Here is a 72,089-nt window from a genome sequence, read left to right on the forward strand (position 1 = left end):
TTATTATTATTATTATTATTATTATTATTATTATTATTATTATTATTATTATTATTAGCATTAGCATTATTAGGCCCGAGCCTGGGACTCCGTCCCGGCGAGGGACTCATTAAAACCGCGTCCGGAGCGTGGAAAATGGCAAAAATCAAGTAGTAAACACGCCCCGACATGGAAGTGAGTGGTGTCAAAAATTTGAACTCAACAAGCTCTAATTGTCACAAAAGACCCCGAGAAAAAATAACGAAAGACGACTCGGTAGCGCCACCTCAAACTTTGATTTTCATGGGGCCAATGGGAGCCCGACTCGGAAAAAAGTCGCCATAAAAATCCGAAAAAATAGAACATGTCGGGACATGACAAAAAGGATATTATGGCCCCGCCCTAAAATGTACAGGACGTCGGCCATATTGGATCAAACCCGGGAACGACAAAAGTGCACACCCTCACATTCAGGACATTTTCTCGCCCAGTTTTCATCACAAACACTTCAAATTTGGCCAAATCCCTCTAAACCCATGTGTGATTAAAGATTAACAATTACATTTTGATTATGACTTTGGGTGTGGTCAGGGTGAATTTTCAACAAAATCACAAATTTTGGAATATTTCAATAAAATATTTCTCTTTCACACATTTTTTGTTGGGAAAACGCTAATACAGCGTTTATGCACATTTGTAAGCTGAACGCAATGATATGCAAATCAAGGCACTCTCTCACAAAATGGCTCTCTAGCGCCCTCTTCAAATTTCATTTTCAAAAATTCGTAGAAGACAAACGCTTTGACGTGGACGTGTGAAAAAATTCACAGGGGCCTTATTTGTGATGGGGCACAATGTGAGAAAGTCACATGACTGTAGCTGTTATGGTTTAGGAGAAAAATAATGGGTGGAAAATGCGTTTCCATTATTATTCTTCTTATTTTGGTCGCGACTTTGAATCCACTTTTGACCCCCTGAACGTTAACGAAAAGTCAATTTTATTGGACCCAAAATTCAAGATTGGTGACATTTTTTTTATTTTAATGTTCAAAAAAATTAACGTATGAAAATGACTCAATAGCGCCACCTCAAAATTTGAAATACATTGCGGCAATGAGAGACCTTTTTCATCGTAGACAAATGAAATTTGGTACAAACATAGGACATGTCAAGACAAGTAAAAAATTATATTATGACCCCACCCTAAACCCTACAGGAAGTCGGCCATTGTGGGTGGAACCCCATTTTTCCAAAATTTTACCTCTCACATTTGAATTTTTTACGCCTCGAATTTTCATTCGAGAAACATGAAAATTTGTCAAAATGAACTAAACCCATGTGGGATTATAGGGAACTCTCTTGGATTTCCCTAAATTATGAAATGTGGGTGTGGCTAGCCTGCAAAGAAAAAGTATGTTTTTTGAAGTTTTAAATGGCCCGTAACTCAAACATGCAGTGTCCTAATTCCCGGCATTAATATAAGTTTTGTTCAAAATATTCGTCTGAGTGCATAGATATGCAATTCACATATGTCAAATATTACATTGCTCCACAGCGCCCCCTTGAAGTTTTAAATGGCACGTAAAAAAATTACTTTGTCACAAACATTTGAAATTTGGCATGGACTTTGCTATTGCTATACTGAACAAAAAAGTCAAAGAAACTATATCTCTATTTTCAAAGGTGTTGCCATGGCAACGTCTGACATTTCTCATTGAAATACATGGGTTTTGGTTAACTGGGATGAAAAATAATTACTTTGTCATAGACCATTGAAATTTGGTACACATATTCCTCTCATCATACTGAATAAAAAAGCCAATGAACACATACCTCTATTTCCAACCGTTCAGGCGTGACAATGTCATAAATGGTCTAAAAATTAAAGAAAAACTCCCGCACACTGTCTCACTCTTAATGTAATTTTAAGAGTGAGACAGTTTTTCTTTAATTTTTAGACAAGTGCTTCACCTCCTACGCACCTGTCGCCCAGTCGGGTGTGCGGAGTTCACACAGAAACGAGGAATGTCATAAATGGTCTCATTGGAATGAATGGAGTAGTATTACTGAGACGCTGATTTTGGGGGGAGGGGCGATGTAATGGGGAACGAAACGCAGGATCTTCACGGTGGCGTGTACCCCGCGGTCGCAAGGGGTGGCGAGGGCCTTTATCACTGCTTGCAGTTTTAATTATTATTATTACTGTATAAATCCAAAATTATGTAAGAGCTTCAGCCTGTCTCCACTTTTTGTGTCATTTTTACTTGTCCAGTCCCACTATGTCCAGTCCCACTATGTCCAGTCCCACTATGTCCAGTCCCACTATGTCCAGTCCCACTATGTCCAGTCCCACTATGTCCAGTCCCACTATGTCCAGTCCCACTATGTCCAGTCCCACTATGTTCAGTCCCACTATGTTCAGTCCCACCATGTTCAGACTCACACAGCTCAGTCCTATAGTTCCTCTCGTTCTTCAGTTCCTCTTGTTTCTTCGTCGCTGGAGGACTTCCCTCTGTCTGTTTAGCTGTCTGTTTAGGGAGTGATATAAGGACACATGGGAATAGAACACAAAGTACGAATATTTAATGCAGAAAATCACAGTGCATTGTGTATCATCGTTGTGGTATTGGTATCGAATATCGAGTCTATTCCTTAGTATCAAAATGGAGTTTGAAAGGAGGAGCGTGGCACGTGTAGCCCGGAGCTCCATCCTCGGGGAGAGCGTCTGTGAGGGTGGATCTCTGACACATCTGGTGCTTTGGTTGTTTTGTGGATTTATGAATATTAATTAAGATTTGACACAGTTATGGGCTGAGATGCCGCTGACGATGGCCCTCTGCCCAGATCTTCACAAAGCCGTAAAAGTGAAAGTGTCTTTGGTCCTCTCTCTCTCTCTCTCCATGATGAATGTTCTCCTGATGGTGCAAAACATCTCCGAGTGAGGACAGAGGAACGGGGCTTAAAACAGCGCCATCATCAGACCATATGCTGCACGATCTCACTTTATAGCCCCACTCGCTCTGACTCAGTGATACGTGACCGCGTTTCAAAGTGAAGGAATGATGACTGTAAAAAGAGAAGAGGTTTGGAGAGGCTTGAAAAAAGTTTTATTGTTTTAATTGCTCTGTGAAGCTCTGTAACGATGTTTAGAAAAGTGATTAACAAAACAAATTGAGACATTAAAGGCGCTGTACGTGATTTTCATCGTCTTAAAATGTGAGAAACAGAACTAGTTCATTTTAAACAGTTTCCAAAGTTACTCCTCACTTACCTTCTGCATTTAGAGCACCTTAATTACTCCCCAGGATGAGTTTATAAGCACTTTTCACAACTCTCACAGACCAGAGAACAGTTTATTCAAAACTGGGACACCCTGTTGGGATGGATGGGATGAATGAAACTGTGAAAAGAGTGTTACATTATCTATTCTCAACTCAGTGTCAGTCAGAATCTGAGGGGCTTCTGTCAGAGTATTTTTTGCCTGGTCATTTACAAACAGTTTTATGTATTTTGGCTAAAAAACAAACAAAATAATATATTCCCCTCTTTAGTGTTGGTGGGGATGAGATTGGTCAAAGGATGAGTCTGGGGCTGTCTGTGTGTCGTTCCAAAAGCTTTTTCTCTTCCTCCACCAATGCGTACAGTCCTCAGGGTGTGTGTGTGTACAGCTGAAATGAGTGTGGGGGTGTGTGTGAGTGTGTGGGGGGGTGTGTGTACAGGTGAAGTGAGTGTGTGTGTGAGTGTACAGGTGAAGTGTATGTAGGTGTGTGTGTGTACAGATGAAGTGTGTGTGTATGTGTATGTGTGTGTGTGTGTTCACAAGGCTCTGTCTCTTGAAGCTCGTTGTCGTTGTCGTTGTGATGTCAGCTGATGGACTCTCACGTGGCTCATTGTGTTTAGGATGAGTGAAGCTGGTTTATGTGAACAGGACTAACATAAAAATAAAGTAAACACGACTAAATCTAGAGCCACTGGGGGGCGCTCCACAGACTCACTGACACTGACACCTCTAACTCATCCAATACACCAAGGCTCAAGTACTTCTAAATGAACAAAAGTCATAACCTACCATCGCTCCATGTGTCTCTGAATGAAACAGGTTTACATAAGAGCTACAGAGGACTTTAAGACAAACAGAAGCCCCAGTCCCACAGTTTGAGAAGCATAGATCTGTGATAAATCTGCACAGATTTGTGATAAATCAGACTGGATATTCAGAGTTCAGATCAGTTTAATTTAGCTGTGATGTGATTTTTTATTTGTTTTTACAATGTACGGCTCCAGACCAGAATCCTCTTAAACCTGTTTTAATCCTGACTAATGAAGAACAATCCCCCCCAGAAGAGAAGAGAGAGGAGAGGAGGAGAGGAGAGGAGGAAGAGAGAACAGAGGGAGAGAGGAGGGGAGAACAGAGGAGAGAGGAGGAGAGGAGAGAGGAGGGGAGAAGAGAGGAGAGGAGGAGAGAGAGAGGAAGAGAGAACAGAGGAGAGAGGAGGAGAGAGGAAGAGAAAACAGAGGAGATAGGAGCGAAGAGGAGAGGAGAGAAGAAGAGAGAACAGAGAAGAGAGGAGAGGAGAACAGAGGAGAGAGGAGGAGAGAGGAGTGGAGGAGAGAGGAAGAGAAAACAGAGGAGATAGGAGCGAAGAGGAGAGGAGAGGGGAGAACAGAGGAGGAGAGAGGAGTGGAGGAGAGAACAGAGGAGAGAGGAGGAGAGAACAGTGAAGAAGAGAGGAGAGTAGAAGAAAGAAAAAGGAAGGAAATGTGAAGATAAGAGGAGAAGAGAGGAGAGAAGAATAGAGTAGAGGAGAAGAGAGGAAAAGGGAGCAGAGAAGAGAGGAGGAAAGAAGAGAGGAGGAGAGAAGAGAAGAGGAGAGAAGAGAGAAGAAAATTGGAGAAGAGAGGAGAGAAGACAAGAGGAAGAGAGGAGAAAAGAAGAAGAGAGTAGAAGAGAGGAGGAGAAAGGTGAAGAGAGGAAAGGAGATGAAAGCAGAAGGGAGGAGAAAAGAGAGTGGAAGAGAGGAAAAGAGGAGAAGAGAAGAGGAGAAAGGAAAGAGAAGAAGAGAGGAGAAGAAAGGAGGGGAGAGAGGAGGAGAGAGGAGAAGAGAGAAGAGGACAGAGGAGAAGAGAAGAGAAGGGAGAAGAAGAGAGGACAGAGGAGGAGAGGTGAAGATCTGACATGTAACTCATCGATGTCACTTGCCTGTCTGCATGAAGATACACATGTTTAATGCCATACTGTGGAACATTCCAGACAAACCAATCTCCATGGAGACGAGCAGGTCTTTGCAGTGTTTGAGACCACGAGGGGTTAATGAGCAGACCTCAGTGTGTTTGTGATCTGAGTTTACTCTGAGGACGACGTCGGCCTTGAATCTACAAAACCATCTTTAGTCCAGACGCTGCAGAGGGCGGTGCAATTTGCTCCTCACCGCCCCCTGGTGACCTTTGCAAAATGGACTCCATAAAGTGGAATTAATCATGTTATTCAGCGGGTCAGGGACAGGGGGCGCCGTGCTCCACTGCTTTAAAGGCCCCATATTACTTAAAAAATAGTCTCTTTTGAGCTTTAAGCCATGTTATAATGTTTTTACCTCCTCAAAAATATACTTGGAGTTGTGTTTTGTTTCATTGACATAAATTTAAAATGCTCTGTTCCACCTTGTGATGTCATGAAGTGGTAGTTTTCATGTTAACAGCTCCTTTTACCTTTAGTTCAGTAGAGATTGGAAATTCCAGGTCTGAAATCATCCAAATGATTCTAGTGAAGGTGTATCTGGAACCGTGTCCTGTCTCCCTGATTCCAGAGGGTTTGATTGACAGACGTATTAACCAATCAGAGAGCGGCATGCTCTGTTCATGTCTAAACAAACATGGCAGCGTATGAGTTGAAAAGGGAAAAGTGGACAAATGGAATGTGCTAGTGGATGTGAGCAAGTGCAGAGGGGAGGGAGCCAGACACAGATTTGGGTTGCCAGATTTTCAGAGAACATCAAGTGATTAAGCCATTGAAAAAATGCCAAAAACAAGCGACCTGAGTCCTATAAAAAACTAGTTAAAATTTGTGTCATGGCTGAGTGAGGGCTAATGAGATGCATGTATCTTTAACAGGATATTTAGCATCAATGGCAGCTGTAAAATCTTAATTAACTGTTAACAGCCTGTATTTGATATAAAAAACAAGCCAAAAGGTGCTATAAAGAAGATGATTTGGCAACTTTGTCCACAGGGTTTGGCGGACACAGAGGACACAGTGGGACAGTGGTATACACAGAGGGGTCAGGAGAGGTCACGAGGGGGGAAATGGAAATGTGGTATTATGAAGACAACAATGGATGAGTCAAACGCAGGTTTAACCCCCTCATGCAGAGTAAATATAGCATGTACCTTAATCTCACTTTTTGGTCCTTTCCACATTTATATGAATGGGCTTCTATGACACACAACATTATAAAGACACACAGTGTCCCACAGACACACAGCTGAACCAGACCTTCTCACGTCTGTAGATATAATCTTTTATCAACAAAGTCTTCATGTTTCACTCGTCCTTCACCGTCACACTGAGGACATGTGTTTGTAAAGTCCATGTTTGTGTTTTTCTTCCAGAGCTTTTTCTTTTGTGACATTCACTAAACCTCAGACACATTTGGTTCAAATGTTCTTTGGTCAAACCTTCTTTGACCTTTTCCTCAAGTGCCACATCTGTCTGAGGCCTGCAAGACAGCAAGAGTCCTACAAGAGTCCTACAAGAGTCCTACAAGAGTCCTATAAGACAGCAAGAGTCCTACAAGAGTCCTACAAGAGTCCTACAAGAGTCCTACAAGACAGCAAGAGTCCTATAAGACAGCAAGAGTCCTACAAGAGTCCTACAAGAGTCCTACAAGACAGCAAGAGTCCTATAAGACAGCAAGAGTCCTACAAGAGTCCTACAAGAGTCCTACAAGACAGAAAGAGTCCTATAAGACAGCAAGAGTCCTACAAGAGTCCTAGAAGAGTACTACAAGAGTCCTATAAGACAGCAAGAGTCCTATAAGACAGCAAGAGTCCTACAAGAGTCCTAGAAGAGTCCTACAAGAGTCCTACAAGACAGCAAGAGTCCTATAAGACAGCAAGAGTCCTACAAGAGTCCTATAAGACAGCAAGAGTCCTACAAGAGTCCTATAAGACAGCAAGAGTCCTACAAGAGTCCTATAAGACAGCAAGAGTCCTACAAGAGTCCTACAAGAGTCCTACAAGACAGCAAGAGTCCTATAAGACAGCAAGAGTCCTACAAGAGTCCTACAAGAGTCCTACAAGACAGCAAGAGTCCTATAAGACAGCAAGAGTCCTACAAGAGTCCTAGAAGAGTACTACAAGAGTCCTATAAGACAGCAAGAGTCCTATAAGACAGCAAGAGTCCTACAAGAGTCCTAGAAGAGTCCTACAAGAGTCCTACAAGACAGCAAGAGTCCTATAAGACAGCAAGAGTCCTACAAGAGTCCTATAAGACAGCAAGAGTCCTACAAGAGTCCTATAAGACAGCAAGAGTCCTACAAGAGTCCTATAAGACAGCAAGAGTCCTACAAGAGTCCTACAAGAGTCCTATAAGACAGCAAAAGTCCTACAAAAGTCCTACAAGATAACAAAAGTCCTGTAAAACAGCAAGATTACTTTGGGAAACAAATCTGATTACTACTCAGAAGTAATATTGCTAACTACTTTAAATGACTTTGAATAAAAGAAAACAAACAGGAACAAACTTCCAAAAAGGATAAATTCTTCAGACTAATGACGTTTTTCACTTTTAGAGCCTTTCACACAGCGGCGACGCCCTGCACACATTTGTGTTTGCTGCATGTGAGTTACTAGGCCAAGTAACAGTAATCTACTCTAATCTTACTCAATTTTTATTTGTTACATTTCTGTGTTACTAAAAATGTAATCTGATTAAAGTAATTCCTTATTCTGTAATTAGTTACTCTGTCCAATGCTCAGCAAATCTTCAGTCTGTGGATTATTACAGTGACTGAAGCACATCCACACCCTGCACACAGTGTCTCCTCTGGGTTTGTGTTGCTGTCACCCTCTCACATAAAGGTCATATAAAGGTCACATAAGGTCACATAAAGGTCACATAAAGGTCACATAAAGGTCAGAGTGTCCTGACTCCACCACTGGAGTCTAGATTCTCTGTGTTTCTACCTGATGTTTGTGTTTCTTCTGTTTTCTCTTCATAAACATTGACAGCTGTTTTCATTCCGTTTCATTTTTTAAAATCATATGTCGTCTGTCTTCCTCCGTAGCTCAAAATGTGTCAGGAATAAACACTGTGTTTATTCAGTCTACTATAGCCACAGCTGCCCTGGGACAGACTGACATGTGAGGCTGCCAAACTGTGCCATCAGTCCCTCCCATCACCAACACTCACCTGCTCCAAAATGTCTCCTTCCTCTCCTCACTCTCCCAGTCTGGTGCTCCTCCTTGGGGTCACCCCTCACTCTGCCCCAATTTGGTGCTCCTCCCTGGGGTCTCTCCTCTCCCGCCCCAGTCTGGTGCTCCTCCTTGGGGTTGCGCCTCTCCTCACTCTGTCCAAGTCTGGTGCTCCTCCTTGGGGTCACTCCTCTCTCTGTCCCATTTTGGTGCTCCTCCTTAGTGTTGCTCCCCTCTCAGCCCCAGTTTGGTGCTCCTCCCTGGGGTCTCTCCTCTCCTGCCCTAGTCTGGTGCTCCTCCTTGGTGTCACTCCTCTTCCTGCCCCAGGTTAGTGGTCCTCCTTCGGGTTGCTCCTCTCCTCACTCTGCCCAAGTCTGGTGCTCCTCCCTGGGGTCACTCCTCTCCTCACTCTGCCCCAGTTAGGTGCTCCTCCTTGGGATTTCTCCTTTCCTCACTCCGCCCCAATTTGGTGCTCCTCCTTGGGGTCACTCCTCACTCTGCCCGAGTTTAGTGCTCCTCCTTGGAGTCGCTTCTCACTCTGCCCCAGTTTGGTGGTCCTCCCTGGGGTTCCTCCTCTTGGTTTTCTCCTCACAGCTCCACAGCTCCAGGGAGAGTGAGACAGGTGGCCTCTGTCTCTCTCTTTATTAGCTCCATCCATCCCTGTCTCTGGTTGGATCAGTCTGAGGAAACCTGCCTTTGGGACTTGACCCGCTCGTGTATTTTACTTCACAAAGACACTCAGTAAAAGTGAAAAAATAGAGTTTGAGAGATGGTTTGTATTTATTAAATGTCAGTTTCATTTACACGATAGAGAAATGATCCAGCTATAGTAAGACGCTCTGCTCCACTGTCTCATTCACTGCAGTTTAACAGATATTCTCTTAAATTGAAGTTGCACTATGTGACTTTACATGAGGAGGGTCAGCCACCTGCTTGTCTCCATGGAGATGTGCTGCTTTGCCTGGATAATTTCAATTTGTGGCATTAAAGACGCTCTACCTGATTTTTTTGTGTCTTCAAAACGTTAGAAACAGAACAGTTTGGTCTAAACTTCCTCCTCACTGACCTTATGCATCAGAACATCCTAATGACTCACCATGATGAGTTTATAAGCACTTTCCACAACTCTCACAGACCAGAGCGGAGTTTGACGTCATGATAAAGCTGACATAAGCTACCATGCTAACAGTGCACTTTCTGATTCCTGGACATTAACATGCTTCATAATTAGATACAGACAGTGCACAGTGGACTTATTTTGACCTGAAGAGCAGCTTATGCAACATATCTGCACTGGGACAGGGCACATTTTACTCAGATGCATGAGAAAAAATGATCTACCGCTATAGAAACAAGCAGGTGACGCCACTAGTCCAACTTACAGGTCAGATCTGTGCAGAGGCAAGCCCACTCGCTCTAAGAATGCATGTTTTTCAATGTATTTTTGGACTATACAAAATGAATGCAAGATAACATTAATGCCATACTGTGGAACACTCCAGACAAAGCAACATATCTCCATGGAGACGAGCTGTTGGCAGACCCTACTGTAGAAAAGTTACACAGCGTATCTTTAAAGTGCAGGCTCACCTCATCCCTCTCTCTCTCTCTCTTTTTCTCGCTGCAGGCCTCTGGTAAAGCCCCACACTGAGCTGCTCACATTAAAGTAACAGCTCATGAAATTCACTTTTCCTCCTCCTCTCTCTCCCTTCTGAGAGAGGGATGGTGGAAAAAGAGAGGAGAGAGTAAAAGGAGGGCTAGATAGATAGCTGAGGGAGAGGATACAAAACCGCAGAGGGAAGGGTCTCTATAACTGCACATTATGAGAACACTGTACTATCTCGCTTCTCTCCCTCCTCCCTCGCTCTCTGGACGGAGGAGAGATAGAGGACATGTATTATGAGCTCTCTCACTCGCTCCCTCTCTCACTCTTCTCCTCTCTCACTCGCCCCACGCTCGCCCACTCCCTGTATAAAGGAGAGGAGGAGAGATAGAGGACAGGTATTATGAGCTATCTCTCCCTTTCCCTCTCTCACTCACCTCTCACTCACCCCTCGCTCGTCCGTTCCCTGGAGGAGAGGAGGAGAGACAGAGGACACGTATGGTAAGCTCCCTCACTCTTTCTCCTCCCTCGCTCCTCTCTCACTCATAGAGGAGAGATAGAGGAGGAGAGATAGAAGAGGAGAGAGACAGAGGAGGAGAGATAGAGGAGGAGACAGACAGAGGAGGAGAGATAGAGGAGGAGTGGCAGAGGAGGAGTGACAGAGGAGGAGTGACAGAGGAGAGATAGAGGAGGAGAGATAGAGGAGGAGAGATAGAGGAGGAGAGACAGAGGAGGAGAGATAGAGGAGGAGAGATCAAGAAGGAGAGATAGAGGAGGAGTGACAGAGGAGGAGAGATAGAGGAGGAGAGACAGAGGAGGAGAGATAGAGGAGGAGAGACAGAGGAGGAGAGACAGAGGAGGAGAGACAGAGGAGGAGAGATAGAGGAGGAGAGATAGAGGAGGAGAGACAGAGGAGGAGAGATAGAGGAGCAGAGATAGAGGAGGAGAGATAGAGGAGGAGAGACAGAGGAGGAGAGATAGAGGAGGAGAGACAGAGGAGGAGAGACAGAGGAGGAGAGATAGAGGAGGAGAGATCAAGAAGGAGAGATAGAGGAGGAGTGACAGAGGAGGAGAGATAGAGGAGGAGAGACAGAGGAGGAGAGATAGAGGAGGAGAGACAGAGGAGGAGAGACAGAGGAGGAGAGACAGAGGAGGAGAGATAGAGGAGGAGAGATAGAGGAGGAGAGACAGAGGAGGAGAGATAGAGGAGGAGAGACAGAGGAGGAGAGACAGAGGAGGAGAGACAGAGGAGGAGAGATAGAGGAGGAGAGACAGAGGAGGAGAGATAGAGGAGGAGAGACAGAGGAGGAGAGACAGAGGAGGAGAGACAGAGGAGGAGAGATAGAGGAGGAGAGATAGAGGAGGAGAGACAGAGGAGGAGAGATAGAGGAGGAGAGACAGAGGAGGAGAGACAGAGGAGGAGAGATAGAGGAGGAGAGACAGAGGAGGAGAGATAGAGGAGGAGAGACAGACAGTTGAACCTGAGTCTGAGACGAGGGGACAGTGAAGTCCTTCAGTGTCTCTGGGTTAAACCTGTCAGGAGCTGTGGGACCCATCTCCAGATCTTGGTCTCGTTTTGGCTTTATCTGGAGCATTTGACCCACTGTGCAGGTTTTGGATTAATGTGGGAAACAGGAGAGCCAAAGCCAGACACGCAGGGAGAACATGCAAACTCTACACAGAAAGGCCTGAGAGTTGAACCAGGGACTTCCCTGCTGTGAGATGTGCTGAGCAGGACACCCTCTACAAGTTCCACTTTTGTTTTTGACACTCTGAGTCCCCTCTCCCTTTGCTCTCTGCTCTAAGTCACTCCCCCTTCAGAGCACTATCACAACACAATCAGCTGCATCCCACTAATGAAACTACTGCACATCACATCAGGTTTGTCAAGTTGCTGTGTATAGTTTTGTATCATGTTTTTGTAGATTTATGGAAAATTGTCGTGTGGGTGCATGGGCGACATAAGTGTGTGGGTGGAGCCTCGTACAGGCCTGTACTGCTGACCTTAAGGAGGGTTTGAATAGTGCCCGGGAGAGATCTCTAGATTACTCAAACATGCATGGATGACATCTAAAACGTCTTGAGACGTGTTTTTGATGAGGGAACAGTGGTAGAACATGGGAGAACACTCAGAATAGTCCATTTAGCAGAACACCTCCTCTTTAAGCTCAGAGCTGTTCTTTGTTCTAGTCATTTAAACTTACACAAACATTTTTACACTTTTTGCAGTGTAAGATTTACGAGCAAAATAAAGCCATTGAACTCCATGTAATGACTAATGATCCCCTTTATCCGTGTTTCCAGAGCCTCGTCCATGCACACGGGACATGAACATGATACAGGCGTGTTCTTCAGCCGTGTGCTCCTCTGTCTCATCTGTGTAAAACACTCGTTTATTCTCATGAACGCTGTAAGCACGCCTTAATCACTCTCTTCTGTAATTATCATTTCATTACTGCTACTCCCCCCGCACCCGCCACACACGCTACACACACACATTCACGCTACACACACACACACACACTAAACACACACATTCACGCTACGCACACACATGTTTTGTTTTCATGCTTGTTGGGGACTTTACTTTGGCCTCCATTCATTTACTGGAGACAACCTTAAAGAAAAAAAACCAAAATCAATATTTTGACGTTTTTCCTACCATGTTATAAGGATATCTAGTTTGAGTAATCCAGCGATCTCTCTGTTACTCTCCTTACAGTTAGTAGTATGAGCTCAGCCCTAGCCCAAATCCTAGCCATAGTCACTACTTAATCTTAACCAATTTGAACCCACATCTGAACTTTAAACTCCGCCCACAAACACATTTCAGATACAGCGGCTAAACTGAGCGGGGTCTGGAGGAGTAAAGAGGAGAATGAGGGGGGAGGGGCGGGGTCTGGAGGAGTAAAGGGGAGAATGAGGGGGGAGGGGCGGGGTCTGGAGGTATAAGCAACAGTGTGATTGGTCAAACAGGTATCCACACCTCAAACTCCGCCCCTGCAGCCAGGTGTCTGTCATCAGAAACACCTGGCTGTAATCAGGGCGGTCCTGTGTGATGTCATGTAGTACTTGAAATTGCAATGTCCACTGGAGGCAGCACACACTTAGATTTAGCCAGTTTTGACCAGAAAGCTGCAAATGTACCTAGTTTGCGCTAAAATTGTCCAAAAAGTGACTTGGGACAGTAGATAATGCTCTTCAAACACCATATACACAGTTTAGGAGTGAAAAAGTGGATTTAGTTCCACTTTAAATAATGTTGTTGAATTTAGTCCCCACAGTGTGATAAATTACCGTCTACACACACAAAACACAGACAACAGAAAACGAGCGGAGAGAGGAGAGGAAGGAGAGGAGAGAGGGAGAGAGGGAGAAAGAGGAAGGAGCAATAGAGAGGCAAGAAAGGAGGGGAGGAGAGGGAAGAAAGGAGGAGGGAGCAGAAAAGTGGGAGGAAGGAGGAGGCGAGGGGGAAAGGAGAAAGAGGAGGGGGGGAAGAAAGGGAGGAGATGGGGAGGAGAGAGGAGGGAGGGACACGGACAAAGGAGCGATAGAGAGGCAAGAGAAAGGGGAGAGGAAAAGAGAGAGAGGAGGAGAAGGAAGAGAGGAGGAGGAGGAGAGGGAGAGGGGGAGACGAGAGAGGGAGAGAGAGAGGAGAAGGGGGTGGAGGAGGGGCAGAGGAGAGGAGAGAGGGGGGGAGGGGGGTAGAGGGTAATTGAGGTTAATGGAAGTGAGTTTTAACTAAAAACACATTAGCAGAGTAATTAAAAGCCACAGACTCATTTATTAGAGACAGAACGACACAAAACGAAACATTTCACAGATTTAACTGACGCTGCACTGACACGATTATACAACTGTCAATCATACATGTGTCACATGACGCTCCGTCTGAGAGAGAGAGGGAACAGAGGGGGGGGGACAGAGAGAGACAGAGAGAGAGAGAGAGAGACAGAGAGAGGGGGAGAGAACAGAGAGAGACGGAGAGAGAGACAGAGAGAGGGGGAGAGAACAGAGAGAGACGGAGAGAGAGACAGAGAGAGAGGGAGCTAGAGAGAGAGAGAGGGAGAGAACAGAGAGAGACAGAGAGAGAGACGGAGAGAGAGACAGAGAGAGGGAGAGAGAGAGAGAGAGAGAGAGAGAGAGAGAGAGAGAAAGAGATAGCCAGAGACAGAGAGAGACAGCGAGTGAGAGAGACAAAGAGAGAGAGGGGGAGAGAGAGACAGAGAGACAGAGAGAGACTGAGAAGGGGAGAGAGAGAGAGAGAGAGAGAGAGAGAGAGAAAGAGATAGCCAGAGACAGAAGAGAGAGAGACAGAGAGAGACAGCGAGTGAGAGAGACAAAGAGAGAGAGGGGGAGAGAGAGACAGAGAAGGGGAGAGAGAGAGAGACAGAGAGAGAGACAGGGAAAGAGAGTGCAAGTGGGACAGAGAAAGACAGAGCCGCATCCTTAGTATGAAAACCAGTTTACACCAGTTTAAACACTACAGTGACTGCTCTTACTCAGGTGTGTAATTTAACCTATAAAACCAACATAACATGATTTACAGTCACAAATACCTTAAAAACAATGCAACAAATAAAAAATATAAACAAATTGAAACTGCTTAGAATCTCTTTTTTGTTTCTGTGTGTGCATGTATGTGTGTGTGCGTCGCGTGTGTGTGTGCATGTATGTGTGCGTGCGTTCGCGTGTGTGTAAAAGTGATGGTGCTGCAGAGAGGACAGAGACACAGAAATCGATCTATTTTCACTGAAAGCCCTTGTGTTGCAGAACAGAGACAGGAAGGAAGCGGGGGAGGAGAGGGAGGAGAGGGGGAGGAGGGGGGAGGAGGGGGAGAGGAGGGGGAGGAAGGGCATTATAGAGCTGCGTGGGGCTCACATCTTTACTGTAAAACCCAACAAAACACACGTCTAAAGTTCTGCCTTTCGTTTTGTCTCTTCTCCATGGGTTTCAGTGAGACACAGTTTTGCCAAGCGCTCGACTCACTGCACGAGGGTCCCGGGTTCAACTCCCAGGCTGGAGGGGAGGGGTTCTGTGCGGAGTTTGCATGTTCTACCTCTGTCTCTTTTTCCTTCTGAAACTACAGACTCTAAAGACACGAAAAGACCTGTTATGGTCAAAGGTCAAAGGTCACACTGTAACACGTGTTTATATAGACTTATACACACATCTACTCCTGTTTATAATGGTTAATGTGGACTTGACACACCTGCACCTCTTTTAATGTTGTACATCAGGGGTGTCAAACTCAATTTCACCGAGGGCCACATCAGCAAAATGGTTCGTGTCAAATTTGCAAAGATATAAAAAATATGTCTGTGTAACTGCAGAACTCCTGACATTTTAACATGACATACATTTAAATTTACCTTGTCACGGGCCACATAAAATGACATGTCGGGCCGCATTTGGCCCCCGGGCCTTGAGTTTGACACATGTGTTGTAGATGGATGTGCTTCGCTTCGGCAGATCCAAGACGATCTAATGCTGAAAAACACACCACAGAAACACAGGCCGGCCAAGAAGCGCCTCCACCATAGACTCAGCAGGTAAACTCCACGCCCCGATGCCCCAGTCTGAACACACCATAAGTGCTCTGACTGGGTTCTCCTGTCTGAATAAAGAGAATGAAAGAAGAAGAAAGACGTAGTTACTTAGTTACATCACTGCTGTATGTGAGACTCATTGTAGTAGGACCTTTGAGGACTTCAAGGAAGAGTTGACTCTTCACCTTCATCACATGTTTTTGTTCACAGGATTGTCCACATTTTCGTCTTTATTACAACACAGTGAGAGTAAAACACAAACACGTGAAAGTGGCTGGACACAGACTTGAACTATCGCCAACAAATTTTCGTCGGGAGCAGGATTCAAACCACCAACCACCAACCCTCGGACCAGAGGACGAGCTCTAATCCCATTCATTCCAACTGAGAACTCAATATCTTGCTGTTAAAATATGATATAAAGAAGTAGACGAAGTGAGTGTGATGTTGCCCACAGCGTTCAGCTCAAGAGGGGCCACACTTTTCTAATGGAAAGTGAATTGGAGCCAGAGTCTATGGAGCCAGAAGTGCGCCCATGATCACTTGGCTCGCAGGTTAGCTATGTCCATTTATATAAACAGTCTATGTGCCAGACCTCCTTTTTCTGTGTGTTTGTCCTCTTTTACAGTGTGTCCTGTATCCTCCCTCTCTTCATCTCTCCATCTCTCCATCTCTGTATTAAAGCCTCACTCTGGTTTCTGCACTCGGCTCCTGCTCCTGAGTCAGACCTGATAAACAAATGGAGTCCTGTAAAAGTACGACCTTATCTGTGACACTGAAGGTTCCCTGGTCCCTTATAATAGTGAACCCTGTCTGCACCCCGTGGGATGATAAACGAGGGATAGGGACCGGGTTTAGACCTGATTTAGACCTGGTTTAGACCTGGTTCTGTCATAGTTTAGTCCTGGTTTAGTCCTGATTTCATCTTTCTTAGTTCCTTACATTCCCAGTATCTTATCCGTAGACTTTTTAGTGGTCAGTTGTAACCAAAAGAAGCCAGTCGACACTAGCATTTATAGCAGCTAATCAGCAACCAGGGACCATATAAGGAAATCTGGGTGCGTGAGAGCCAATCAGAAGCGAGGTTGTTGAAGATCCAGGTCCAAACCCACTTGCACCACTTTCTTACCCCTTAAACTATACATATACATGGACATAGCTCGTCCGCTGGCCTGCTAGCTGCTGCGCTACAAACAGGAAGTGAGCGTGGGTGTGTTTCCACCCATCGGCTCTGGTTACAATTCACTTTCTATTAAAAAATCATCGGCCCTCTCTCTGTAACTGCTGTTGTCAGAGTTGTATTGACCCGCTCTACATGATCTTGGGGTTTTTATTTCACTATTATGTCCATAACATAAGATATGAACATTAATAACAGATCAATGAGGCAGCTTCTTTCTGAGACAAAAGTCCTGATCGGTTTGCTTTGTTATTTATTTAATACGAACATTTTACGAGCAAAATGACGACTCTGACAGCAGCAGTTACAGAAAGAGGAGCCACAGTTTTTCAATAGAAAGTGAATTGGAGTTGATGGAGCTGAAGCCCGTGCTCACCTCCTGTTTGGAACGCAGTGGCTAGCAGGTTAGCTATGTCCATTTATATATATAGTCTATGGTTTCTCAGCACATTTCAGTTAAAGTTAAAGTTCCCTGAGTGATTTTTAAATTGAACTGCTGCTGTTCAGAGAGAAAGATTGAAGCCGTAAAATAAAAGAGTTTATGTGGCGTTTCTATGGGTTGGATCAGGAGTGGGGACTTAATATCTCCCCAAGGGCCATTTTCAATTATAGTTGTAATTTATAAACTGGTTCTTATAACAAGGAGGTCATGGGTGCGATTCCCGAGCTGTGGAGCCTGTCTGAGTGCTCTGCTTCAGTTCTTTCCAGCTTTCATTCTGCTTATGGATAATTTATAGGCTGGCAACTCTAGACTGATATCTGTCTGTACGTTTTATATAGAGGGATGTCAGTCTGGTCACTACTTCCTTTATTGCATCTCAAACCCAAACTAAACGCAATCGTCCAATCAGATTTGTTTATTTCAGTGAATCGAAGCAGCTCATTTTTTATCAGTCGTATTATGCCCCACCTCCTCCCTCTCCTCCTCCTCCTCCTCCTCCTCCTCACCCCCTCCACACTGTCCATGGCCTGTGTACACATTTACATTGGAGAGTCACAGGTCCATAAACAGGACTATGATGGATGGCGCTGTTCTGTTTGGCTCGTGGTTCTCGGAGCAGTCGTGTTGTAATTGTGATGTGTTTTCATACAGTTCTGTGGTGAGGCTTAGTAAACATCGTCCTCTTGTTTGTAATGTTTGTGTTTGTGAGAGTTCTGCTCCAAATCCCACGCTCCATTTCCGAGTCCTGACAAGGAGCGCTACACCGGCTGTAATCGTCTCTACTGCATAAATAAATAAACCCACCTGAGCTCTGACAATGTGCAGCGAACTGAACCACGATCCTGCTCAGATGGGTCCCACTGCTCCTGAGACACTGAAGGATGGGTCAAATGCAGGTTTAACCCAGAGACACTGAAGGATGGGTCAAATGCAGAGGATATATTTACCTAACCTGGCTCAAACTGATATGTGTCTCACTCTGACCTGATTTCTCCATATGAATCTGGACCTGAGCTCAGAACACACAGAATGTTATGATGATCATTTAAATCTGAATCTGATTGGTCGAAGCGTCACAGCAGCTGAACAACACGAATAATCAAACTTTAATTACATCCAGAGAGAAGCTCAGACGTCTGTCCCTCAAAGCTCTGACCTTCTACACAGTTTCTAGTCTGTTCTGAAGCTAAAATCGGCTAAACTTCATCTGTCGGCGTCGCCATGTTTGTTTTGGTTTGTTTACTCTTCACCTTCAGCTCCGCCCAAACCTCAATGCCGTTCTGTGATTGGCCCACCCGATTAACCTCACAATGGATTCTTGTGAGTTTGTGACTTACAAATATCAGCAACATCATAAAATCATTAAAGTCTTAAAAACATGAAAAAACTAGTTCATTTTAAAGAATTTGGCCCAAGGTTACTCCTCATTGACCTTATGCATTCAGAACATCCTAATGGTTCACCTGGATGAGTTTATAAGCACTTTTCACTACTCTCAGAGACCAGACTGGAGTTTTGCCATGATGGTAAATATCATGCTAACAGTGCACTTCCTGATTCTTGCACAATAAAACTCCCTATAATCAGATACAGACAGCACACAGTGGACTTATTTTGACCTGAAGATCTGCTCATATCTGCACTGGGACAGGACACATTTACACTTTGGGCACTGCATTAATCATTCACGCCTTTACTGTTGTAGTCACAGCTGCCCTGGGGTAGATTGGTGGAAATGTGTCTGTTATTCTGTGTAAAAGATCTCCCCAACCACCATCAATCAGACGATCAAAACTGGGACTAAACCTGGAACTAAACCTGGACTATAATCAGGACTAAACCAGGATCAAACCAGGAGAAGTGTGAACGCAGCCAACATATGTAGACAAGGGCAAGGGTAGGTGAAGTGTCTTGCCCAAGGACACAGTGGCAGAGCTGTGATTGAACCGCAGACTCTCCGGTAACTGATATGGTCGTGTTGTGTTTTGTACAGTGTGTAATTAGCTAAAGCATGTGGCGTCGGTTAGCATAGCCTCAGCCAAGACCACACCATCGATCACAAAGAGGAGAAGCAAACAGAGACATCAGACCAGGGGAGATAAAGAGGAGAGGAGAGGAGAGAGGGAGGGAGAGAAAGAGGAGACACAGTGAGGAGAACAGAGAGAAGGAGGAGAGAGGGAGGGAGGGAGAGGAGGAAAGGGAGTGAGGAGAGGAGAGGAGACAGGAGGAGAAAGGGAGGAGAGGAGAGGAGGAGAGAGGGAGGGAGAGAAGGAGGAGACACAGTGAAGAGAGAAGAGAGGCGGAGAAGAGCGGGAGGAAGGAAGGAGAGGAGAAGCAAACAGCGACATCAGGACAGGGGAGATGAAAAGGAGAGGGAGAGGAGGAAGAGAGGGAGTGAAGAGAAGAGACAGGAGAAGAGAGGGAAGAGAGGAAAAGTCAACAGAGACATCAGGCCAGGGGAGATAAAGAGGAGAGGACAGGAGAAGGAGAGAGGAAGGAAGAGGAGGAGAGGAGGAGAAGGAGTGAGGAGAGAGGAGGAGGAGAAAGGGAGGAGAGGAGAAGCAAACAGAGACATCAGGCCAGGGGAGATAAAGAGGAGAGGAGGGAGAAAGGAGAGAGGGGAGAGGAGGAGGAGAAGCAAACAGAGACATCAGGCCAAGGGAGATAAAGAGAAGAGGAGAGGGGGAGGAGAGAGGAGAGAGTCGGGAGGACAGTGTGTAGTACAGAGAGAGAAAGGGAAGGAGGGAGACGATATGGAGGAGGAGAGTGGAGGAGGAGAAGGAAGGAGGAGGAGAGAGTCACATTCATTTACACTGAGGAGAGTCACATTAATTTTATTTCACACTGAGGAGAGTCACATTCATTTACACTGAGGAGAGTCACATTCATTTTATTTCACACTGAGGAGAGTCACATTAATTTTATTTAACACTGAGAGTCACATTAATTTTATTTAACACTGAGGAGAGTCACATTCATTTTATTTCACTCTGAGGAGAGTCACATTCATTTAATTTCACACTGAGGAGAGTCACATTCATTTCACACTGAGGAGAGTCACATTCATTTAATTTCACACTGAGGAGAGTCACATTCATTTCACACTGAGAAGAGTCACATTCATTTAATTTCACACTGAGGAGAGTCACATTCATTTTATTTAACACTGAGAAGAGTCACATTCATTTAATTTCACACTGAGGAGAGTCACATTCATTTCACACTGAGGAGAGTCATCGAGGCTACAGCAGTTATAGGGGCCAATTTGGAGCAGAGTTCTGTATTTGGAATTCCGACTGTGAGTATCATAGCAACCAAAGAACCAATCAGGAGTGAGGCTGTTGAAGGTCACGCCCCTTCCTGTGCACATGGCGGGTTTAGCAGGGAGCAGGGTCCTTAGCGATGCTGTCAGTCAAACCTGTTGCTAACACTAACAGTAGTGACTTTGGGGGACGAACATTTTAAGACCAACATGACAGTTACAGAGAGAGGGGCCACGCTTTTGAATAGAAAGTGAACTAGAGCCAGAGTAGATGCAGTCGAAAGTGTGCCCATGTTCTTTTCCTGTTTGGAATGCAGCGGCTAGCAGGTTAGCTATGTCCACTTATATATACAGTCTATGGATATAACCAGCCCTGTTAAATCATGTGGTCAGCACATATACACAATATTCTCTATGTTCTTCTCTCCCCTGTTCTCCTGCTGTGCCCTTGCCTCCCACTTCCTCTGACCGCTGCAGTCTGTGCTGTAAAAATGATCACACTCAAACATGTGTCCTGCTTTTATTGATTTGATATGAACAGCACATATGAAATAAACACATGAACATGCTCCTGATCATGTTACAGACCATTTCCGCTCTGAGAGAAAAAATAACCTGAAATAACCTTTAGTCCAGCAATTTTAGTGCAAACGGCATCAATGAGACACTGCACATCCAGGGTCCATGGTGAGAAATATAAAATCATATGAATGTGAGTGCCACTTAAATCTGCCCTGTTTTTCAGACTGTTGTGTTCATATGTGTTCAGAGAAATATTATTTTGACTCATGTTATTCTTCTTTGGCTTTAGGCAGCTCCACCTCCTCTGCACATGGCACCAATTAGTAATACACAATGAAAATAAACATTTGTTGGAATTTGTCTGTTTGTACCACAGACTGTAAATATATATATATATATATATATATATATATATATATATATATATATATATATATATATATATATATATATATATATATATATATATATATATATATATATATATATATATATATATATATATATATCCCAAATATATAATATATATTTCCCAAATGAAAATAAAGACAACAGGAAAACTTACATTCAGTTTTACCTATTTTAATATAATTTGGTCCAGTCTGGTGGGCTGGATTAATAAGCCCAAAGGGCCGTGTGTGGGCCCCGGGCCATAGTTTGCCCACTCCTGGGTTAGACTGACAGCAATGCTCCCTGCTAAACGAGCGTTGCAGGCGGAAAGGGGCGTTACCTTCATCAGCCTCGCTCCTGATTGGCTCTTTGGTTGCTATGATACTCGCGCTCGGAATTCCAAATGTAGAACTGAGCTTCAAATTGGCCCCTGTAACTGCTCTGGCCTCGATGAGCTTCTTGGAGTCAAACGCTGTGGGTGACGTCACACTCACTTTGTCCACCTCTTTATACAGTCTGTGGTTTAGACTCAACAAAATCAACATTTATAACTATTTTTACTTCACAAACTTGAGCATTTAAAGTTTCCTGATCAGATGAAGCAAAACGCCAAAGGACTTAAGATAATTATAAAAATGACTTTTGACCAAAACCATGACACAGACAGAGCAGAGTCACATCACACAGACAGAAGAAGAATGTATTAAACTGGTTAAATCTTCAGGGCAAAAGCGTCTCCAAAGAACGATGTAATTAACACGAGCCAAACACAGGCGTTTCCACGTAGATCTCTGTAATTACACCTCCCTTTAATGAACCCGCACTGCCTTCTGGGTAATCTCTCTGATAAAGATAAATATGTTTGAAGTTTTGGGTCAAATATGGCTCCGGTTCAGTGGTTTTAAATTAAACTAATTAAACTACAATATTTCTACTTTTTATGGCTTTTTTAATTTGTTTGGGCACTTGTGTTGCTTTGGAAACATTGAAGAATAATATGTTGTTGTTTTTATGCTGGGATTACATGCCTTACTGCCCCCTGCTGCTAAAACATGCAGAGCAAAGACATTTTAGCAGCATTGCTAATATCAGCATGAGGCTAACAGACAGGGCCGGCTGAGTCTATAAGCAGATTAAGCAGCTGCCGAGGGCCCCGAGGCGACCAGAGGGCCCCCAAAAGCCCATACATTTATACTGAAGATAATGATTAGAACGTTTAGTTTTTTGGGGAAACTAAATGGTGCTCAGGTGTTATACTGGTCTAAATATTCTCTGAAATGATTAGATGTGTTTTATTTCCAGGTGCTGCCTACATTTGTTTTTGAGCCGGGCAGTGGTGTGGACAGCTATGCTGTGTTTACGCCGGTGTGTAGGACCCCTCCAGGTGCACTCTGGAAGCACTGAGGCAGAAGACATTTGAGTGGATGTTTTACAGACTAAAAGAGTTCAGTTAGTGAAGTTAAGTTTGTCTAAAGTACAGGACAATGCACGAAGAGCCCAGAGGAAAATTGTTTTGGGAAAAAAGGGACTTTTCAGGGAGGACTCGAAATATGTCTCCACTTTACACCACAGGATACACATCAGAGCGACATGAGCACAGCACGTGAGACTCGTCTTTTTGTGATCTGTGAGATGATGTGAGTGTAGCTAAAGCAGATCACTGCTCCTGTTGGCATTGAATTAACAGTGATTATGTCAGATTATGTCACTGATTATGTCTCTTGTTACATCTTCTGAATGAAAGAACGACCTGTGAATGTGTTCTAAATGCTCATTAATATGTGCATTTGCATGAAATCAGTGCTAATGTCTTATGTGAATGTGTGACACGTTACTCTACATTCAAAGCCCGACAATAAACATCAGAATAATGTGATCCTAAAATTAAGGTTGGCTGGTTGAGATGATGACAGTGTCTTAATTTGGTCAAATATATGTACATGCCACTGAAGCAGCGAGGGCCCAGCGGCTCATTCTGCTTAGGGCCCCCTGAAGCCTCGGGCCTTAGGGCCCCCTGAAGGCTCAGGCCAGCCCTGGATCTAAAATGGGAAACAGCTGAATTCTTCTTTCTGGTTTTAAATGTTTAGAAATTTTTACAACTCCAGGTATGTTTTAAAGTTCATAGATAATATTACTGAAGCTTTACATTCATCCATGGAATCACCTGGAGGCAGGTGGGACAGGTGCATCTCAGGTGGGACAGGTGCATCTCAGGTGGGACAGGTGCATCTCAGGTGGGACAGGTGTGTCTCCTGACAGGTGCACTGAGGGCGTGTCAGAGGCAGATTAATGCACAGCTACAGCTGGTTGAAGGGGACCAAATCCATTCACCAGCTGATTTGGTTCCATTTTACCAGCTTTAGCAAAGCATTCAAGGACACTGAGGTAAGGAGGAGATGAGGAGGAGACGAGGAGAGGAGGAGCTGGCAAGGAGGAGAGGAGACATCTGAGGAAACGAGGAAACAAGGAGACAAAGCATTCAATGACACCAGGTAAGGAGGAGGAAGAGGAGGAGGAGATGAAGAGGAGAGCGTGAGGGAACAAGGAGGTCTCTTAAGCTTGAAACCTGGAACGAGAGAGAAAAAAGAGAAAGAGTGTGTGAGTAAACTTTGATAAACATAAGATCACTCCTTACATCATAACATCACTCCTCAAGTCAATGATCAAACTTATTTCTATCACTTTTTACAAATAAAAGTGACAAACTAGTTGCTAAATGTTCAGAAAGCAACAAAAAACATCCAAAAGAAGTGACCCCAGCCCAGAGACACCCCAAAATAAAAACAATCAAATATTTTACAAAAATAACAGCTTTAAAATGTTACCAGACACTATTTCAGCCATGGCAGCTGCTTTACTGGAGCTAAAAAGATAAAACAAACTGAAAAAGTGTAAAAATCACTTGTTTTATGATGTAGAAGTGCCGCTCAGGAGCACGCCCAAAAACAAACAAACTCTCAAAAATAAACTTCAGGTCACATCAGGTTTGTCAAGTTGCTGTGCACAGTTTTGTATCATGTTTTTGTAGATTTATAGAGAATTGTCGTGTGGGAGCATGGGTGACGTAGGCTTGTGGGCGGAGCCTCGTACAGCTAACCGTCAGGAGGGTTAGAAAAGGGCGGGAGAAAGATACAAAAAACCTGGTTGATATAATTATAACTTACTTTTCCTTATTTTAGGTCAATTTGATGTGAGTTTATAGATTTAAATGTTGTATATTTGTGCGTAAAACCTCCCTGCTCATGACAGACACCAGCAGACTGTGCAAAAACCAAAGCACAGGAAGAAGACGCAGACATGACTCAGCACATATCGATCATCAGAGGAGACGCCGCCCTTGGAACGCAGCGCTACGGCCAAACTTTGACCAAAAAGACTGAAAACGGGTCAAATATCTGCAACAGCACACGAGGACAACAAGAACAACTGGACTATTGTAATGAGAAGAGGAGGAGAGGAGGAGAGGAAAGAGAGGAGGAAGAAGAAGAAGGAGAAGGGAGTGGGAGATGGGGGTGTGAAAGGAGGAGGAAAGCAGGAAAAAAACAATGAATCCATCACAAGTGTCAATAAGCTAATGGCTAATGCAGCATAAAGAGAGAGAGAGGGAGGGATGGATAGAGAGGAGGAGGGAGCTGCCAAGTCTGAGAGAGAGGAGAGAGAGAGAGAGAGAGAGAGAGGGAGATAAAGAAAGAAAGGGGGAGAGAGGACAGAGAGAGAGGGATAGAGAGGAGGAGGGAGCTGCCAAGTCTGAGAGAGAGGAGAGAGAGAGAGAGAGAGAGAGAGGGAGGGAGAAAGGGGGAGAGAGGACAGAGAGAGAGCCCGGTGGGGGGCGTAGAGGAGAGGAGAAAGGTTGCCAAGTCTGTGAGAAGAGAGGAGAGAGAAGGGGGAGAGGACAGAGAGAGAGAGGGGGAGAGAGCAAAAAGGGGGGAAAGAGAGAAGAGAGAGGGAGAGGGAGAGAGAGGAGGAGTGTTGCCAAGTCTGTGAGGGAGGAAAGAGAGAGAGTGGGGAGAGAGCGAAAAGGGGAGAGAGAGAAGAGAGAGGGAGGCAAGAAAGAGGGAGAAGGAGTGAGAGGAGGAGAGTTGCCAAGTCTGTGAGGGAGGAAAAAGAGAGAGTGGGGGAGAGATGAGGGAGAGAGAGGAGGGTTGCCAAGTCTGCTTCTTTACAGCAACTTTGGGCTTTTACAGGAAGCCGTTCGACGTGGATTGAATTTTTGGCTGGAGCATTTTGCAGAATTACCATAGCGATTAACAACAACAAGAATTCAGAACTAAATATGGTTTGAATGGACAAATGTCCTCACTCTCTTTCACTCCTCATCTCTCTACTTCTTCTCCTTCACTCCCCCTCTCTCTCTCTTTCCCTCTCCCTCCCCCCTCCCTTTCTCTCTCTCTCTCTCTCCCCCTCTCCCTCCCTCTCTCTCTCACTCTCTCCCACCCTCTCTGTCTTTCCACCTCTTCCTCTCTCTCTCCCACTCTCTCTCTCTCTCCCTCTCTCTTCCCCCCTCTCTCTCATCATTTCACTAACGTTCTTTTTTTCTTCCTCTTTTTTCCATTTCCATTCTCTCTCATCTCATCTCTCACTTTTTGCTTTTGCTATCAGTCTTCTCTCTTTTTTCTCTCCCCTCTCCCTCTCGCCCTTCTTCTTCCCTCTCTTTCTTTCTTTCTCTTTCCCCATTCCCTCTTATCTTTTCTTCTACACTTTACCTCTCTTTTCCTCTCCCTGTCCTCTCTCCTCCCTTTCTTTCTCCTCTCTCTTCCATCTTCCATCCCTCGCTGTACTCTCTCACTTCTCTTTCTCTCTTTTATTTCTTTCTCTTTCCACTCTTTTATACCTCTCCATCTTTCCCCTCTTTCTCCTTCTCTTCCCTCTTCTGTCCCTCTCTCTTCCACTGTCATCGCCTCTTCTTTTCCACTACCTCTTCCCGTTTCTCCCTCCCCCTCTCTCATCTCCCCTCCCTCCCCCTACACTCTCTCCTCCTCTCTAGCCCCGTCTTTCCTTCTCTTCTCTTCTTACCCCTAATCCCTCCATCCTTACTCTCTCTCTCTCTCTCTCTGTTTTCTGTTTCATTCTCACATCGATGATTTTAAACTGATTTATTTTCGTTTCTGCTTCAAACAAACCTCTGTTTCTTTCCTGTGTCGAGGTTTAAAGTGTGACATCATTATAATGTCATGTTTTTAATTGGTTCAAACCAAAGTTAATTAAAGATGTGGAGAGTTTCTGCTCAAACCACTGGACTAGAAACATTAAAGGGACAGAACCATTTTCTCATGTTTTTAAACTGGAGCTGTTCTGGAAAATGGACCTTTCACAGTTTTGAGCCTTTGACGTTGTATTTGGAGTGATTCATGTATGAGTAATCTTTAATAGACTATTTTCAAGACGCCTACCCCCTGTACACAAAGTATTTTACTGTGATAATAATAATCTGGAAGTATGCTGTTAGCATGCTAGTTGCTTTACAGTCACGACAAAACTCCGCTCTGGTCTGATCTGTTTTTCCATACTTTTTAAGACGGTAAAAATCAAATAAAAAGATGCTATTGCTTTTCCCGGAATGCTCTGCAACATGGCATTCATCTTTTCAATCTCCATGGTGACAAGGGAACACCAGGACAAGTTACAGGTCAGATCTGTGCAGAGGCGACCCCACTCACGGTAACAACGCATGTTTTACAGTGGATTTTTGAGAACTACAAACACCTGTAATTGAACAGATAGATACGTTTAATGCTATACTGTGAAACAAGCCATAACATCTCTATGGAAACAAGCAGGTCTCAAACCATTCACCTGTAAAGTTGCACAGTGCAGCTTTAAAATCTGTATTTTCAGCCCAGAGCTCAGAGGAGACAGGCCTTTTGTAACAAGGTAATATATAACACAACAGGAACAGTAATGACACTATAAAGACACGCTCCACTCGTCTGCTATCCCTCCATCATCCTCTCTCTCTTTGTGTCTCCCTCCACCCTCTCTCTCCTTTCATCTTAGTATCGCTTCTCTCCCCCCTCATTCTTTCAGTCCCTAGCTCTGTCTCTTCTCTCAATGCCTCCTCTCCTCTCTCTCTCCCTCTCTCCTGTGCTCCGTCTTTTCACTCTCTTTCTCTCTCCTCCCTCTTTCTTTCGGTCAAGGATGCACCACTCATCAATTTGTCGCTCCTGTGGGTGACAAGTTTATTAAACACTGGAGAGAGAGAAGGATGGAGATGGAGAAGAGAGGGGAGGAGAGAGCATGAGCGGGGAGAAAGAGGGAGAGAGAGGAGAAAGAGGGAGAGGAGGGAGAGAGATGTGAATGAGGGAGAGGAGCGAGAGAGTGAGGAGAAAGAGGGAGAGGAAGGGGAGAGAGCAGAAAGAGAGAGAGGAGGGAGAGAGAGGAGAAAGAGGGGGAGGAGGATGGAGAGAGAGGAGAAAAAGCGAGACGAGGGAGAGAGAGGAGGATGGAGAGGGAAGGATAGAGATGGAGAGGGGAGAAAAGAGAAAAAGAGAGAAGAGAGATGAAGAGAAGGGAGAGAGAAGAACAGAGATGGACACAAGAGTAGAAAGAGGGAGAACATAGAGAGGGAGAACGATGAAGAGGAGGGATAGAGAGGGAGAAGAGAGAGAAAGTAGAGAAGAGAAAGGTGAAAAGAGAGGAAGATGATCCTGATATTTTTATTTTGCCATTGTGTTCATAACTGAAAATATGAACATTGATAACAGAAAAATCAAGCTCGCTCCTGCTAGCGTTAGCAACAGGTTTGATTGACAGCGTTGCTAAGCGCCCGGTCTCTGCTAAACCAGCAATGTGGGCAGGAAGGGGCATTACCTTTAACAGCCTCACTCCGGATTGGCTCTTTGGTTGCTATGATACTCGGGGTCGGAATTTCTGAAACTCTCCTTCAAATTGTCCCCTATAACTGTTAACCTCGATGAGCTTCATTTGGATGATGTCACACTCACTTTGTCCACTTCTTTATACAGTGTGTGGTTTTTGAGGAGGTAACAGCATTATAACATGGCTTGAGTACATCACAGTGGGCGTGTACCGGTGGAGGTGAAAACGGGGGTAGATCGATAAAATGAAAATAGTCGATTAAAGATTACTCAACATGAATCACTCCAAATACACCTTCAGAGGCTCAATGAGAAACGACTAGAACATGGTTAACGATTTGTACCGTTTGTAGAATAGGTCTCATTTAATGAAACATGAGTGAGTTGGCTCCGCCCTCCTCTGTGTGACAGTGATGGCTCCGCCCCCTCTGACGACAGAACAGTGATATGAGTCCCTCCAGTGAAACTCTTCTCCTTTAAAGTGGTTCAGACGTGACTCCTGACTCAGCTCTGTCCTCAAACCTGATTGGACGAGAGCCGACAGGAGCGTAACCTGAGACACTTCCTTTGCACACCTCCGCACTGCTCTATCCATCTCTCTCCTCTAGTTCTCATCTCTGTTTCTGTCTCTCCCCTTTTTCTCCTCTTACATCTCTTGCCTCGCTCATGCTCCTCTCTCTCTGTTCTTCTTTTCCTTTCTCTCGCCACTCCTTCTCTCTCTTCTTTCAATCACCCCCTCCTGTCTTTCTCTCATTCTCATTTCTCCCTCTTTGCTCTTGTCCTCCTCCGTCTCTTCTCTTTCTCTCCTCCTCCTCTCTCCCTCTTTACCCTTATTATCCTCCCTCTCCCCTCCCTCTCCTTTCTCTCCCCACTCTCTCCTCCCCATGCCTCTCTTCTTTTACTTTTCCTTCTCCTCTCTTTGTCTCCTCTTTGTTCATTCCCTCTCTCCTCTCCTTCTCTTCTTTCTCTCTTCTTCCATCCTCTTTCTGTTCTCCTTTTTTCTCCCTCTTTGCTATTGTCCACCTCCCTCTCCTCTCTACTCCTTTCCTCTCTTTTTCTCTTCTCCTCCTCCTCTTTTTCTTTTCTCCCTCCATCCCTCTCTCTTCTCTCCTCCTCTCTTTTTGCTCGCTCTCTCCTCCCTCTCTTTCCATTCTTGCATCAAAGTCCAGAACTAAACCTGGACTAAACCAAGACCCACATGTAAACACATCCTAAGCATCTCTGCCTAGTCCAGATGCTGCCTCCTGAGCGCCCCCTGCAGTCTGTGTAATGTCCAGATTAGCCTGCCTGCGCTCGTCGTTAGCTCATCTAGCTCAGTTAGGTCATCTTTTGCTCCTTTTTAGCTCGCTGTTAACTTGTCCACGCAGCTCATGGTTTGTGCTTCTTGGGGTTTTCCGATTCTTGAATGTGGTGATGTCATATGCATTAAATGTGATTGGTCCATAGGATGTGGTGATGTCATATGCATTAAATGTGATTAACCGATAGAATGTGATGACGTCATATGTCTTAAATGTGATTGGCCTATAGGATGTGGTGATGTCATTTGTACTAAATGTGATTGGCCTATAGGATGTGATGACGTCATATGTGTTAAATGTGATTGGCTTATAGAATGTGGTGATGTCATTTGTCTTAAATGTGATTGGTCCATAGGATGTGGTGATGTCATTTGTCTTAAATGTGATTGGTCCATAGGATGTGGTGATGTCATTTGTCTTAAATGTGATTGGTCCATAGGATGTGCTGATGTCATTTGTCTTCAATGTGATTGGCCGATACAATGTGATGACGTCATATGTGTTAAATGTGATTGGCCTATAGAATGTGGTGATGTCATTTGTATTAAATGTGATTGGCTGATAGAATTTGGTGACATCATCTGCATTAAATGTGATTGGCCTATAGGATGTGGTGATGTCATACTTCTCTTTACTCTCTCTCTCTAACTGAATCCGCTCAGACTTTTTATTCCTCCACCTTTTAATTTAACAGAGACACTTTTAACTCGATCAATACTGTTTAGATGATGTCTTTAATTATGTTCTCTATCTATCCATCCCTACATCTCTCTCACTCTTTCCCCCTTGTTCTGTCCATCTACACCCCCCCCCCCCCATTTGTGTTGCAGTGGGAGAGTGGTTAGTGCTCCTGCCTCCTAGTGAGAAGGTCCCTAGTTCAAGTCTATGAACATGAGGGTTTTTTTCAGGTCCACTGCTCCTGACAGGTTTAACCCAGAGACACTGAAGCACGGGTCAAATGCAGGTTTAACCCAGAGACACTGAAGCACGGGTCAAATGCAGGTTTAACCCAGAGACACTGAAGCATGAAACATTTTATTTTAATACATTTGTACTTCTTTAACCACTTCAGACACAATTCTCAGCTTATGTAAAAGTTAATCTACTTAAACTGATCCTAAATCTGAAGAGCATCAGAGTGAAACAGATTTGAAAACACTGCAGCAGCATTTTAGAAGTTTTACGTTTTAGCGAGGTCCTATATGACACAAAACTGACTCTAGTGAGCTTTAAACCATGTTATAATGCAGTTTCCTCTAAAAACAGACCTGGAGTTGTGTTTTGTTTCATTCACACATAATTGAGTAACACTTTATTATTAGTCTGTACATCTCCAAAGCTCAAAATGCTCTGTTCCACCTTGTGATGTCATGAAGTGGTAGTTTTCAAGTTAACAGCTCCTTTTACCTCGCAGAGCTGAAAATATCCAAATGAATGATGATTAAATATCTATATAAACTATGTTGCATTTATTCAGTTACTGATGTTTTTATTTTTGTTTACATTTTAACTTGTAACTTGGCCTGGTTATCTGCTTTTTCCCGTGAAGATAGATACGTTTAATGCTATACCGCTTAACATTCCAGACGAAACAATAACATCTCTATGGAAACAGGCAATTGGCAAACCCTACACCAGAAAAGTTACACAGTACAGCTTTAAAATGTTCATAGTATCTTTAATTAAAATATTAAAACATTAGTTCTTCTTCTTGCTGCCAAATTTTGAGAATAATTTTTGCCTTTAGAGACATCAAAGTTTTGCCAAAGCTTATTTTAAATCAGACTTTTGTTTTAACTTTTTACGGTATTGTCTTATTGTCCCTAATCACTTGTTCGACCATCATGAGATAAAGTAAATGGGAAAACGGTTTGCTTGAGTAATTAAGTTTGAAAGGGTCTGATTCGTCTCTGGTTCCTCCCCAGACTCTGCACGAGTGGAAATCTTCACTTTAAAACGAGGAAGAAGAAAAATCACATCACAGCTCCTTGAACGACCCACTTAGTCCCGATGTGAGTGAATATACGGCCTTAATACGCCGTGAAGAGGCGACGCGCTAACGCAACCCCAGCTGACCGCGCGTGCCGCACTTTCATTACCGTAATGAGATGAAAAACGAGCCGCAGAAACACGCCGCGTACACTAAAGCCACACTGCGGGGTTTTATGTGAGATAAACCGCTGATATGAGCTGCAGATTTAAGGCCGAAGACGCTGCTACAGGCAATATGTGTAATTATCAGGCTATAAAACAACAGAAGGAGGGAGATATATGGAGCAGAGACACGTGCACGCTTCAGGGGTGTGCACGTGAAAGTCTGTGCACGTGTGTGTGTGTGTGTGTGTGTGTGTGTGGGTGTGGGGGTGTGTGTGTGTGTGTGTGTGTGTGTGTGTGTGTGTGTGAGAGAGAGGGAGAGGGGACTTAGGGTAATTACAAGGCCATTCAGAGCCTACTTGAGACATTTACAAGACAAGACTCTTGTACATTCTCCATACCTCTGCAAAACAGAAGCACACACACTGCATTTTTTTTTTCATTTAATTAAGTACAATGTGTCTAGCCCCAGTACACATATATTGATACTTTAAAGTGACATCGTGCCGGGGGTGTTCTACCTGAATCTCTATGGCAGAATGTTCAGCAGTTACCGTGGTGACGCAATGCATACATTAGCAAACACTCCCATAAAAAAGATTGTCTGAAAACTCAAGAAAAAATAGAAAACGGATTTAAAGAGCACTTTTTCAGAAGCCTGTGATCAATCTGAGCGTTCATGATCCTGTTTATGTTTGATTTTACACAAAAAGGTGAGAGTGACAAACTGAAAAACTGTTGGCTAATGCTAATGCTAATGCTAACTATAGTTGAGATAGACTTGTTTAACAGCACAAATCAGCTCACCTGTTGTAATTTAGATAAGTCAGTTCTTTCTGGTCAGATTGTGTTAAAAACTCAGATTAAAGTCTTAAAATTTGAGCAAGAGAGATTCAGACAGAGCAGTGCCTACAGTTAGCATCACACCCCCGGGGAATGTTGCTCTTAAAGTCCAAATAAGTCCACTGTGTACTGTCTGTAAAGCGTTTTATTGTCCAATAATCAGGAAGTGCGTGGTAGCATGCGCATTGTCGTTAGCTTCACAGTAGAACTCGGCTCTAGGCTCTGAGAGCTGTGAAAAGTGCTTATACACTCATCACTGTGAATCATTAGGATGTTCAGAATGCATAAGGTAAGTGAAAGATAACTTTTTTACTTTCTGTTTAAAATGAATTGGTTCTATTTTTCTTGTTTTAAAAGCGTAAAAATCAGGTACAGCTCCTTTAAGATGAGCCATAACACAGTGAATGGATTTGAGACGTTCCGCTTTTCCAACAGTCCCGTTTTATCCTCGAGCTGTGAGAGCCTCTGAACGCTCCAATAAAACGATTCACCGCTGTTTTTAAGTATCGCTCAGTGTGGTTTTAAAGGCGAGAAATAAAAACTGCTACAAAAACTGTTCGACTGTTAAAGCTGCACTGTGTAGGTTTTCTGGTTTAAGATCCGCAGAGTGCTCGTCTCCATGGAGATGTATGTACTGTATGTCATTGAAGAGGGGCTATTCTTCTTCTTCTATGGAGTATTAACTGTAACATGTAACATATTTTAATCACCATGTTACCTTTTATTGTTTTGAAGATGTAAACAACATAGTAACATGTTTTATACGTTTCACTTTCATTTTTGCCACTCTGAATCCCTCTGCTCCCCATGCTAAGTCTCTCCCCCTTCAGAGCACTATCACAACACAATCAGCTGCCTCCCACTAATGAAACTACTGCACATCACATCAGGTTTGTCAAGTTGCTGTGTACAGTTTTGTATCATGTTTTTGTAGATTTATGGATTGTATAATTGTGGTGCGCGAGGCATGGGTGACATAGGCTTGTGGGTGGAGCCTTGTACAAGCTCGTACTGCTAACTGTAAAGAGAGAACGCTAGATTACTCAAACATGCACGGATGTCATCTAAAACCTCTTCAGACATGTTTTTGATGAGGGAACAGCGAATACTATTTTGCTCAATACTCCCTCTTTAAACTTCTCTATCTCCATAGAGACAAAAAGCTAATGCCAGGCCAAGTTACATGTTAGATCTGTGGAGAGGCGAGCCCACTCACTGTAAGAATGCATGTTTTTATAGGTATTTTGGCCAATAAAAACACATGTAATCGGACAGATGCAGGATAGACTAGTTTAATGCCATACTTTGGAACATTTCAGGTAATCAGAATCAGATTAATGCAGTAACCACCTCAAGTAGACAAGAATAAAAACATACTAAATGAATTTACAGTTAAAATGCAAAATTATTTCACATTTCCACATCTCTAGATCTGACCTGTAACTTGGCCTTGAGCATCTATTAGGTTAGACAGTTATGTTTAATGCTGCACTACGCAACATTCCAGGCTAAGCAATAACAAAGCAGACAAGCAGATAGTGGACCTTAACCAAAAAAGTTCTATAGCGTCTTTAAAATATCCTGATATAAATGTGTGAATGACCAAACAGACCCAGGTACAGTGCTGTAGTGTTAATGTAAATGTGAAGTCTTTGGTCCAACCCCCTGACTGTGTGTTGTGCCTCTGGGCAAAGCATCTTAAAGACAGGACTAAAATAAAGAGAGATTAAAACAGCTGGAGTTTGACTGCATAGAGGACGCTACAGGGACGAACGCTGCTGAGAAACTTTTACACGAGTTACACTGAAAACGTGTAAGTACTGTTAAGTATATCCATTTAAAATAGGTTGGTAATATATATATATATATATATATATATATATATATATATATATATATATATATATATATATATATATATATATATATATATATATATATATATATATATATATATATATATATAAAACTTAAGTCTCATAAGTCTCATTCACACGGGCAATTTGTAGGAGTCAAGATTTGGTTAAAGAGGGGGCATTCTGCAAATTATATTTTTGTATCTTTCTCCCATGTTCTAACGTTGTTCCCTCATCAAAAGCATGTCTGAGTAATCTAGAGATCTCTCCCTGGCTCTATTCAAACCCTCCTTACGGTTAGCAATATGAGCCTGTGCGAAGCTCCACCCACAAGCCGTCACCCATGCTCCCATATGACAATTCTCCATAAATCTACAAAAACATGATACAAAACTTGACAAACCTGATGTGATGTGCAGTAGTTTCATTAGTGAGATGCAGCTGATTGTGTTGTGATAGAGCTCTGAAGGGGGAGGAACTTAGCACAGAGAGCAAAGGGAGGAACACGAAAACGAAACTTATAAAATGCTATAAAATGTTAATTTGTTGTTTTTCGCAAATATAGCATTTTCAAAACAATAAAATGTGATCTAAATGTGTTTACAGAAATATTAACCACACGTCTGTAATCTGACAGTTACACAGCAAACTCCACCTGACACTTCTGCCCTGTCTCAGCCCAGGTTAAACTACAGGTATCGTACACTTATGTCTATGGAGGAATTTTCAGCAGTTACCATGGTGACACAATGCACACCTTTAGAGAAAAACACAAAAGTGATTTAAACAGCACATATCCAGGAGCCTGTGATCAATACAAGCATCCAGTTCACGAGTTTGATTTTGTAAAAAACTGTTGGCTAATGCTAGCTAGCTTGTGACTGTAATGTTATTTGAGAGAGACGTGTTTAACAGCACAAATCAGCTCACCTGTTGTAGTTCAGATAAGACAGTTCTTTAGCATCAGACTGTGTTAAAACAACTCTCAGATTAAAGTCTCATGAAGCCTCAGATAGAGCAGTACCCCCAGCTAGCATCACACCCCCAGGAAATGTCAGCTGCAAAGTATCAATTCATTGCAGTTTTATATATTTTAGTTACATTATTTTACCTTATTCTTGCATTGCTCTTGCCTGTACTAAAGTTCTATTGACATAAATCCCATTGTATTTCTATAGCGTCACTGTGTCTCCATTGTGTTATCTTAAAGTGCAGAGTCATGATCACGTCGTGGTCGGCCGCTCACTCGAGCGGCCATTTTGTGACCTCATAAACCTGCGCTAGCGATGAGGGTGTTAGCTTCACCGTAAATGCTAATCACCGAGGAGGAGATGCACTGTAAAAAAGAACATCTATGTCTGTCCTATCAGATTCTATTCATCTGTATCTGCACTGACGGATGGGCAAATGCTAAAGAATAAAACGGCACATTTCACTAAAGTTTATGTGGTTACACCTAAATCTGCCCTATTGTGCGAGTGTGTGCTCTGTAGTTATAATCTATGACACCGGTGGAGCATTATGTTATAATTTACACTTTTTAAATCACAATATTCATGTAAAATTACTTAGTAAACAAAACGAGCTGACTGACTTCGGTGTTAGAAAACTGCGGTGTCCAATGGGAGTTGATGTTGCTGTAAACATCATCAAAACAAAGCGCTGCATGCTGTCAGCGCCCCCTATGGATAGCTGCACGTCACACTAGGGAGCAGCACTTTTTTTTTCATTTGTAGCAAAAAGACTATGCGACGCTGCCAGTCCTACGAGTATCACCGATTAAGAAAATAAAACTGTAGAAGTGTCACCCCCGTCACAAATAGACTCAGTAATAACAGAGCATTTAATGATAGAAAAAGGGTCACTGAATACTAATAAAACAGTTGATTAAAATCGCGAATAAAACAGCTAAAACAACAACAAATATAAATCTTATTTGCAAAAGGAATTTATGGTTTTTATTATTTTATTTTTACGACAGAGTATAAGGGTCACTTAAGAAAAAAGATTATGCGGGCGCTACGAGAAAAAAAGCAGTAATATTACGAGAAAAAAGCCGTAATATTACGAGAATCGAGTCGTAATATTACGACTTTTTTCTAAAGTCATATTTTTATGAGAATATAGGCTGCTGTGCGTGAATGTGTGACCAGTGCATTGTGTGTTATGGAGAATTTGGAGCATTTTGTTCAGATAAACTTTCAACTGGGGTTTACGCACGATGAAATACTGTGTCTTTTAGCCCACCATCACCACACTATCATCAATATAAGTACTTTGAAGGGACACTGCAAGAGTTTGAGTTTGTTTAGTCGGAGGAACCAGACAGATTTAGAAGAAATTGCTATATCTGAACAAAATGCTCCAAATTCTTCATAACGCACTGGTCACTCATTCACGCACAGCAGCCTATATTCTCATAAAAATATGACTTTTTTTCTCGTAATATTACGACTTTTTTCTCGTAATATCACGACTTTATTCTCGTAATATTACGGCTTTTTTCTCGTAGCGCCCGCATTTTTTTTTATTTAAGTGACCCTTATACTCCGTCGTAGTCGTATGTTTTAGAGAAGAATATTGTAAACTTTTTTGTTGTCGATAAATGTTTTCCAAACGCCCCTCCCCCACCCACGAGACTGTAACGGCACGTACAACAGAGCGCACGAGCACGTACAGCAGAACGCACGAGCACGTACAGCAGAGCAGCCGTTAGCAGAAAACTACAGAGAAATAAAGAAGCACGAGCCCTGTGGTGCACGGAGGGCAACAAAAAGGTCTCCTCCAGCTGACGGGTTATTTACACATTATAACTTCATGGAGACATTCCCTGTAAGTATACAACTTAGTCTAAAAAGTTAAAGGTATTCATAAATAAGATGTGTTTAAACAGTTACAGAGTATAAAAACGAACTATTTACAAACTTATTTACATGCTAACTTATGTTGAGTTACTAGCGTGCATGTAGGTTAGCATTAGCATCTTTGTTATTTGCCGTATTCCTTGTAAGAGCACTTAGGTACACTGTATTATGTTGTTACAGTTTCACAGCTGCATTATAAAGAACAGTCTAAACCCGTCCTGGAGTCAGTGACTGTGGAGGTGTTTAAGTCTGGACAGTAGACACAGGCTCTACGAGGCCAGTGCACTGCACAAACCTGTTGTAGCCAGACCGGAGGAGGGCTGTGAGCCAAGTACAAGTTTAAGCCATTACAGAAGAGTTTTGGTGAGTTTTATGTTATAATTTTCCTGCACTTTGCCATGGTTTATCAGGTAATTAAGACAGGTAATGCTGTGGCCGCCAAACACAGCAGAAAACAGCATATTTATGATGTTTGTAGTTTTATTTGATACTGTTTAAGACAGAATGTGTTTTATTTTATGTATTTTGAGTATATTTCATGTGGAAACATGCTAAATTGTAGTAGTGCTAAGCAGCTGCCATTTTGAGCTTTTACAAAGTCACAGCCGCATAAGAGCCTCTGCTTCATTTAGAGGAGTTTTAGTTTGACTAAATGGACTAACATTATTTTCTTCACGGCCTGTCCTGCAAACCAGGGTTTGTTCTCCGTGGGAGAAGTTAGGAGAAGGTTCTGGACTTTGAACTTCCCACGGAGATGCAGAGGAGAGTCACTCACGGAGCGGTATAAAGGACCACAGGTACAGCACCACGTGGTCCTGTTTACACACCTACAAATTCACGGCCAAGACTGAAGTAGAAGATAGTTTTAACTTTGTGGATCACATAGACTTTAAAGGCGCATTTGCACCAACGGCGTGTACGTCAGAGTGGGCGTGTACATCACCATTACTCAACACGAATCACTCCAAATACAACTTCAGAGGCTCAATGAGAAGAAATGACTAGAACAGGGATAAAGATCTGAAGAGTCCAATTTAAAGAATAGCTCTGATTTAAATCAAATAGGATAACTTCTGTTTCAGCCTTAATTCTCTCTCTCTTTCACTCTCCCTCACTGTCTCTCTGTTCTTTGGGTCAGAGTTTGATTGGAGGAAATGATTAAATGAAGAGCAGAGGACGAGATCATTTACAAACCACACTCGGATCAATCTCACACACGCACACATGCACACATGCACACGCGCACACACACACCTCTGAGTCTCTCCCCTCTGCTTTCTCTCTTTCCCTCTCTCCCCCCTTTATTTGTCCCTCTTCCAGTCACACCAACACACACACCTGAATCTCTCTCCTCTGCCGCCACCCCCCTCTCTCTCACCTTCTCTGGCTCTCTTCTCCCTCTCTTATTTCTCTCTCTTTCTGTCTCCCCCTCTCCTCCTTTCTCTCCCTATCTTTTCTCTCACCCTGTGCAGTCCACCCTTTCTTTCCGCACCCTAATCCGTCTCTTCTTCTCACTCTCTTTCATTTTCTTTCTATCGCTCCTCTGTCCTTCTTCCTCTCTCCCTCTCTTCTCTCTCTCCATGTTCAGTCTCTCCTCTCTTTTTTGTCTACCTGTTCAGTCTCTTTTCTTTTTGTCTCTCTCCCTCTTTTTTTCTCTCCATGTTCAGTCTCTCTTCCCTCTCTTTTCTTTCTGTGTGCAGTCCCCCCTGGTTCTTTCTCTTTTCTCTCTCTCTTTGTTCAGTCTCTTGTCCCTCTTTTCTTTCTCTCCCATTTCAGTCTATCCCCCTTTTCTTTTTTTCTGTGTTCCCTCTTTCTCTCCGTGGCTCTAATCTAAGCAGATGTCTGTTTAATTGATCGAAACAAATTACCTCCACATTGATCTGAGCCGCGGAGCGCTCGGATCACTCTCTCTCTTTATCTCTTTCCCTATCCCTCTCTCTTTCGCTGTCCCTCTCTTTCTCTCTCACTCTCTGTCTGAGTGGATTTCCTGGTTTCCCCCTTTAACCTAAAATGTGCACAATATTAAAACTAGTACTAGCCTAAACAAGGACTAAGTCAGGACTCAACCAGATCTAAAACTAGATCTAAACAAGGGACAAACTCCAGGCTGAAGAATACGTAGAATTCAAACCAAACCAAAACTTTATCAAAACTTAATCCGGTATAAAACAGGACTAAACCAAGTTCACTATTCTTAAAACCAAGGGTTTTAAGAATTGACTGTATATATAAATGTACATAGCCAGCCTTCTAGCTGCTGGTTTCCAAACAGGGAGTGATCATGAGCGCACATTTTGCGCGTCATTTTGGTCTTAAATGTTCATATTAACCCAATCTACATGATCCTGAGTTTTTACTTCACAATTGTGTCTGTAAATCAAGATATAAATATTGGTGTTAGCAGCAGGTTTGATTGACAGTGTTACTAAGCAAGCGCTCCCTGCGGGAAGAGACGTGGCCTTCCACAGCCTCGCTCCGGATTGGCTCTTTGGTTGCTATGAAGAGTTCAAAGTTCGCGGAGGGTAATCAGCAACATGATAACTAAAATCCAGCAGCATGGTTGTTTTAAGTCCAAAAAGGCAGTTTAAATGTATTAATGCCTTGGTGGTTTATGAAGTTTCAGAAACAGATTTTAAATAAAATGATCGGCCTTGTGGTCATTAGTTCCACAGAGCTGATTATCCCTGAGCAAGCTTTCAAACTTTTATTTTTATTTTTTCAAAAACTCTATTAGAAAAATGAATGGGGAAATTTATTTCCAGAACTGTGGGGTGGGCGCTCACTGTTGAGCTCAGAGGTGCAGGTGGGAAGCTGCGATACCTTCAGCAGCCTCGCTCCAGATTGGCTCTTTGGTTGCTATGATACTTACGGTTGGAATTCCAAATATGGAACTCGGCTCCAAATTGGCCCCTATAACTGCTGTAGCCTCGATGAGCTTCATTTGACTGAAGCTGAACTCTGTGGATGACGTCACACCTACTTAGTCCACTTTATACAGTTGTCTATACCTGCAGATTCTGCTGGTTTTGTGGGTGAAAATAAAGTAAACGTTTGCATTAGTTCCATTTATGATTCATTTGCAGACCGTGTTTTTTGTTTCGTTAATGGTGGTGGTCCCCGTCGCTCCTTGGTGTAATCCCGCCCTCATTAACCCTTCACTGTCTGATCTCTGGTTCTTTGGTTTTCATTAGACTCAGATGGATCTCATTAGCTCTGTGTGAACAGAGGCAGGTGGAGCTGTTCCACTGGATGTGAAGAGACGTCTGCTGTCGTTATGTTCACTCCAAACACAACAAGAGCAATTAGCCCAGGCCTAATGAGGGCAGCTCACACTCAGATCTGCACAAGAACATCTGAATCCCAAAATATACAACTATACTTTTACTTTTGTAATGTATAGTATAGTACTGGTCATATGGAAACTTTTCTTCATCTTCCTCATCATAAAATGTGTATTATTTTCTTAGGCACAAGATGATGAAATCTGAAAATATCTTCTATGACATACATACACTATGGCTGAACCAGGACGAAACTGGGACTAATCCAAAATTAAACCAGGACCACGCCAGGACTAAATCAGGACTAAACTAGGACTCAATGAGGGAAGTAAACTCTAAATGGGGGCTAAACTCAAGGACTTTATCTCTAGGGCTCAAATACTATACCAATGAAACCAGGATTAAACCGAAACTAAACTAGAACTCAATCAGGGAAGTACTCCAGGCCTAAAATGGGGCTGAATCTCTAAATGGGGGCTAAACTCAAGGACTTTATCTGCAGTGCTAAAATACTATAGGACTAAACCAGGACTTAATATCTTTGTGCATCCACAAACCTCTTCCCCAGAACACACCTGTAAAAACACTATTGATTTGAAAATGCTATATTCGCCCAAAACAACATATTAACATATTTAAGTAACACGTCCCCTCCCTTTGCTCTCTGTGCTAAGCCACTCCACCTTCAGAGCGCTATTGCAACACAATCAGCTGCCTCCCACTAATGAAACTACTGCACATCACATCAGGTTTGTCAAGTTGTATCGTTATATTGTTACATTGTCAGTTTTGTATCGTGTAGGAGAATGCCCGGCATAGGCTTGTGGGTGGAGCTAGAAGGAAGGTTTGAATAGGGCCCGGGAGAGATCGCTAGAATACGCAAACATACATGGATGACATCTAAAACTTTTTCAGGTATGTTTTTGATGATGGAACAACGTTAGAACATGGGATAAGGATAAAAAAAAAGTTCAATTAGTGTAATAATCCTCCTCTTTATGTCCTGCTCTTGTAATTTTAAGCTCTACAAAAATGCATTGAATTTTAATTACATGCATGTACCAGAGACGCATTGGAAAAACATACAAACGTGCACACTCTCTTCACGCACAGTGCTTGTACCAAACTCGACTTCTCTGCATCTAATCTCTTCCTAACCCTGCGTCGGCTGATCTGCACTATCCATAAACAGGATTAAAACAGCAGAAATGCCGCAGCTCCTTTGACATGTGAAATAAATGAGTCACGTTTGAGAGCGCAGGTACCGTCATGCTAAAAGCAATACATGCTAACGGAGCATTATTTTAGTTTTACTGCACAAACACACAGGAGCATATAAGGGAACACAGCTGCGCAGATTAAAACGGCTCGTTTTCAGGTTTTATTGCAGAGTTTACAGATATGCAGATTTAGATCACGAGTGTTTGTGTTTCCAGGAGGCAGCACCAAAGGACACAAGAACAAAACGGCTTTAGGTTAAACTGTACAGAATGTGGGTCCAGTTGCTGGTCACTTGTAAGTCTGGTTTTGGGTGGGTTGTATGAGTTTAGTTGGGGGTCGGTTGTGGAGCGTCTGGTTGTGTTTTGGTTGTACATCCCCTTGGTAGGTCTGGTTGTGTGTTGGAGTGTATTTATTCTCGGTTCAGTTGTGGGTCAGCAGTAAGTCCGGTTGTAGGTGGTTTGTTTGAGTTTAGTTGTGGGTCAGTTGTGAGTCTCTTTGGTGGGTCATTAGTGTTTTGGTTTTGGAGGGTCTGGCTGCGAGTTTGGTTGTGGGGTCAGTTGTGCTTTTGTTGTGGTTCTGGTTTTCTGGTTGTGTGTCCGCTTGTGGGGTCAGATTGCCACCTTTAAGTTTAAAGCATTTATTTAAGGTTCAAGTTTTGATTTATGCAGATTTAAAATGTGCAGCCTGTTTTCATTTAGCAACAAATATGATCAGTGATAACCAAGGCAAACAGTGAATACCTTTCACTCAACATTTCTGTGTATGTAAATATATATAAAGCCACAAAATGGATCTTAAATTTACAATCTATTTAAAGGTTTATAAAAATCACAAATAAAATCTTTCAAACCTATAATCAATTTTTAGATTTTATTACATTTGTGTTGTGTTTATTGCACTGTAAAATGTATTAAAATGCATCTTTACTCTGAGCGGGATTGCATCTCCACAAACCTAACCCTTACTTGGCCTGGAGGAGGGCCTTCTGCTTGTTTTCATTGAAATGCTGTTACTTTGACTATAATGTTCCACAGTATGGCAAATGTAATTATCCATGGGGAATGCACCGCAGTATGGTTTTAATGTTCTGTTTCTGTGGAATCATGTAGGTGACATTAATCTACTGTTGCACTAGATCTGATTATTTTTTAAATTATTCTCATACATTTTGAACTGTCGCGAATGTACAGTAAACTAGAGTCTGTGTTGAAACGCCTTCTTATAGAACGAATGTAAGCTAAGGTTAGCGTTAGCGAGTGACTGCACAGAGTTGTAGCTGAGCATTTTATCAGTGGCTAACAGGAAGTAGCAAATCAAATGGAGCCTTAAGCGCTTGGATTAGCGCTGGACCCTACAAAGCCCAACCTCTCTGTACATTTAGAATAACCTCATATTCACTCCATATTCACACGGAGGTATTTTTGGGTGCTTCAATGTTCCACATGAGTGCTCCGAATGTAGCGCGCTAAGCTAATCCCTGCAGCCTGGATTACTGCTCTGCCCAATCTGCGTCAGCGGCGTGCTAGCCACAACTTCAGCTACAAGAGTCAAGCACATTTGAATGGTTGTGATTAACGCATGTCCAAGACTGCAATTCTTCAGGTCATATAATGTCCACCTAAATGTCAGTGTGTCAGATGCCCTCCCTGTGTGTGTCAGATGCCTGTGTCCCCCTCTCTGTGTGTTTGGTTCTGGTTGTGGTCGCGGTTCTGTTTTGGTTGTTGGCCAGTTCTGTGGCTGGGTTGTGGGTCTGATTTGGGGTCGGTTGTGAGTCCAGTTGTGGCTCTATTTGTGGGTGTGGTTATGATTTCGTTGTGAATATGAACATTTTAAGACAAAAAGGATGAGTCTGACAGCAACAGTTACAGAGAGAGGCCCCATAGTTTATCAGTGTAAAGTGAACTAGAGCCAGAGTCATTTGAGCCGGAAGTGCGCTCATGCTCACTTCTTATTTGGGCCGCAGTGGATAGCAGTTTAGCTACGTCCATTTATATATACAGTCTATGGTTGTGGGTCCAGTTGCAGGTCAGTTGTTGTAGATGGGTTGTGGGTCCGGTTCTCTGGTTGTGTGTCTGGTTGTGGAGGTTCCAGTTGTGGGGTCAGATTGTGTGTCTGGTTGCGTATCATTTGTGGGGTGGGTTTTGTGTTGGTTATGACTCTGTTTGTGGGTCCAGTTCTCTGGTTGTGTGTGTGCCGGTTGTGGGGTCAGTTTTTGGCTCTGGTTGTTCAGATTATGGGTCCGGCTGCGTATCAGTTGTGGGGTGGGGTGTGTGTCTGGTTGTGGGGTCAGATTGTGACTCTGTTTTTTTAGTTTCTGGGTCCGGCTGCGTATCAGTTGTGGGGTCGGTTGTGTCCGGTTGCGGGTCGGTTGCCGTGGTGCCTCTGTCAGCACAGATGCATATTTAATGTCCTGATGAGCGCTTCACTGCTGACACAGCCAAAGACTCACAACAATACCCACGAGTCTCCTCCCCCGCTCTCCTTCTCCTCTTCTCCCCTTCACCTCCCCCTGTCTCCCCCCTCTCTCCTGTCCTCCCCTTCTCTCCCCCTTTCTCTCGCCTCCCTTTCCCCTTTTCTTTCTCCTCCTCCCCTTCTCTCCCCTATCTCTCTCCTCCCTTGTCTCTCCATCCCTCTCTCCTCTTTTCTCTTCCTCTCTCCATGTCCCTCTCTCCTCCCTCCCCCTTTCCTCCCTCCTTCTCTACCCACCTCCTCACTTCAGTGTTCGATCAAATAATCAGACCTACACAAGAATACACTTGACCCCCCTCTTCTCTCCTCCATCACTTTTTCCTCTGACCACCACAGATCACACAAACAGGCAAGATGATGAAGTGTCTTGCTCAAGGACACAACAAGAGTGAACTAAAAAATGTATTTTTACTTTATTTAAGTGGGAAATCCCATTGAGATTTCAAACATGTTTTTCATCACATATTTAGAGACTATATTAAAACCCAAATCCTCTCTGTGGTGTCACTGTCACACATTTACACAGCACATTGGCTGCTCATTTATCACACTTGATTTACGATATTAAAACTGATCACATTCATGTTTTTATGTACTTTTATGTTTATTTTACTTTTTAAATTGCTTTTCCACCTTCAAGGCTCAAACCGCTTTACATAAAGTAATGACACACCCATTCACACACACATTCATACACCAGTGTACACAGACACTGGGGGTGAGGTGGGGTAAGTGTCTTGCCCCAGGACACAATGACAGTATTCATCTGTGGGAGCTGGAATCGCACTGCCAACCTGTGGGTCAGTGGACAGCGAAAAATATTTCACTTCAGTTACAACTCCTGTGTCTGCTCCCACTCTTTCTCTCCCTCTCATCTTACCTCCCTCAGTTTCTCTCTATTTTCCACTTTTTCTCTCTTCCTCCTGCTATCCTTCTCTGTCTCCCCGTTCCTTCCACCCCCTCCTCCCTCCTCCCTCCTCCCTCCATGTTCCATTAGAGTCTCTTCTTCTGCTGTGTTTACTGGAAGCCTCCGTGTGAGTGGTGTTCTGCAGAGTTCATCAGACACACTCGTTCTGTCCTGGTGTGTTTCTGTTTACTGACCGGTCCAACACTTCTGCTCTGTGTCATCCTTTACTCGCTCCAAAACCTTAGGGGGTGAGACACAGGTGTAGCCACACCTGCCCCGAGGCAAACTGAGATTTCAGTCAGTAGTTTTGGTTCTGTAATTCGCTTGTAGTTACCGTAGTTGTCCCGTCCTGGGTTACATACTTCTTTACTTGTTTTTTCTGTAGTTAACGGTGTGTAGTTTGCGTCCTGTTGTTAGTGGGGTGTATTAAGGGGTGTAGTTAGCAGTGTGTAGTTAGCGGTCTGCAGTTAGCGGTCTGCAGTTAGCGGTCTGCAGTTAGCGTTGTTGTCCTGTCCTGGGATACATACTTCTTTACATTCCACAGCTGCTGTTCATATGGGCTATAAAGAAGTATGTGACCCAGAGCAGGTCTCTCTGCTTCAACACGACAAGTCCCCATGTCGGAAACAAACTACAAGGTATTTACGTTATAATAAAAATAAATAAAAATAACTCTGAGAAACTGTTCTTTTTCCAAAACAATGTGAAACTGTTATATACATCTTTGTGATTATTCTGTGAAACTTTCTCATTCGCTGCGTTTACATTCAATAGGATCACGATTTGGATTTGATTTTTGTCTCATTTCTTCAGAAAACAAGTCAGATGAGTTCTGTCCCAGTGTACAGCAGGTCAAAGGTCAAAGAACTGAGTAGGTGTGAGCGAGGGGCTACGAGGCGTTCAGGGGCATCTGTTAATTCAATAAATAACGTAGTGATGGGATTTTTGGCTCTTTTATGGGATCTGAATCTTTTGTAGAGGGAGAGAGAAGCGAGATGGGTGGATGAGAAGGTGGAGGAGTGAGGGATGGGAGAGGGAGGAGAGGGGTGAAGGAAGTCCGCTTTACCTCCTTTGGGAGCGAGAGTGAAAAGGCGGGGGTAGTAGAGAGAGGTACTGTCCGCTCTCCTCCTCTTGGGACGCTGCAGCACACATAAAAAACAGAATCAAAGAGTTCTGGTTTGTTTCTCCTCTGCAGTCCTCCGCTCCACATGCTCTACAACCGTCTATCGCTCTCCCTCTCTCTCCTCTCCATCTCTCCACTCTACCGCTTCCTTCATCTCACTTTCCCCCTCGGTGTCTCAGTCTCCTTTCTCCCCTCTTTTTTTCTCCTGTTCTGTCCATATCATTCCGTTTTCCTCTCTTTTCTTGTTCTCTCTCCCTCAATCTCTCTCTCCTGTAATCTTATTTGTAGTTTGTTTTTTACAAATAAAAGGCTTCATGTGCTTTTTTTTTTTTTTTTTCGGGTGAAGCTCAGCAGATCTGTGCATTGTAACATGGGATGTTTTGTTTTGGATCATTATTTTGCGATGTTTCACTTTGACAAATGATGATTTTATTTTTATTGTGAAATGAATCTGAATTCAGATCATCCTAATTACTCACCACGATGAGTTTATAAGCACTCCCTCTCTTCTCTCTCTCTTCATTATGGTTCTGTCATTTGCAGTGGGTCCCTCTTTTCTCTCTTCCCTCTCCTCTTTCTGTCTTTCTCTTCTCTCTCTTCATTATAGTGGTTGTTTGCATGGGTCTCTCTCTTTCCTCTCTTTCTTCTCTTCTTTCCCTCATCATTATGGTTCTGTCCTTTGCAGTGAGTCTCTCTCTCCTTCTATCCTACCCTTCTTCCCTCTCTCTCCCTCCTTTCCTTTCTTCTTTCTTCTCTTCATTATGGTTCTGTCGTTTGCAGTGGGTTTCTCTCTGCCCTCCTTTCTTTCCTCTCTCCCCCCTCTTCTCTCCCTCCCTCCTTCCTCCCCTCTCTTCTCTCCATTATAGTTATGTTGTTTGCTGTGGGTCTCTCTCTCCACTCTTTCCCCTCTTTCCACTCTTCCCTTTCTCTCCCTCCTTCCCTCTTTTCTTTTTCTTCTCTCTGTCTTCATTATGGTTCTGTTGTTTGCAGTGGGTCTTTCTCTCCTCTCTTCCCCCTCTTCCCTTTCTCTCCCTCCTTCTCTCTCTCTTCATTATGGTTCTGTCATTTGCAGTGGGTCTCTCTCCTCTCTTCCCCGTCTTCCTTCTCTCTCCCTCCTTCTCTCTGTCTTCATTATGGTTCTGTCGTTTGCAGTGGGTATTTCTCTCCTCTCTTGCCTCTCTCTCCCTCCTCCTCTCTCTCTTCATTATGGTTCTGTCATTTGCAGTGGGTCTCTCTCCTCTCTTCTCCGTCTTCCCTCTCTCTCCCTCCTTCTCTCTCTTCATTATGGTTATGTCTTTTGCAGTGGGTATTTCTCTCCTCTCTTCCCTCTCTCTTCATTATGGTTCTGTCATTTGCAGTGGGTCTCTCTCCTCTCTTCCCTCTCTCTCCCTCCTTCTCTCTCTCTTCATTATGGTTCTGTCATTTGCAGTGGGTCTCTCTCCTCTCTTCCCTCTCTCTCCCTCCTTCTCTCTCTCTTCATTATGGTTCTGTCATTTGCAGTGGGTCTCTCTCCTCTCTTCCCTCTCTCTCCCTCCTTCTCTCTCTCTTCATTATGGTTCTGTCATTTGCAGTGGGTCTCTCTCCTCTCTTCCCCCTCTTCCCTCTCTCTCCCTCCTTCTCTCTCTCTTCATTATGGTTCTGTCATTTGCAGTGGGTCTCTCTCCTCTCTTCCCCCTCTTCCCTCTCTCTCCCTCCTTCTCTCTCTCTTCATTATGGTTCTGTCGTTTGCAGTGGGTCTATTCATTTAAAGTGCGACTCAGCCTTTGTGCATTTGCCTATAAATTGGTATTGATCGTTTGGTGACGACAGGAGAGAGGGATAGAGGGAAAGATGGAGGGATGGAGAGAGATGGAGGGATGGAGAGAGAGAGAGATGGAGGAGTGGGGGTTAGGATGGACAGCACTGCACACATAAGCTTGTTTCCAGCCTGTAGTTCCTCTGGCTGTTTCACTTCAGTCTAATTAAAATAAACTAAATATATCTGTATGCATTATAATTAAAATCACTTAAAGCAAACGTATTAATCCTGATTGATCTGAAGTACTTTTGTTTAGTTTTTTATTACGGAGGCACAAACAGCCCAAGGATCTGATGTCATGAAGTGGTACTTTTCAAGTTAACAGCTCCTTTTACCTTTAGCTCAGTAGAGATTGGCAATTACAGGGATGAAGTTATCCAAATGATTCTAGTGAAGGTGTGCGGAGTTTAAAAACACAGTGGAGCACTTCCTGTATCACCACATGACATCACAAGGTGGAACAGACTGAAACAAAACACAACTCCAGGTCTGTTTGTGATGAGGAAACAACATAAGAGCAGAGATCAAAGAATAGAGTCATATGGGACCTTTAAATCGCCCATTTTCACAATCAGAGTAAACCTATAGTGACTGGGGGAGGGGAGAGGAGGGAGGGGACAGGAGGGAGGGGGAGGCAGAGGGGGAAGGAGGATTCAGAGGGGGAGGGGTGAGTGCAGAGAGGAGGGGGGAGGAGGAGGGGGGGCAGGGGTCTCAGGTGAATGAAACTCACTGAAGCTACAAGGACAATACAGGACTGAGCAGAAATGCTGACACAGCCTCAGGAGAGAGGGATGAGGAGGAGGAGGAGAGAGGGGGGACAGCCTCTGTAGAGAGGGATGAGGAGGAAAGAGGGGGGACAGCCTCAGGAGAGAGGGATGAGGAGGAGAGAGGGGGGATAGCCTCTGTAGAGAGGGATGAGGAAGAGAGAGGGGGGACAGCCTCAGGGAAGAGGGAGGAGGAGGAGAGAGGGAGGAGGAAAGAGGGGGGACAGCCTCAGGAGAGAGAAATGAGGAGGAGAGGGGGGACAGCCTCAGGAGAGAGGGATGAGGAGGAGAGAGGGGGGGACAGCCTCAGGGGAGAGGGATGAGGAGGAGAGAGGGGGGACAGCCTCAGGAGAGAGAGATGAGGAGGAGAGAGGGGGGACAGCCTCAGGAGAGAGGGATGAGGAGGAGAGAGGGGGGATAGCCTCTGTAGAGAGGGATGAGGAGGAGAGAGGGGGGACAGCCTCAGGGAAGAGGGAGGAGGAGGAGAGAGGGAGGAGGAGAGAGGGGGGACAGCCTCAGGAGAGAGAGATGAGGAGGAGAGAGGGGGGACAGCCTCAGGAGAGAGGGATGAGGAGGAGAGAGGGGGGACAGCCTCAGGAGAGAGAGATGAGGAGGAGAGAGGGGGGACAGCCTCAGGAGAGAGAGATGAGGAGGAGAGAGGGGGGACAGCCTCAGGAGAGAGGGATGAGGAGGAGAAGAGAAAGGGATAGCCTCAGGAGAGAGGGAGGAGGAGGAGAGGGGGTCAGCCTCAGGAGAAGAGAGAGGAATAGAAAGAGAGAGGGGACAGCCTCCGGAAAGAGGGAGGAGGGAGAGAAGGGGCTCCCCTTGGAGTCAGGAGAAGAGGAGGAGGAGGGAGCAGGGACAGCCGCAGGAGAGAGGGGGGAGGAGAACAAGAGTGGGAAAAGCCTCAGGAGAGAGGGGACTGCCTCAGCGAGGGAGGAGAAGAAGGAGGGAGGGGACAGCCTCAGGAAAGAGTGAGAGAGGGGACTGCTTCAGGAGAGGGAGAGGAGGAGGTGGGCATGGGGACAGCTTCAGTGGAGAGAGTGATGATGAGGAGGAGTAGCAGGAGGTGAGAGGGAGGAGGAGAAGGGGGATAGCCTCAGGAGAGAGAGGAAGGAGGAAGAGCGAGGGAAGGAGCAGCTTCAGGAGAAAGGGAGGGAGGAGAGGGGACAGCCTCAGGAAAGAGAAGGAGGAGGAGGAGACGGAACAGCCTCAACAGAAAGGGAGAGAGAGAGAGAGATAGGCAGAGAGGAGAAGAAGGGAAGGGTGAGAGAAAGGAAAGAGAGGGGAGAGGATGTTAAGATGATGAAAGCGCAGAGGGGGTTGGGAGGAGAGACAGACATGTATTTACAGATGTTCTCATTTAAATACTAAAATATAATCCACATTTGTCCTGCGTTTGACCCGTGATCAGAGTGTGATCCTGAGGAGCAGAGACAGAGTGGGGCTTGAACCTGAGATCCTCTGGTTACAGGGCAAAAGAATAACCACTGTGACACCACAGTACCTGCACTAAGAGTTTTCACTTTTTAACTTTATTATAGCAAAGTAAACGATATTTGACATGCATCCCCCAAATCCGATGTTTGTGTCTCTCCCCAGAACAGATGTATCACATAAGCAGCTCTGGAGGTCAGGATGTCTGCTGTGTACAGCGTTTTGTTGTGCGCTGTTAGCATACTAGTTGTTCTTCACATTTTCATGACAGCAAAGCCTCACTCTGGTCTGTGAGAGATGTGGAAAGTGCTTATAAACTCATTATGGTGAATCATTAGGATGTTCTGAAAGTATAAGGTCAATGAGGAATAACTTTGGGCCAAACTGTTTAAAATGAACTAGTTCCGTTTTTCACCTTGTCGTTAAGAGCTGAAGATCCCAGCGTCCTGCACATCTGTGAATCGTGACGAGACCAAACAAACTCCTGGATTTAAAGCTGAATCCTCCATTTTGAGATTTTGAGATCAATGTCACAGAAAAAAGACATGAGCTGATTTAAATGTTTCAGACTTTTTAAAAACTATAAAATAACGACTTTGAGTGTCTCATTTTGGAGAAAATCATTTCACTTTGAAAAATAAAAACAACTAATGTTCAGTTCACACCTGACAAGCTCTACTTTTCTCGTTCTGTAATTTAGACCAAAAACTAGGACCGAATCACAATCGAGGGGATAAATAAATTGTTTTAATCTCTGATTTATGTGAAACAATTTACAACAAAATAATTTACAGATTTTAAATCACAATATTAGTCTAAAACGACTCAGTAAAAGAAACAAGTTCAGTGGGCACTGACATCGCCGTAAACATCATCACAAAAAAGCGCCGCATGCTGTCGGCGCCCCCTATGGACAGCTGCACATCACACTATCGAGAAGCACATTTTTTGTCATTTGTACCAAAATGACTCCTACGAGTATCACCAACTGAGAAAATAAAACTGGAAAAGGAAGTGTGTACGTTGCAGTGGGTGTGTACTGGTGGAGGTGAAAATGGGTAGATTGACAAAATGGCATCTTAGTCGATTAGAGATTATTCAAACATGAATCTCCAAATACAAATAACTTCAGTAAAAGAGAAGAAACGACTAGAACATGGTTAAAAATCTGAACACAACAGTTTGAAGAACAGGGCGGATTTAAAAAATATTTTAAAAGGACAATATTTTGAAACCAGTAAAAAGACAAAAAAACAAAACATTCAAATCAAATAATTTAAAGTTCATCACAAACATTTTTTTGCAGAAGTCTGGACACTTGACTGACAGCTGACCGACCCTGATCTGTGAATATCTGTCATCAAATAACTGGTGACAGGGGAGAAGGGGAAGGAGAGGCAAAATGGGGGAGAAAAGGAGATAAAGAGAAAAGAGTGAGGGGAAAGGGACAGAAAGGGAGAGAGAGAGGGACAGGGGTGCGTGTGTGGAGGACGTTTTTAGAATGCACTCTGTATGAGAGAGCGAAAGAGAGGAGAGACATCGAGAAAGAGGGAGAGAGCACTGATACTGTGTGGGTCTATAGATAGTGTGCATTGACTCCTTTGGGACTGAGATTATGGCTGACCCTGTCCTCCGCTCCTCCTCTACGCCTCTCCTCCTCCCCACTTCCTCCTTTGCTCCTCCTATGCTCCTGCTCCTCCTTGTCCTCTCTTCCTCCACCCCCCTTCTCCTCTTGTCCTCTCCTCTTCCTCCTCTTCCTTCTCTGCTCCTCCTCTCCTACACCAGGACTAAAACAGGGTCTAAAACTGGACTGAACCAGGACTGAACCAGGACTGAAACTGGACTGAACCAGGACTGAAACTGGACTGAACCAGGACTGAAACTGGACTGGAGCCAGAGCATTAATACACAATATTCTTTAAATTTGTGGCAAAATTCCTCATAGAAAATATTCAAATTATAATGAAGAATTTAAAACTTATGAAAATAAACAAAAGTCACTTGATCACACGTCTGAATAGTGACGTGAGCTAGAGTGGACCGGGCCGCTTCTGTCCACACAAAACAGAAACACACTGCACTGGAAAGAACATAAAACAAGTGAAAAAGTGAATCTGTCAAAATGTGGTGAACAACATTAGCAACGAGAATCAGAATGTCAGACTGTAGACAGCTGTAGTTAAAGATAGTATTAACATGAACTGAAGTACACTACTGCGCTAATACTGCACAGATCTGGGACTAGACCAGGACTAGACCAGGACTAGACCAGGACTAGACCAGGACTAGACCAGGACTAGACCAGGACTAGACCAGGACTAGACCAGGACTAGACCAGGACTAGACCAGGACTACAGCAGGTTTAAAACAGGACTAAACCCAGTCTATCAAAAGAACAGCTGTGGTTAAAGATAGTATTATTAACATAGTACACTACTGCACTAACACGACACACCACATGAATCTGGGACTAGACCAGGATCAAATCAGGACTGAAGCAAGACTAAACCAGCACTGTACCAGGTCTATATCAGGACAAAATCTGGGATCAAACCAGGACTTAAACCAGGACTAGACTGTAGACCAGGACTAGACCAGGACTGGACTAGGACTGAACCAGGTCTATATCAAGACTACTATCAAAATAAATTTAAATACTCTTTCTTTACATTTATACGCCACATCAAATCTGAGACTGAACCAGGTCTGAACCAAGACTGAACCAGGTCTACTTCAGGACAAACCCCGGGATCAAACCAGGACCAGACCAGGACCAGCGCAGCCGCACACACCTCACATTTTGGCTCAAATCGTTTCACATTTTTAATAAAAACTCTGTTCAAATTTATCACGTTAGTTTAGATTTATAGTAAATTATGTTCTTTTATTTATGGCTTTGTTTTTATTTCAGTTTTTTCAAATCCAAAGGCCCTGGAGCTGCAGCATAAAAAACGCCGATCTCAGCGTTAAATGTGAACACCTGAATTCTGTTCAAATATATTTCACTTTTAATAGTTTATATTTAAATATTGAAACTATTTTAATTTTTAAACAAATTATCCATTTATGACAAAAGTCTGTATTTCTCTCTCTAGAAATAAGACCTTTACACATATTATAATACATAAGGTGTAGTTGAGACTGAAGACTGAAGCAGGACTGAACCAGGATTAAACCAACAGCACTGAAGCAGGACTAAAAGGGACTAAACTAGGACTGAATCAGGACTAAACCAGGACTAAAACATGAGGCTAAACCAGGACTAAACCAGGACAGACAAAACAAGACTAAATATTTGCTTAAATTACTGAAATACAAGAAAGAAAATTTGCTGAATTTGCAAATTTCAAACTACAGTAAAAGTCATTTTCTGTTCACTTCACAATTCCCACATCACCTCCAACAAATTCACAACATTCCTTCACAAAAATAAATTAAAAATACATCCCTCTGCAGGATAATCCCTGACGTTCACCTCTCCTCTCCTCCATCCCTCCATCCTCACTCATCCCTCCTCTGTCCCAAACAAAGCGTCCCATCCAAAAGTGCATCTATAGCTAACTCCTGCTTCCTAACTCTTGCCTCCTGATTCCTGGCTCCTGCTTCCTAACTCCTAACTCCTCGTTTCCTTGTTTGATCCGGACAATCGCTCCGAAGGCAGTGAAGGTTGAACAGGACAAACCCCTTGGAACGCTCAGAGATTTAAACCCGGAATGTGGGATAAATCCGCACTTCCTGGTTAAACGGCAGCATGCACGCGCTTCCCGAGGACTTACCGGACGTAAGGCGAGATCCGAGATGGGACAGGACGGAGGGAACATGCGGAGAGAGTGAGAGGAAGAAGAGAGAGAAGAGGAGAGGAGGGAGAGAGCGCGTGGTGCAGAAAACCCTCCTCCTCCCTCTGAGACGAGCTGATTCAGCGATGGAGAGTTTAAGGATGCGGAGAGGAAGAGTAGAGAGGGGGAGGAGAGGATAGGGGGAAGGGAGAAAGAGGGAAGGAAGAGAAGAGAGGAGGAGAAGGAGGGGGAGGAGAGAGGGAGAGAGGAGAAGAGAAGGGGCAGAGAAGAGGAGGAAGAGGAGGAAGAAGAGAGGAGGAATATGGGGGAAGGAAGTTAGAGGAGAGGGAGGAGGGGAAGAAATAGAGGAGAGGGGGAGGAAGGGAAGAAAGATGTGCAGAGGAGAGGAGAGGGAGAAGAGGGGAGAGGAGCTGGGTCCTACTACAGCAGGCCGTGGGATCTGACTCTGGGACTAAACTAGAACTAAACCAGGACTAAAACAGGAATAAAACCAGACTAAAGCATCGACTAAAACTGGGGCTGGACCAAACCAGGTCTAAAACGGGAACTAAACTAGGACTACACCTTAAGGATGCAGTGAGAGAAAGAGGGGAGAGGAGGAGAGGGGGAGATAAAAGAGGAGGAGGGAGGAGCTGGGTGCTACTACTGTGGGCCACTGGGACCTGACTCTGAGAGAGTGGAAAAAACAGGCTAAGAATGGAGCCACACCGGAAGGACTAAAGCAGGTCTAAACCAGGACTGAACCGGGTCTAAAGCGGGACTAAAGCGGGACTAAAGCGGGACTAAAGCGGGTCTAAAGCGGGACTAAAGCGGGACTAAAGCGGGACTAAAGCGGGACTAAAGCGGGTCTAAAGCGGGACTAAAGCGGGACTTAAGCGGGACTTAAGCGGGTCTAAAGCGGGTCTAAAGCGGGTCTAAAGCGGGACTAAAGCGGGTCTAAAGCGGGTCTAAAGCGGGTCTAAAGCGGGTCTAAAGCGGGACTAAAGCGGGACTAAAGCGGGTCTAAAGCGGGACTAAAGCGGGTCTAAAGCGGGTCTAAAGCGGGACTAAAGCGGGACTAAAGCGGGACTAAAGCGGGACTTTGTGCAATGTCCTAGTGCAAATTTAAAATGCAATCTTTGCAATAGACTATAATGACATTTCCAAATCTATAAATCAATAATATCATGTTTACAGTACAGATTTAGTCCGCCTTCAGTCCTGCTTTACTTCTGCTTCAGTCCGGCTTTAGTCCTGGTTTAGTCCTGGTTTAGTCCTGGTTTAGTTCTGGTTTAGTCCTGGTTCAGTCCGGATTTAGTCCTGTCTTAGTCCTGTCTTAGTCCTGGTTTAGTTCTGGTTTAGTCCTGGTTCAGTCCGGCTTTAGTCCTGTCTTAGTCCTGGTTTAGTTCTGGTTTAGTCCTGGTTCAGTCCGGCTTTAGTCCTGGTTTAGTTCTGGTTTAGTTCTGGTTTAGTCCTGGTTCAGTCCGGCTTTAGTCCTGGTTTAGTTCTGGTTTAGTTCTGGTTTAGTCCTGGTTTAGTTCTGGTTTAGTCCTGGTTCAGTCCGGCTTTAGTCCTGGTTTAGTCCTGGTTTAGTCCGGTTTTAGTCCTGGTTTAGTTCTGGTTTAGTCCTGGTTTAGTTCTGGTTTAGTCCTGGTTCAGTCCGGCTTTAGTCCTGGTTTAGTTCTGGTTTAGTCCTGGTTTAGTCCTGGTTCAGTCCGGTTTTAGTCCTGTTTTAGTCCGGCTTGATAAAACGAGAGGAGAGGACGTGCAGACAGCTGCTTTTCCTGTGTCGGTAAAGTTAGACACAGACAGCTGATGGACGCAGAAGGAGAGAGAGAGGAGAAGAGAGGGGAAGAGAAAGAGGGGGGGGGGGGTGGAGAGGGTAAGAGGGGGGAGAAGAGAGAGGGAGACATAGACAGCTGATGGACACAGAAGGGGGGCAGAGAGAGGGAGAGAGAAATGGAGAGAAGGAGAAAGAAAGAGGGGAGGAGAGGAAAGGAGAACGAAAGCCTATACAGAGGGAAGGAGAGGTGATAGAGAAAGAAAGGAGGGAGGAGAGAACTGAGCCAGGACTCTGCAGAAGATGGGCTCGGCTCTAGATATGGAGCTCATCCTGGTTTGGAGCAGCATTGGCTCTGAGCTTTATTTTAGATTAAAACTGTCACACAAATCTGATGTAGTCACTTCTGTTGATCCAAAATGTCTTTAAATCTGCTCTGACAGAAACACTGAATATAGAGAGAGTGTATGTAGAGACTGTATAGTGCAGAGAGAGTGTATGTAGAGAGTATATATTTGACACACAGTCTGTATAAAAGTGGACTAAGTGAGTGTGACGTCACCCACAGCGTTCAGCTTCAGTCAAATGCAGGTATAGGGGCCAATTTTGAGCCCAGTTCCATATTTCCGCCTGCACGTATCATAGCAACCAAAGAGCCAATCTGGAGCGAGACTGTTGAAGGTAACGCCCTTTCCTTCGTGCTGTTACTAATGCAATAAATTGGAGCCAGAGTCGCTTCCTGCTCGCAGGCTAGCTCTGTCCATTTAAATATACTGTCAGAAGTGTGTGCACCAGTGTAAACGAGGCTTATGTGGTCTGGAGTCACATAAAGAGGAGGACAGGGATGTCAAAGTTTAACTTAACACAAATCACACTGAATCATCTGAGTGAACCACAGCGTGTCCCTGATTCAAACCAGGACTAAAGCAGAACTAAAGCAGAACCAAACCAGGACTAAAGCAGAGTATGGACAGAAAATGTCTTATTTCCTTTAAACACAGGTCACTTCTTCCACAGAGATCCAGATGTGTTCTGTAACTGTTCTGTCCTTCACATCAGACATTTTCATTCAAAATCAGTCTGTATTATCTGTATTATTACAACCAATTAAAACCCAACCAGGATATCGGCTCTTTATGGAACTGATACAGAGGATTTTTCAGTATCCCCAATAACTACGTTTATCAAACTGTGGTTCTGTACTTTTACTGGTCTATGGTGGAATGTTCAGCAGTTACCATGGTGACACAATTCACACGTTAGCAAACACTGACAAAAACATTTTAAGGTGGCCTGAAAACTCAATCCTGTTTAGGAGTTTCATTTTCAACAAAAATGTGAGCGAGTAACTGAAAAACTGTTGGCTAATGCTAATGCTAGCTTGTGACTGTTATTGGAGAGGGACTTGTTTAACACACACATCATCTCACCTGTTGTAGTTGAGATAAGTCAGTTCTTTATGGTCAGATTGTGTTAAAACAAAACTCAGATTAAAGAACAAAGCCTCAGACAGGGCAGTGCCTCTAGTTAACATCACACGCCCCACAGAATGTTGATGACATCAGCTGCAAAGCTAAAAGGGTTATATATATTTTACAGCCGCTCCTCTAAAGCAGATGTGAAGGCACTGGTCTGATTGTGAGGGGAGAGAGGAACAGGTGCAGTTCAACACAAATAGACCTGAGCCAATAAAAGACTGGACGGCCTTCAGACCCCGACTCTGTTATGTCATTTTAAAATATAAATACTGTACATGTAAATTTAAAGCACCACTATGTAACTTGTCTTTTTTCCCTTTACCCAGAATGAGTCTCAATAAGGCATTAAACTTTCCAAACATACATTCTCTCTTTGAACGCGATCGCCTTTCCACAGATCTAACCTCAGTATGTTGGGCTGGTGTAACATGCTAATCTCCAAATGTACCCGATTAATAACATACTATGAAACATTCTAGCAAAGCAATGTCCACAGAGACAAGCGGGTGCCAGAAAAGACCCGTAGTGCAGCTTTAAAGGGTCTGATCTCTGTTCTAATGTTGTTTCCTCATCACAAACAGACCTGGGGTTGTGTTTTGTTTCATTCACATGTTTAACACACAAACCCTGTATATTTAGACTGATTTTTTGTCTCAAACTGAAAACACTCTGTTCCACCTTGTGATGTCATGTGGTAACACAGGAAGTGCTCCACTGTGTTTTTAAAGTCCACACACCTTCACGAGAATCATTTGGATCATTTCAGTCCTGGAATTGTCCATCTCTACTAAACTAAAGGTAAAAGGAGCTGTTAACTTGAAAACTACCACTTCATGACATCACAAGGTGGAACAGAGCATTTTGAGCTTTGGAGATGTAGACATGTTGAGAGGTGTTTTTGAAGAGGGAACAGCATTAGAACATGGCTTAAAAGTATTTTGCCGTTTGCAGTTTTCATCTCATTGAAGTAGAGTTCTGTGGCAGTATTAGCTTCTAGCAGCTGAACCACTAGTGTATCAATTACCACCGAGTTAGCGACTATGTGCAGAGGTGGGAAGTACTCAGATACATTTACCCGAGTAACTTTTTCAAGAATTTATACTTTTCAGAGTACTGTATGAACAGTGTACTTTTACTCTTACTTGAGTAATATTTTTGTTGAAGTAACAGTACTGTTACTCGAGTAAAAGTTGTGGTTCCTCTTCCCTCTGTGTGACTGGAGCTTTGTGTAACAATATGAAATGATTTGAACTTTTGTTTCTGGCTCCTTCAGATCTGATTTACTGTGGGTCATTTTTGTGTCTGTTTGTGCATTATTTCATGTTTTGTTTTGAGTAGTACTTTTCCCAAATACCTTTACTATTTGAACCACTACTTTGTACTTCTACTTGAGTAATATTATTTTGAAGTAACATTACTCTTACTCGAGTACAAGTTTTGGCTGCCCACCCCTGAGTATCTGAACTGAAAGTTCATCAAACCAAGTATTACCAAACACATGACGTCATCACTTACATAATTGCATAAGCACATTCACATCCATGACGACTTACCAGAATTGTCCGTACTTCTGTGGGTCCAGTTTTCCGAGTTTTCCAAAGACAGCGTCCAGAAGCAACAGGACCAAACTTTGACCATAAAGTTGTTTTGATAAAAAATGAGCGCAAAGTGTTAAAATGATTAGCCTAGCATACTTCAATTGACAGGGGGAAAGAGAGGGGGAGGAGGGGGGGTGAGGGGGGAGGAGGGCTGAGGTGTGAGCGATCAGACCGATGCCCCTCCATCCCGGGTCTTTTATACCCTGACCCCCTGTGACGCTGCCCCCTGCAGGCGGCACCAGCTCCACAGACACACGACCTTATTTAGAGTCGAGCGGCAAAAATAGACCAGAGAATGCAGAGGGGAGGGGCCAGGGACGGGTGAGGAGGGTAGAGGGAGTGAAAGGGGGAGGAGGGAGAGAGAGATAGGGAGAGACGAGTGGGGGAGTGGGGGAGGGAGTGAGGAGCTTCAAATAGGTTGGTCGATGATACGGAAGTCCTGATCTATCCATTGGAATTTACTATATATATATATCTGACGGACCTGTCTATCTTCAATTATTCTTCACAAATATTTTTATTACTAAAGACAAAACATTTTTACTTTGACCTGACTCGCCTCTTCATAGATCTGATCTGTAACTTGGCCTGGTGGTATCAACTGCTTGTCTCCATGGAGATAGATAAGTTTAAACTCCACCCACTACTACAAATGGGCAGTACCTGGAAGACTAAAGGGGAGAGTGAGGGGGGAGAACGGGTGGGGTCTGGAGGACTAAAGGGGAGAGTGAAGGGGGAGAAAGGGTGGGGTCTGGAGGACTAAAGGGGAGAGTGAGGGGGGAGAAAGGGTGGGGTCTGGAGGACTAAAGGGGAGAGTGAGGGGGGAGGAGGGGCAGTTTTTGACCAGAAAGCTGCAAATTTACCTAGTACCAAAAATGACTTGGAGCAGTAGATAACACTATTAAAACACCATATACACAGTTTAGTAGTAAAAAAGTTAATTGGGTTTTTAGTTCCACTTCATGCCATATTGCGGAACATTCCAAGCAAAGCAATAAGACAAGCAGGTGGCAGACCCTTGACCAGAAAAGTTGCGTATTGCACCTTTTAAATTGGGACCTAATCACATACATATTTTGATATATTAAGTTGAATAAGGGCAGGTGGAAATCTAAATCAGTGTTTCTCAAACAGTGGACCAGCTCCTTCAGCGGGACAGAGCTCTGTGGGTTTGTCTCATTTACAGTTTAGAAATATAGTGGAAATGGTGTAGTCCTGTTATAGACCTGGTTTAGTCCTGTTATAGACCTGGTTTAGTCCTGTTATAGACCTGGTTTAGTCCTGTTATAGACCTGGTTTAGTCCTGTTATAGACCTGGTTTAGCTCTGGTGGCTCTCAGAAAGCCAAATCTTTTCGTTGGTGGTACTTGGTGTGAAACGTTTGAGACCCACTGAACTATATCTGTATCTGAAAGCGCGCACACCCTTCCCAAAGTCCCGCCCCCTCCTCCTCGGGCCCGCCCCCTCCTCCGTATTTTTAGCTCAGACAGAAAAAGACGCGTCAGGCCTCCACTCTCTCTGCTGCAGTGTAAGATTAAAGTGGAACTAAACAATAAATTCACTTTTTCACTCCTAAACTGTGTATATGGTGTTTGAAGAGCATCATCTACTGTTCAAGGTCAATTATTATTTTTTATTTATTTATTTTTTACAATTTTAGTGCAAAGGAGGTAAATTTGCAGCTTTCTGGTCAAAAACAGTCTTAAATCTAAGTGTGAGCTGTGTGGACTTTTTTGGAGCTTTCTATCACATTATAATGTTACTTTCCCTCATCAAAATCAATAGGTTTCAGATGTCATCCATGCACGTTTGAGTAATCTAGTGATCTCTCCCGGGCCCTATTCAAACCCTCCTTACAGTTTAGTTGTAAGACTTTGTACATGGCTCCACCCAGGGAGGAGGGAGGAAAGAGAAGAAAGACGGAGAGGAGAACGAGTGGAAGAGAGATGGAGGAGAGAGCAGTGAGAGACACGAGAGGGAGAGAGAGAAGAGCGTGAGAGAGGGGGAGACAGCAGGATAGAGAAAAAGGGGGGAGAAGGAGGAGAAAAGAGAGAGATGAGGACAGGAGGAACAGAGCGGTGCAGAGATGGACAAAGAAAGGATATTGATCTGATCTTTTAAAGAGGCAATCTCCTGCTGCGGCTCCAGGGACTGCGCAGTGTAGAGAGAGAGGAGGAGGGAGAGGAGGAGAGAGGGAGAGACAGGTGTGAAGTGGGAATGAAGTGAAAGAGAAAATCGAGAAGGAGAAGAGGCAAAGAAGAGAGAAGGGGGAGGTAGAAAGAGAGAAGAGAGAGCAAGTGGGAGGGAGAGATGGAGTAAAGAGGGTGGGAAAGACCTGAGGACAGAGCAATGGGGGGAGGAAGGGAAAGGGAAGAGAGGAGAGAACAAGTTGGAGAGAAAAAAAAATGAGGGAGAGGGAGGGAGAGTGACCTGAGGACAAAAAGAGAGGTGGCGGGTAGAGAGAGAGAAGAAAGAGTGAGTGTGTGAGAGAGAGGGACAGAGTTAGAAGAGAGAGGGAAAAAGAGGAGAGAGGTATGTTCTCACCTGAGTGGTGGGTTGGTGGGGCTGTGGTTCACACACACACAGCAACTCCACCTGAAACTGGAACATAAATGTTATTTTGAGTATTTTTATTACTTTTTACGTGTTTGGACTTATAGAGTTGACTTGCTAAAACTCAAACAGCCAAACAAATACAAAGCATTTATTTTGTATTTATTTTTAATCCACTAAAATTCAGCAAATATTTACGTTCGGAATTTAAAGGAGCATTATGTACGTTTTGTTGCTGCGCAGAAAACTCAGTGATCCACAGTACGACACTAAACTGATCTCACTCATGTTTATTTGATTACATAGGTTTTTATTGTGAGCAGAGTTGCCTCTCCACAGACCTGACCTGTAATGTTGCCTGGTGACATCATCCACTTGTCTCCATGGAGAAGTTCAAGAGGGGGTATTTTACTTCTATGGGGTACACATAACATATTTAGATCACCTTGTTTCCCTTTATTATTTGGAAAATGCTATATTCACCCAAAACAACATATCAACACATTTCATAAGTTTAACTTTTGTTTTTGATGCTCTGAGTCTTCCGTGCCTTTGCTCTCCACGTTAACTCACTCCCCTTCATGAAATATCGTACCGTGAGATGCACATCATGAACATATCGCCTCGAGACATTTGGTTATCGTCACAGTAGAAGGTCTAGTTTCAGATGTGAGGAGGCTTCTGGTCTGATCCAAACCCAGAGGGACCAGAGGAGCAAATTGTCTCGTGACATTTTCAAACTGTAAAAGTCACACACGACTCGTCTGTAGAGAAACAGGAGACAAAAGCAAAAGGTTCTAAGGCTCTGAGTCTGAAGTGGGCTGTGTGAAGACGCTGTGAGGGTCTGAAGGACGACATAGTGTGTTCTTAAACGAGCGCATATATGCATCTGACAACAGCTCATTAACATCACATTTACTCTCCTTTATGTAACTTTCTGGAGGTGGAATGTCACCTGCATGAGTCCATGGAAATAGAAAGTCAAAGCCGTTCTTCAGTTCCCTGAGCACAGAGTCTGTAAAGGGACCACAGACGTCACCCACAGCGTACACAGGTAAATGCTCTTGTTGCTTATATTTTAGTCTATTTTTTGGATACAAAGTTACATACTGTAGCTTTAAGAAAACATGGAAACTCCCAGCTCTTTCTTCGCTCCTCTGTCTCTCCCTGACCACCACCACCACCACGGCTAAACGCTTTCACATTTGGACAGGAACAATCTCACCAATATAGTTTGCTTATAAATATTTTAATTAATCTCATTCCCTTTGAATCGCAGGCCCATGCATTTAATCAACAGACCAACGAGGCTCATGGGAAAAATTATTAGACTTAAGGGAAATCTACAGTATCTGGCCGATTGGTTTAAAGTCCAAGTTTATAATGTTTTCTCTGATAATAGCTTTTATTTGTACGTATGTGAAAATGCTGTTATTAAAGATGTAGACGATAGTGAGTTTGTATTGTGCTGAGGCTAACTGGCCCTTATGCACTTATACTGTCCAGAGGTACAGAAATTGCCTGTGCACTTTGGAGATTAGCGTCCAGCGGGTCCGAAAGCGTTTTAACGAAAGCATAAAGTATTTTATGGCTTAGACTGATTTTAATTTTACAACCAACGTTTGTATCGACCATAATAAAACAAATCGAGCGGAGCCTATAGAAGTTTACATTAAGGACGCACTCATCGGATTCAGGGCTGTAAATAAGGACGTGTTCGTGTAATGTTTGTGTTCGCGCTGAGCATGTGCAGAAGGAGAGACTCTGGTTGTGTCCTAATGTCCCCTCAAAACACTCATTCACTCTTAGAGAAATAAAAAAAACAAAACAGATCTAGTTCATTTTAAATGGTTTGCAGTGGTTCAAAGTTATTCCTCAGTCCTTAAGCATTCAGAGCATCCTAATTACTCACCCTGATGAGCTTATAAGCACACAACTTTGAGACCAGAGCGGGGTTTTATATCGTTAGCATTTTGGCTGCGTGGCTAGCACTCTCACCTCACAGAAGACGGGTCTGGGCTTGCATCTCCACAGACCTGACTCTTATCTGTTCTAGAGGAGGCCTTTTTGTTGTTCCTTTGATTGTAATTTTCCACAGTGGAGCAAATGTCTTATTCTATGTATGGTGCCACCTCCACAAAGTTACACACTGCATCTTTAAATATTGCTGGTAAAGAGAATGTTTAGATGTCATCAGAAACTCGAGGGATGAGGAGGGGGGAGAGGAGAGAGGGAGAAAAGGGGGGTGAAGGAGGGATGTAGGGAACGAGGGGTGGTGGGGAGGAGGTGAAGGTAGGGGGTCCTCAGGCGGGGAGGGGGAGAAGACAGGAGTGAGGGAGGGGTGAGGAGAGAGAGGAAGGAGGGGGGCATCAGGGGGGAGAAGAGGGGGGAGAGAGGTGAAGGTGGGGGGTCCTCAGGGGGGAGTCCAGGGAACACAGCGCTGACACTGATGGATTTCAGTCCTGCTTCACAAAATACACTCTACCGACCACAGGGGGATGGAGAGAGAGAGAGGAGAGAGAAGAAAGGGAAATATACAGGGAAGAGAGAGAGAGGAGGATGGAGGAATACACAGGAGGGAGTGAGACAGGAGAGATAAGGGAGAGAGAAATAAACAGGAGGGAGAGAAAGCAGGGCCAATGGAGAGAGGACAAAAAGAGTGGGATTGAAGATTGAGAAAGGAGGAGGAGGAAACGAATTACGAAACACAGATAGAGAGAAGGGGAAGAGAAGAGAGATTGGGAAAGATGTTGGAGTCCACCAACTTCAAGAACTGCAGCAGCTCCACCAGCTGCACAGCTCCTGTGTCTATGAGGCAGAACACACCACCACAACAAAGGAGCTGTTTGTTTATCACAAATGACATCAGTCAAAATTCATGTGTTTGTCCCGAGGGGCAGTTTAAACACACTGAGCTCAACACAAAGACTCAGAGCAGCTCCACAGGTCAGCACATCTGTGTCAGAGCAGTTTGAGGAGTGTAACAGCCCTCAGGACAAAAGTGTCCCTCCTTTGTGTCTTGCAGCATCACAGCAGTGTCCTACAGGGGGCACCAGGTGAGCTCTGGAGACACCAAGGGTAAATGTATCCTAAGCCTCTCTCTCTGCTGTTGTGTCAGTCGGTGAGCCTGGCCTCTCCCTCTGGAATGTCTTCTGCTATATTTGGTGTAGAAAGTCTATAACTTGGAGCTAGCTGGTTAGCTGGTAACTATCTCTGACCAGTGTCGCCATGGATACAAGAAAAACTGCTCAAAACACAATCCAATTGTCCTTAACTTCAGCCCTTTGAACTGCACAAGCTGCACTTCTGATGGTGAAAATCCCCAAATATTAAGTAAAAAATGTGAGAGAATGTAGAGGATAAACAAAAAGTTTAAAAACTGCTCAGTGTGCCAGCCAGTCAGCCACAAGAGCAGCCAACCACGACCATGGCAACCACAGAAGGTTATGTTAAGTTTGGAAGGTGAATGCAGTTTGGACTCACAGTAGGTCGTATACAAACCAGTGCTCAGGCCTAAAAACCTGAAAAATCTGATTCTCCATGGCAACCGCAGATAAACAGACAGTTTAAAGAGACAGGTTTAAAGAGTACGACACTAAACTTTAAATATTCTAATGTCTGTAGTTTGGTGTTGTCTTGTAAAAGATGTGTGTAAAGAGCTGTGTGTAAAAGAGCCGCATCTAAAAGAGCCATGTGTAAAGAGCTGTGTGTAAAAAAGTCTTTTGTAAAAGAGCCGCGTGTAAAAGAGCAGATTCAGCGGCTCATTAGAATATCTGTTCTGTGCCTCCTCCCTCTCGTCTCTTAAACGATTATTGACAAAATGAAATGAACCAAAATGGCCCCAAAATCCCCAAATCCCCCTGTGTCAGCGCAATTACTGTCCTCTTCCTCCTCTCCTCCTCCTTTCCCACTTCATCCTCTCCTCCTTCTCCTCGTCCCCCTCTCTCCTCCTTTTTTCGACTGTCCTCACCGCTTCTCCCCCAAATCCCCGTGTCAGCGCAATTTTTTCCCCTTCCTCCTCTTCTCCTCCCCCTCCTAGTCCTCTCTGTACCTCTCCTCTCCTTTTCTCTCCTCTCCACCCTCTTCTCCTCCTCTTGTCCTCCTCAACTGGCCTCACCGTTTTCTCCTAAATCCACCTGTGTCAGCGCAATTGCTGTCCTCTTCCTCCTCCTCTCCCTCTGCGCCTTCATCCACCTCTCTCCTCCTGCAATGTCCTCCCTTCTTCTCGCCTCTCCTGTCCCCCATGTCCACCTCCTCTCTTCTCCTCTCTTCTTCTCACAGCGACCTACAGTTTACACAAGGGTTGGATTTTGTGTCAGTTTGACTTGTTTTCAGATCATAAACTTTTCCTCAGCTCAAAAACCTTCGTTGTCTTAAACAGCTTTGTACTCGTTAGCTTCGGCTCGCTCTGCTCTGCTCTGGCGCCGCTCTGCTTCTCTCTCTCTGATTGGTCAGAGTGGTCAGGTGGGTTGCGGGCGTGTGCCTGCCCGGGACAAGAGCTCTACTGCGCCTGGTCTGTGGGCAGGAGAGCACTGGACGCACTGAGCTGATGATGTTGATCCATCGAGCTCAGGCCTCGGGGTTTGGTCTTCACCTCCTCCCCCTTTTCTATTCAACTCTCCTCCCTCTCTCCTTCTCGTCTTTCTTCTCCCCCTCTCACCTCATCCCTTCTCTCTTCTTCTTATCTTCTCCCTCTCTTCTCTCCCTTTTCATCCCCTCCTTCCTCCGCCATTTCTCTCCCTGTCCTCTTCCTCTATTCTCATTCACTCCTCTCTTATCTCCTCTTCTCCTTTCTCTTCTCCTCTTCTCCCCTCTTTCCTCCCTTTCTCTCCCTCTTCACCTCCTCTTCCTCCCCTCTCTCCCCCCTCTCTCCTCTCCCCATCTCCTATCCACCCTTTCTTTCTCACTTCTCTCACCCTTATCTCTCCTTCTCTCCTCCCTCTCTCCTCCTTCAGTCTGTATAACACTCAGCTGTCACCACTGACTGTCTCATGAAATGTTCCTCATTAAAAAACACTGCGTTGCCATGGTTACGCATCACTTTACTTTATCTGCTTCTTTTTCCGTTTCTGTACAGAACAATTCCCCTAATAATTTCTCTTTCTCTCCCACAATGAATGAAATTGATTTTTCAAGCGCACCAGACACAAAAAGACCAAGTCGGCAGCATTTTTGTGTAAATCTAATTAGTTTGTACAAGGAGCGAGTGTGTTTAATTAGTCCATAAGCCGAGGCGGGACAGTAGCCTAAAATGTACTTGAGTAAAAAGTAACGTTACTTCAAAATATTACTCAAGTAGAAGTATAGTGTAGTGGTCCAAAGCGTAAAAAAGTATTTGTGAAAAGCACTACTCGAGTAAGAGTAATGTCGGGACGTCACATCTGATTTATAATTTTGGTGAATGTGACAAAACATGAAATGAGACATAAAATTTGGTATTTTCAAAAAGCCACAAAAACCAGAACAAACTAAATCACATCTGAAAGAGTCAGAAACAGAAATGTTCAAATCATTTCATTTTGTTGCATAAAGCTCAAGTCACTTTAGACTCACAGTGGGAAGAGGAACCACAACTTTTACTCGAGTACTGTTACACTGTACAGTATATTACTCAAGTAACAGTACTTTTACTTTAATAAAAATATGACTTGGAGTAAAAGTATGCTGTTAGAAAAGTACAATTTTGTTAAAAAGTCCATCCATCCATTTTCTTCCGCTTATCCAGGATCGGGTCGCGGGGGCAGCAGTCTAAGCAGGGACTCCCAGACTTCCCGCACCCCAGACACGTCCTCCAGCTCCTCTGGTGGGACCCCAAGGCATTCCCAGGCCAGCCGAGAGACATAGTCTTTCCAGCGTGTCCTGGGTCTTCCCCGGGGCCTCCTCCCGGTGGGGCATGCCCGGAACCTACCTATGGAGGCATCCAGGAGGCATCCTGAGCAGATGCCCAAGTCACCTCAGCTGCTCCTCTTGACGTGTAGGAGCAGCGGCTCTACTCCGAGCTCCTATAGTGTGACCAAGCTCCTCACCCTATCCCTAAGGGTGTGCACAGCCACTCTACAGAGGAAACTCGTTTCGGCCGCTTGTATCTGTGATCTCATCCTCGTCATTATCGAGAGCTCATGACCATAGGGGAGAGTAGAAATGTAGATTGACCAGTAAATCGAGAGCTTTGCCTTTTGACTCAGCTCCTTCTTCACCACAACAGACCGACCGATACAGCGACCGCATCACTGCAGACGCTGCACCGATCCGCCTGTCAATCTCACGCTCCATCCTTCCCTCACTCGTGAACAAGACCCCGAGATACTTGAACTCCTCCACTTGGGGCAGAGACTCACCACCCACCCGGAGAGGGCAAACCACCTTTTTCCGGTCGAGAACCATGGCCTCGGATTTGGAGGAGCTGATTCTCATCCCAGCCGCTTCACACTCGGCTGGGCCCAGTGCCTGCTGCAGGTCCTGGCTCGATGAAGCCATCAGGACAACATCTGCTAAATGTAACTAAGTGTGATTAGTCGATGGGATGGCGTGCGTGTCATTGGTCAATTGCGTGCATGTGATTGGCACCACAGGAGCTCTGGAGACACCAAAGGAAAGCTTCTCTCACTGTTGTGTCGACCAGTGATGACACAGGCCACTCCCTCTGGAACATCTGCCATATTTGGTCAAGAAACTCACATTTCAGAGCTAGCTGGTTAGCATAGTTACCTTCAAGCAGGGACACCATGTATACAGGAAAAACAAACTGTTCAAATCACACAATCCAATAATCCTTCTGTCCTTTGAACTGCACAAGCTGCACATTTTAAAAGTTTAAAAACTGCTCATTGTGCCAGCCAGTCAGCCACAAGAGTACCAAACCGCAACCATGGCAACCATAGAAGGTTGTATTAAATTTGGAATAACGTGAGTGCAGTTTGGACTCACAGTAGGCTGTATGCGAGCCAGTGCTCAGGCCTAAAAACCTGAAAAATCACTGACTGATTCTCCGTGGCAACATAAATAGAGCCAGTTTCAAGAGTACAACACTAAACTTTAAACATTCAAATGTTTGTAGTTTGAGAGGATTGGTGGATGGGATTGGGAGCATGTGATTGGTGGATGATGTTGAGCACATGTGATCGGTGGATAGGACTGAACGTGTGTGATTGTTGAATGGGATTTTGCTGGTGACCTTTGGAGCGCTGACTCAGGACTGTCCACTCTAATGCATATTCAGTGTCCTCCATTTTGGCTCCAGAGTTCAGGAGAGGAGGAAGACAAGCCAAAACTGAGAAACGCAATGCAGGTATGACCCCAAAAATATGGATTTCAGTTAAAATAATAATCATAAAATAAAAGCATTTTGCAGTTTGACCCTGTTCAGCATCATCATCATTTTAAAATACACTATTTCCTGACGGTTGATTTAAAGTTCCTATATTTCACAAAACTCACATAAGCTTTAGTCCATGTTCTAAAACAGACCTGGAGTTGTGTTTTGTTTCATTCACACATGTTTGAGTAACACTTTATTATTAGTCTGTCTACATCTCCAAAGCTCAAAATGCTCTGTTCCACCTTGTGATGTCATGAAGTGGTAGTTTTTAAATTAACTGCTCCTTTTACCTTTAGTTCAGTAGAGATTGGCAATTCCAGGGCTGAAATGATCCAAATGATTAGTGAAGGTGTGTGGAGTTTAAAACACAGTGGAGCACTTCCTGTATCACCAGTTGATGACATGAGGTGGAACAGAGTGTTTTCAGTTTCAGAGAAGAACCCAGTTTAATTATGCAGGGTTTGTGTGTTAAACATGTGTGAATGAAACAAAACACATCTCCAGGTCTGTTTTGGAAATCAGCTCTGCAGTTTAAAAAAAATATATGTAGAAATCAAACCAAAGCCTGATGTAATCATGCATAGGCCCTGTACATGAGATCCACCTTGTGGTGCTTGTGTCTCTACAGTTCTCATCTCTGACACTTCATAATTATTTTTATGTTATAATTTACACATTTAAAATCACAATATTCATCTAAAACCACTTAATAAAAGAAACCAGTCCACTGGCTTACTGCGGTGTCCAATGGGAGCTGACGTTGCTGTAAACATCATCACAACAAAGTGATGGCGGCGCCCCCTGTAGATAGCTGCACATCACACTAGCGAGCAGCACGTTTTTAAAAATTTGTACCAAAAAGATTACAGGACTCTGCTGAATCCTACGAGTATCACAGATTAAGAAAATAAAACTGGAGAAGGAAGTGCGTATGTCGTGTACGTCACAGTGGGCGTGTACGGGTGGAGGTGAAAATGGGGATAGATTGATAAAATGGCGTCTTGAAAATAGTTGATTAAAGATTATTCAAACATGAATCACTCCAGATACAACTTCAGAGGCTCAATGAGAAGAAACGACTAGAATGTGGTTAAACATCTGAACACAACAGATTGGAGAACAGATCCACTTTAATAAAACTTACAGATCTGTTGATGGCGTGAGTACACAAACTCCACTCTCAGACGTTCATGACCTCCTCTCCTCCTCCTCTGCCTCTGCCTCCTCCTGTGTTCTCCTCTCTCGTACAATGCGGGTCGATCTATCTCCTGGTATCTGCTCCTGCCGCAGAGCTCCTCACATTAATTACATGAATCTTGTCCGGAGCAGGACGCTCCTCTGGATGTCCCTCTGCTCCTGGCTCCTCCTCTGTTACATTTACACTGACATCTTAAACAAATGGATTCAAATACTGCACCAGCCCCTCGCGTTAGACTAACGAGCTACACACAGACTTTATTTACATAACAGATTAGGCCTGATCATTTGATACTGGTACGTGATGATGTCATACTCCAGATAGGGTCAGAGGTCACACACACTTCTAATGATTACATTGGAATTTACTATGAAATATTCAGAAGATAAATGAACAAATGTTGAACCTGATCATTTTTATTAGAGACTAGAGTCAAGAACATACTGTATTACGACAATCTTTCTTTTCCCTCACAAACAGACATATTTGTTTTGATACAGGAGGACCATGATGTCCCTGATTGGCTGATCCACCTGTTAGTCACACCCAACTGAACTCTGGGAGATTCACCAGTGACCAGATTCACATCTTCACATTCAGTTAGCAGAGGTGTGAGGAGCAGTAGTCTTTATAACAACAACGACATGGTAAGATTGAATAAACTACCAATATTTAGTTTTTAAAATGTCATTCTATTGTCCATGAAACATTATTTTTTATTCTCGCTGTGGGGTCTAAATCTGTATCGAGTGCTGAGTCTTGTTCTTGTTGAAGTGGAGTTTGAAGTGTTACACAGAGAGCCCCAGAGCACAGCAGACTGTGTGTGTTTGAGCCCTGATCTATCTCCACACTGAAGTCACACTCAGGCCAGGATAAAAGACGAGACGGAGATAGAGAGGAGATAGAGAGAGGGAGAGGAGAGGAGAATGGAGGAGGAGATGGAGAGGTAGAAAGAACAGAGGAGAGAGTAAGCGGTGGAGGGAGCAGAGGAGAGATAAGAGGAGAGGAGGAGAAAGGAGGATGAGAAGGAGAGAGGAGAGGAAGAGAGGAAAGATGAGGAGACAGAGATGGAGAGAGCAGAGGAGAGAGGAGGAGGAGATGGAGAGAGGAGGTAGAAAGAGCAAAGAAGGGAGGAGATGGTGTAATTTTAGATTGTTCAGTGTTTAACTGAGTATGAAGAATAACAGTGTCAGTGCTGTGCTAATGTTTGAAATGAACATTTACAACGGTCAGTCACACAGACTGAAATCACACAGGCTGAAATCACACAGGCTGAAATCACACACACCGAAATCGAACAGACCGAAATCACACACACCGAAATCGAACAGACCGAAATCACACAGACTGAAATCACACAGACTGAAATCACACAGACTGAAATCACACAGACTGAAATCACACAGGCTGAAATCACACAGGCTGAAATCGAACAGACGGAAATCAGACAGATTGAAATCACACAGACTGAAATCACACAGACTGAAATCACACAGGCTGAAATCACACAGACTGAAATCACACAGGCTGAAATCACACACACCGAAATCGAACAGACCGAAATCACACAGACTGAAATCACACAGACTGAAATCACACACACCGAAATCACACAGACGGAAATCGAACAGACGGAAATCAGACAGATTGAAATCACACAGACTGAAATCACACAGACTGAAATCACACAGACTGAAATCACACACACCGAAATCACAGACTGAAATCACACACATCGAAATCACACACACTGAAATTGAACAGACGGAAATCAGACAGATCGAAATCACACACACTGAAATCACAAACACCAAAATCACACACACCGAAATCACACACTGAAATCACACAAATGGAAATCACCGACTGAAATCAGACAAACCGAAATCACACACATTGACCTCACACACACTGAAATCCCACAGACCAAAATCACACAAACCACAATCACACACACAGTGAAATCACACACACAGAAATCACACCGACCGAAATCACACAGACATCAGCAGATTCTACAATCTGTATTCACCAGTTGCCGTGGGCAGCGCCATCGTCATTCGTGTTGTATTATTTTACATGCGGCTGATGTTGACAGGAAATAAGTTGTATCTGGACAAAGCGTTTTAAAGCCTTAGACGATCCAGGGTTGACATTTTACACAAATCAACACTACTTTATATTAGGATTCAATATCGACTTGAACGGGATTCCTGCTTAAGCGGAAATGCCACCACAAAGAAAATATGGTTTAGAGCATTTATGGCAAAAGTGGGCAGG

This window comes from Periophthalmus magnuspinnatus, chromosome 7 (assembly GCF_009829125.3).
Source record: "Periophthalmus magnuspinnatus isolate fPerMag1 chromosome 7, fPerMag1.2.pri, whole genome shotgun sequence".
Taxonomy (NCBI): Eukaryota; Metazoa; Chordata; class Actinopteri; order Gobiiformes; family Gobiidae; genus Periophthalmus; species Periophthalmus magnuspinnatus.